Genomic DNA, 70,646 nt, shown 5'->3' on the forward strand with positions numbered 1-70,646 from the left:
AGCTTGGCTTCTGCTGTCAGGCAACCACAGGGCATTCCAGTCCAAGCACCGCTGATTTCTGCTTTTATCCATCTGAAGAGATGAATGGATGCTCTGCCACGCGGGTGCTGGCCGTGCTCCACGCTGCAGCCAGAGCTGAGCTCCGAGGGAACACAGCCAGAAGGGCCCTGCATTGCCTGCACCACCACTGCTGGAAAGGGGGGTGCTGAGCCCTGGGGGATCCCTGCCTGGAGTCCCCATGCTCACCCCTCTCCTTTTTGTTTTTTCCTTTCCATGGGTGATTTGGGAATAGGAGCTCATGTTTCTTCATCTTCTTCAAGTGTTCCATGGTGGGCAGCTCCTAGAGCGAAATACCTCATCCATGCCATCTAACACATTGGCTAAATACTTTGAGTCAAGGTATTCCAAGTAGCTGGAAGGATAACAAAGCTCGGAAGCCTGGGGGAGGAAGGTTGGAGATGAGGGGACTTAATGTGGGGAAGATGACCCAGGTGTCCATGGGGAAGTGTGGATGGGGCAGGTAGGGATCTGCACAGCAGAGCAGTGGGCACAGCAGAGACGAGGAGCTGCCACACACAGGGACATGTGCAGCAGGAGGGATGGCAGCTGCAGCATCGGGAGAGCTCACAAACAATCCCCAGCAAATAACAGGGCGGAGGAGCCCCAGCTGCTGCCAGCCAGACTCCATTCTGCCCATTTCGAGCAAGCCTGGAACGCAATTTGTGCTCTGACAGTTTCCAGTCCATGCTATGATTTTTTTTTTTCCTCCTAACTCAATTTTGTTCTAAAATGAACTGCCCCAAAAAAAGACACTTTGTATTTTCAGGGAGCGGCGATGTATTTTTGGGGTGCTTTAGCAGCACATCGTGTGATGCCCGCACAAAACTTCCGCACCCACAGAGTGATGCTCTGGGTGCACCCCAAAGGGGCTGGATGAGATGGAGCAGTCCCAGGTGCCCCCCAGCACAGCGTGAGGGTCCCATCATCTACTCAGATGTACAAAACAAGAAGTTGTGCTTTACTTTTTCCTTTGGTTTCAACCAAATCAATAGGAAAAAAGAGAGAGAGAGAAGAAATACAACGTGTCTATTCGCATCTGATTTTATTTTAATGAGATTAACTGTACCGCTGCTATCCAAATGTCTGCTTCAACATTTCCAAGCTAAAGAATTTCTGTCTTTGTTTAAAATGACATTTAGGAACAAATTTAATTTCGGAGTTCTGTCTACTTCTGTTTGAGAAAGCCCAAATTGCAATGGAATATTTCGGCTTTACTGACACTGAACGTTCGCTCTGATCCAAAGGAAACCCTTCCAGAACTTCGTTCCTTCAAAAATACATATATTACCAAAAAGCGGAATCTGACGGGTCTGCTTCATTTGCAAATGAAGGAGAAAAGAAAAGCAGTGACATTCTCAGCATGTGCTGTGACAGCGCAGCTCTGTAACTCACCCTGCAGTGACGGGCTGTGGGTTCCCAGTGCTGCCCCAGTGCTGGGTTTGAGGGTGCAGGAGCACAGCCCAGGAAGGGTGAGGAGTGGTGGGATGCGGGGCAGTGCTATGCAGTGGGCTGCCCATGTCTCCAGTGGTGTTGTCCCCATCGAGGCCACCCCCAGAAGATGCATCCCATCCTTCTGCTGGCTCTTTGTCAATAGCTCACAATGTGCCAGAACCTCTTGGGTTCCTCTTCTGTAGCACTTCAGAAGGAGGATCTGCAGCCACTGTGACCCCAGCCACACAAGGGACTTCATCCAGGGATGGATTAAGCCTAATATATTTGCTGTCACAGCTCGGGCTTGACACTTTTCTCCTGCTCCTGAAGTACTGTTTGCTCATCAGTTTGCTCCATTTATTAAGCTTGGCCATTGCTTGCTGGCAGCTCCAGGTCCTGCCCATGGAGCACAGCCCATCTCTTCTGAGTTGCCTTGGCAGCATGGGGAGAATCAGGGAGGTGATGCTGAGGCTCTGTAAGCAGCAGGGAGGGTCTTGGGGACTCTGGCACTGAGTCATATGGGGAAGGTCATCCTGCAGGTACCCACTGGCAGCAGGCTGAGAAGCCCCTCATGGGGTGGTACATAAAAGGTCTGAGGTGATTGCAGGAGCAGGGGCAGAGTGATGGAACTGCCTGAGAGGTGAAAGGGAGAAAGATGGCTTTAGCAACCATGCCAGGGAAGCCTCAAATACAGGAGAGCAAGTAGGGGCCATTAATAAATTAGGAAAAAGATTAAATTAATGATGACTCTCAAATGACTGAAGCGCTGCGCGGTGCTCTGAAATCTGCCTTTCACCAAAATAAAGTCAAGTAATCTAAGGAGCACCCTCAGACAATAAGGAAATAAAGAAAGGCTTGTCGTGTGTGATTTCTGAGTGCAGGCAGTGTGAACCAGCACGGATCGGTGGGGCTGGGGGCACTCAGTGCAGAGCGGGTGGGACTGAGCTTATGAAATAAAGCATTGCCTGACAATAGAGTTGTTGTAGTTACAGAGAAGCAGGAAATTACCAGAGGATTTGGAAAAGGGAAGTATACCAGCGTGCATGAATAGGCAGCGATCCCAGCAGCGATAACTTCACGGCTCCATCTTCAGTCCAACAATAGGGCTGATGGCCAGGGAGACTTCTGGAATGAGGAACAAGTGTGATGCCAGCATGCTGTGTGCCCACTTCTGCCTCAAAGCCCATCCTCAGCTGTTTCTCCATCATGTAAGGAGCTCTGCATTGTGCTCAGGGATGGATTTGTTCCCGTGTTCATCCAGCTGCTATGGCCCGAGTGCTGGGACATGTAGCCAAGTGAAGGTCCTGATCAGTTAGAGCAAGAGGTTAACAAACAAGTGTCAGCCACTACCCATTCTGGGGTGAAAGCATAGAATTTTAGGTCTCCTGGACACAATGTTTCATTACACAGAGTTGGAGGGGAGGCTACAGAGCTCTCACCTGGAGCATCAGGATGGGTCCCTGCTCCATGACCTGCACCCATGGTGCCTGCAGGGCCAGGAGAGCCAGCCCGACTCTGTCCCTCCTCACAGCTTGAGATCTTGCTCTACAATAACCAGGAACATCTCTGGGCTTTGGCCCACAGCAGAGATTTCAGCCCATATTTTGCTGAGAGCGAGCACGGTGGAAACGAGCTGAGCCTGGGGTGAAGATGTCAGGGACAGAGTGGGTCCTGCGGTGCTGATGTCACTGTGCTCAGGGACACAGGGGAAGGACTGAAGGGACTGAAGGATGGGATTCGGGAGGAGATTAAATGAACTCAATCCATCTGGCCTGGGCCATCCATCATGCAGGCAGCAGCCGGATTGCTGTCTCCAAGTGCCCAAAGGGCACAAAAGCAGAAGGAGGAGGAAATTATGGAGTGGGTTTGGGGTAGCAGAGAGCAACAAGAAGGGTCAGGATCTGGCTCAGGCCATCCAGCAGCAATCTGGGGGCTGAGCCCCATCGTGGCATGAAGGCCATGAGATGCAGTGCCTGGTGGTGTATGTGCTGAGCTAGGAGGTATGAGGAACAGCATTCTGCAGAAGGTCTGCAGCTGTCCCCCCTCACCCCAGGGGCCACCCTCATCCTGGTGGCACCGAGGGCACAGCTTTGGGTGCACAATGAGGGCCCCCACCTGCGCCAGAGCCCCGCAGTGCCCACACTGCTTTGCTCCCGCCGCCGGCACAGCGCTGCCTGGCTCGGGCTCTTTATCTGCTTTCATTTTCCGTGCACACCTCTGGGGCACTGCACGGATATAAAATAATCAAAATGACAGTCCCCAGATAAAGGCCACTTTTGTTAAGAACACGCCAAGTTCTCATGTAAAAGCATACAAATGGCAGTTTATTTTCTATCTCAGCACCTTCTGGGTCTTGCGAGCGTTGAATACCTCGCCAGCCCAACGAAAATACCCTGGTCAGCTCTTTCACACTCGTGCAGCACATAAAGTCCAGCACCAGGAGTGAATAACAGCAGCTTTCATTAACCGTCAGGCAAGAGCAGAGGCAGGCTGAAGTGCTAATTCCAGTTGGGACCCGTTCAATAGCAAATTAACCTGCCAGCGATCTCCCAGTAGGCTACTGAGCAGAGCAGAAGGAATAATTTGAAACTAGGTTTGTAGAGGTAGGTAATATCTTTTTTATTAGATCAGCAGATAATTTGTAGCCAGATATTTATTCAACCAACCTTGGTGTGGGCGAGTGGCCATCCACCTCCCCACCCCCCCACGTCTGAGTAAAGAGAGAAAGTCTGTGCTCTTTGCACGCAGGCAAAATCCGTGATGGTCCCCACGCATGGGGACACGTGGAGCTGGGAGTGGGAACACTTCAGTGCCACGAGGTTGCTCTGCATGAGCACCTGCTGGCTGCACCCAAAGAGGGGTGTGGGCTGGAGAGGACTGCAGGATGCCTGTGAAGCTTTTTTTTCCCCACCATGTCTGGCTGCGAGAGACAGCACAGCCCGGCAATGAGCGGTGCTGCAGGAGCATCACGTCACCGGCACGGAGCCGCGTTGGCTGCGCAGTGCCCGAGGAGGAGGATGCTGTCTCCTGGCAACCCCCACTCCTGTCACATCCATCAGCATCCGCATCAGATGCAGCGCGGGGCCGATTGCCTCCTGCAGCACCCCTCTGCCAAGAGGCTATGGCTGGGGCCGCTGGGCTTTGATGAGTGCTCATGAGGCCCCCCAGTCAATACGGCTTCCCAGCTGCTGAGCAGCCATCGCCAGCCCCCCAAAATGGGCTCTTGTGCTGCTGTGGGCAGGAGGGGAGCAGCTGCGGGGCTGGGCAGTGGCACAGTTTCTCATTGCAAAAGGAGCTGCTGTGGTGTGGAAGGGCTTCCCTGCAGTGCAGAGTGAATGGTACAGAAATGGTCATCCTCTAGGCTCAGAGGAAGGTCTCTTCCATGCCCATGTCCATACCTACATCCACACCCACACCTGTGTCCATATCCATGCCCAAGGCAAAACCTACACCTATACCCATGCCCACATCCATGTTGAGCTGCCATCAGGCTGTGTGTATCACCAGCTCCGGGTGCCTGGGTCCTTCCCTGAGCCTTCCTGCACACCAGATTTTCTCCTTCTGGCCTCCAAAGGGAAGGAGATGTGGCAAAATATCTGTGCTTTCTCTGCTGGTGGATGGAGGATGTGTGTCCTTCCAAACCCTGCCCTCACCCAACAGTACTCTGAGAGCAATCATCCCTGCTATGCTGATCCTATCACATGCTCCCATGTGCCTTGATGCATTTCCCAGTATAGAGTGGCTTTGGTTAAAAGGGATCTTAAAGATCATCCAGTTTCAACCCTCTGCTGTGGGCAGAGTTGCCAACCCCAGATGGGGCTTCACAGGGCCCCATTCAACCAGACCTTGACTGCCTCCAGGGATGGGTCATCCACATCTCTCCATGTGGTCTCCATTGCCCCTGGCCACGCAGCTGCATCCTTCCCTTCCCTGCAGCCATACCCTATTCCAAGCTCCCAAACTCCCACTTGGTGATTGTAGATCCATGCAGATGGAGACACAGAGAGGGATAAGAGGCAATCAAGGCTGTGAATTGGCCCAGGGCTGTCTGCCAGGACCTCTTCTAGTGACTGGCAAGCTGCCTTCATGCTCACAGCCCTGCAGCATCAGCCTGTTTGGGGATGGCCACTGCCAGCCCAGAAGGGGGACAGGGCCAAGGCTGAGAGCTGTCCCTGTTGGAGGATGCAGAGAGGTGGATGGAGGAGGAATGGGGGAAGCAGGCAACATCCAAGGGGACCTGTTTCCTCTGGAAGGAGATGTTGGATCCTGAGCTGCTTTCAGCCAGGGACTTAATTTGCAACCGATTCAGCAGCAGAGTAGCATCCACGCCGCGGGGGGACCGGAGGCTCTCAGCATCCCCAGGCTGCTGCGAGCAGAGAGGAAAATCCCCAGTGCCCACAGTCGGGACAGCAAAGGGGATGGAGCAGAACACAGAGGAGCAGCCACCAGCTCCTGGAAAAGAGCCAGGAGGGCTCCGGGCTGCTGGGGGAGAGGAGATGGGAGGGGGGGAAATGTCATAGAGGGGAGATGGGGGGAGAGGATTGGTGGGGAAGGGAGAGGAGCGCCTGACGAGGCTTATGGGAAGGGGAGGTCGACAGAAAAACTAATCGAGGATGATTGAGGGAGGAGAGGAGGGCGAGTGAAAGATTGAGACGGAGTGATAAAGAATATGTCAGACAGACAGGAAAACTAATAAAGAATAATAGGCACCCCCAGCCAAACGCAACACACACACCTGCCCGTGGCTGTGTGTCAGCTCAGTTAGTGCATGCAGGGACACGTGGGGATGTGCCCTGAGCCCCCCCACAAACATATGTCCCACTGCACAACACAGCACTGCCTTGCTGGGACCCCTTCCTGCTTCAAGGTGTGCACAAGGCTGAGAGCTGCCTCTGCAGGGCTGTGCTTTCTCTGCTGAGTATTGGTTGCATGATTGCTGGTGGGGGGGCAGAGGATGCTCCCAGCTAAGCATCCCCCTTCTACCACCCATGACCAGCTCTGGGCAACACCCCATGTGCAGTCCCAGGCAGGGCTGAGCTGAGTCACCAAACCCAGCCCCATGGTGGGGTGCAACCCTGTTCTCCCTCTTGTTTTGGCTCGGGAAGATGGGATGCTGGCCCTGATTTGGAATATCACCCTGTCTCAAAGGAAGATGGAGGGGTGACATCTGCAAAGTGTTTGAATGCTGTCTGTGGCACGCTCAGCCTTCACTGGTGGAGTATGTGCCAGTATCGCCTTGGGATGGACTCAGAGCTCTGGAACAACAGAATGCTTTTAATTTTCCTTTTATCTCCTGCAAGTTGGAGCCATGAGCACAGTTCAGCAGGTTGCAAAGCAGGGGGAAATGGCTTCTCCTCTGCATGCTCCTCTTTGGAAACAGCAGCTCTCCCCACCCTCCTCATTCCATTTGGGAGCAGGTGGTGCTGACAGCAGTTTGGGCAAGCATTTGGTGAGGGAGCTGTGCCATGGCACAGCTCCTCCACTGGGCAAAGAGGAAAGATGTCAGCCCGTCTGGTGGGCTTCAAGAGGTACCACTGAGCATCCCAGCTGCACCCGGAGGTGGCTGCAGCAGTAACGCAGGGATGTGGAGCCACCAGCACCTGCCCATGTGTGATGCGATGGAGAGCTTCAGCCCAAGGTTGGACGTCTGAAGGACCTCTGGTCCTTCACCCCCCAATCCCAGCACTTTGCATCTTCCCAGCTTGTAGCTGAATGCTTGCAGCTGTTTGCTCCCTGCAAAGCTTTCCTCTTGCTTCGATTTTTTTGCTGCAGAGAGGCCAAGTGGAAGTGGTTGCACGGGATGCACGTTGGAATGAGGTGTTTAGTGTGTGGGCACAGTAAGGTGACCTTTATTAGCCATTTCCTGATGAACAATGTGATGAAGGACTGTCCTGGGTCTGCATGGTCTTGGAATAACCATCCTGAGCCTGGAAAGCAGCTTTCTTCTGAGCAGGGATTATTTAGTAGGGCAGGAGAAGGGAAATACAGCTGAAAGGCATCGTGGGGCTCTCAAGCATCCCTGCAGCACTGCAGCTGTGACAAGAAGCAGGAGGGGGTCTTTGGAGTCCACCCTGACTCCGCAAACCTCTCCTTTAAAGCCTCCTGAAAAGAAAAAAGAAACCCTTCTTTTCTCCAGAGGCCAACCTGGTGATTTATGGATTTGGGGCTGCTTCACAGAGTAAAAGTGGGCTCTGCAACAGCCAGAGGCTGCCTGTAATGAGATCAGGGTGGAGAGAGAGGCTTGGAGAAGTCTGATAGCTGCTGCACCAGGACAGTGAGAGTGGGAAGCTGCCCTGTGTGAGCAGTGCTGGAGCTGATGGATGGGGATGGAGAAGTCTGCTTGGTGAGGGAACATGGAGCAAAGTGCATCTCCATTTGCACTGATCCCACCAGGGCTGTTTGCTCCAAGCCCCATTGTTAAGAGCACATCTGTTGCATGGACAGGTGGGGGAGAGGGCAGGGTGCGCTCCTGGAGGGGTGGAAATACAGTGCCTGCAACTCCTGCTGTGGTGATGGGGAAATCCAGCAGCTGCAGGATCTGCAACACAGGGAGGTGATGTGGATGAGAACGGCACATGGGGTGCAAAGCTGGTAGAGATGCTGTGAGTCAAGTGTGTGGCTGCAGAGCTGCTCTTCTCCCCCATTAGTGGAGGGTGCCATTTCCTTTCTCTTAGGGAGCAGAAGCTCCTGCTCTCCCGCTGGTACCCCAGCCCTCTCACTGTCAGTCTGCCTGAGCTGCGTGCTCTGCTGGGGCTCCAGCTTGAGAGCCTCCCGCTGGGGAGGCTGTGCTGCCTCAAATCTTCTAAATCCCCTCCATCACAGCACCAGACAGGTAGGTCCCCTCTGCCCCCCACTGCTCACAAATCCCAATCATCCTGCAGGCAATTACAGAGGCTTCTCTGCAGCATGACACCCCTCCTGCCCTCGGGGCTGTGCCAACACAGGCAAGGGTAGGATATGTGGCCTTACTCATCGTCTTCATGGCAGTACAAGGAAGGATGAGCGCAGTGGCCACCACCTCCCTGCAGGCAGCAGAGAAGGAGGATTTGAGCTTCCCCAGCTCCTGATTCTGCTCCTCCTCCAGCACCTCACTGTTGGGTTATTAGGGTGAAGGCCATCACTGCCCTCCCCATAGCCAGTCCTTCTCTGTGGTGCCTTAGGAGCAAGCAGACATCGTAGCATACAACACATCTCCTGCCAGAGGGATGGGGACAGTTCCTCAGTTGCTGCCAACTCGTTTGAGCCTCCAATTCCAACCCCAGGCTCCCCTATTGCTGTGCATCTGCAGCCACCTCTGGAACAAGTGCTCTGCCAGCCCATCACTCACCCCACCAAGTCACCACAGTGTGAAATCTCACCTGGCCACCTCAGCCAGGTCTGTGCAGAGCTCTGCTGACTCCCATTGCCCTCCTGCTGGCTCTGCTACCCCAGTATCAATGTATTTCTTTAAAGGTTCAGGGAAAATGAATGAGGCAGTTCTGCAATTTTCACCCAATTCCCTGTTTCAGGCTTGCAGGAATGCCAGAAGGGAGGAACTGAGTCAGGGAACCAAGTAAACACAATCTCCTCTGCTTACTGACAACATCGATTTAAACTTCACAATGATTTTACTAAGCAGAGCCCTGCTGGGAGAGAGCCCCGGGAGAAGCAGTCTCCATTAGGAAGATGGTGCTGCTGCGCTCAGGCAAAGCCAGAAAGATCCCAAACCTCATCCGAGCTACCCTGTGAGCATTGGGGATGAATCTGTCAGCGCTGCTCAGCTGAAGCTGCAAGGTGGGGCCCTCAGGGGATGATAGAATAGAGATTTCCATCAAAATACAAGTTCCTGACCCGGCACCTTCCCAGAGCATACCCAGGCTCTTCAGTGCAGTGAGGCAAGGGGCATTTTGAAGCAGATGTGCTGGAGAACCTGGGGCAGACCAAAGCTCATACAGCACGTGGACCCCTGCCCATGCTGTCCCTGCCTGGCAACACTGCCCCTTTTTTGGATGTCCTCAGCCAGGAGAGGCCACCAGGCAGCGGGCAGGATGCCCTTCCCCACTGCCTCCCCACATTACCCTGGAACAATGCTTGTGGACCCAACAAGGACACCATGTCTGCATCACTCTCAACTCCATTTCAGATCTCCACGATTCCCAGCACTGTGGGAGCACCCTGAGGTCACCCCTCCCAAAGTGGGGCTGCCTGGGCTCCCCAAACCCACTCTACAGGCAATATGGAGGTCTGTGTGCCAGCCCCAGGCATGCAGGGTGGCCGCAGCATCCTCCCAGCAGCATCCCCTCCCACACCACTGATCGATAGTGGTTGCCATGGAAACCAAACAGTTTCCAGAGCAGCTGTAGTGGGGTGGATGCTCAGGGCTGTGCTGAGGGGTTGAGGAAGGTTTGCTGCATGGATGGGTGCAGGGAGAGAGGCAGGGGTGTGGTAGGGAGAGAGAAGATAGGAGGGACAGCAGATGGTTCCATGCTGAAAGAAGAGGGAAAGAAGGCACACTGTGGAGTGACCAGGGGGCTGCACATCCTGGGCTGAATGGGAGAAGGGAATATGATGGCACAGTGCAAAGCCAGGGCAACAGAGATGTCCTGGGATGGGGTCTCTGCTTAGGAAGCCCCCCGTGGTCGTCTCCTTTAACCTGGGGTGGGTCGGTCCTGTCAGCCCTGGGGGTTTCCTTGCTGCCTGCCTCTGTGCCAGCTGTGAGGTTCTGGCACCACCCAACATCTGGATGCCCGACACCTGGAGATGTGGCCCTGATGTCATGATCCTCACCCCTCCACCCTGTCTCAGTTGCAGCTTGGTCATTGCCTCTTGGGGTGAGAAGCAGCAGATCCCCCCTGTATGGTCAATAGAAGAGTTCAGAGTGAGTGGAGATGGTACAAGAGGGGTCTATAAAACCCTGCTGTGCAAGCATTCATCCCCTTTTGGAAGCTCTTCCATCCCAGGGACAGTCTGTGGCTCCCAAGGTAGTTCTTGGTGCCATGGCAAACCCTGGCCCTGCAGCTCAGCAAACAGCTGTATATGGCACCTATGTGCACCCTCTGCAATGAGCCTCATGGAGATCTGCACAGGGGCAGGTAGGGAAACCCAATGGCTGCTCCTGCTGTGAGATGGCCCAGATGTAATCAATGGATCTAAAGAACCTATAGAAAACAAGGTGTGGTAGAGGAGAGGATGAGGGGTAAGAAAGGGGCTCAGATGATCAATGGTGGAGGCTCCTTGCTGCCTGCATGTCCTTTCTGCTGTGGGAGGCAAGATGTGGGAAGGAGACGCCAGGCACAGCATCCCAGTTTTCACACTTTTATTGTAAAGCTTTAGGAAGGGCTAATTACAATGGAGTTGGTCATCTGACAGCTCAGCAAACAAACAGAACAGGAGAGAACGGAAAGGGGATCACGACGGTGTCATGCTCACTGCTCTGAACAGAAAGAGTTACAAGGGAATCAATTGTGCTCACAGCGCCCGGGGAAAACCAAGCCCAAGGCCGAAAGCCTTCCCCGCACAGGGAAATGCATCACACATTGAGAGCAATACAACCTTAGCAAGAGGAGTTGCCTTAGACATAGGTCACCATCTGAAAAATAGTTGGGTACTTTGCTCTGCCGTAGGATTTCTCCTTTAGAAAAGCTACACCTGCATGTACATAAAACTGTACAAAAAACAAGGCATCACAAGCAAGGAAATGAAATCTCGTATAAATAGAACCAACACTGAAGAGCTACAAAGGGGTCGCTTAGATCCTTCCCACGCAGCCCGCCTGCTCCCTGGCTCCCACCTTTGGTTTTACCCCTGGCTTGTCCTAGTGCAGTGTGAGATGCGGTGAGCCCCCCTACAGAGGCATCCCACCTCCTCCTCTTCCCTGTGCTTGTCTAGACTGGAGCTCGTGGGGAGTATCCCCCCACGTGCATGGAGGCTTTATCCTTCTGGCTTATAATTGTGCAAATGAGCTTCTTACCAACATCAACTCTTCTTTTTCCCCACCCCCAGGACTAGTCCCCAGTGATACCAACTTTCATTCCCAGTGCCCCTTCTCCTAGCACAAATGTCCAGGGTTTTCTCCTCCCCGGGGACCCACTGCCAGCCTTGGCACCCTGTGGAGAACCCATTCACTCTGGCCTTTCTTTTCCTCACTATACACCCACCCTTACCCCCTAAGACAACCATCTCCTCTCCCCACTGTGCTTGCATTCAAAGGCCCAGCCCCACCAACCTTCTGAGCATCCCCAAAGGAGACACGTAATCCCCTGTATCTTCTTCCCAATGGCACTCATCCCAGTGGTACCCATCTCCACAGAACCCACCCCAATGATTCCCATCCCCATTGCACCCATCCCTATGGCTCCCATCTCAATGGCACCTATCTTTATGGCTCCCATCCTCATGGCACTCATCCCTGTGAGGCCCATCCACACAATATCCACCCCCATGATACCCAAACCCACAGAACCTATCCCAGCGTTTCCCATCCCAATGGCCCCATTCATGCGGTACCAACCCCTTCCACCCCTCTGAGCTCCCTGGGGACCCATCTCCTCTACACTTCTCCCCAGTTTGCGACACGCTTGCACTGAGAACATCGCCAGGTGCTCCAGGAGACAAGACAGCCACCCCAGCCACAGGGCTTGGAGCATCAGGATCCTTCTGGTGACCCCGAGTAGAAGGAAGGGAGCTCACCCGCAGGCAGTAGCCTGGGGAAGCTGCTCTTGGACAAGCACCCCTCAGATCTGACTCTGCCGGGGGGGGGTCCCCAGGAGGGGCACTGGACACGGCCGGAGCCGCGGGGAGGTGTGAGCAGTCGAGTTGGCAGTGGAGTCAGAGATCTTGGCCAGTGCGGCCAAATTGCACATTCTGCCCAGTTAGGCCCTGAAACTACAGAGCTACAATTAAAAACAAGTTCAGGAGCATGACCTGCTCAGGCAGCCAGGCCAGGAGAAAGAGGTCCCGCTGGCAGAGCGGGTACCCCCAGCGGGACATCCCCCAGAGCCACACACCCACCCCACGCTGGGTAGGGAGCAGCAGCAGGGGCCAGGAGGGGGGTCCTGCCCCCCATTGGCACCCTGAGGTGCTGGGGCAGGTGGGGAGCACGGCTAGGGCACCGTGTCCACTCAGGGCACAGGGAGCTGGCACCGCCAAAGCAAAGGGAGAGGAGCTGCTCAGAGGGGCTGCTGAGGGGAGGTGTGCAGAGGGTCCTGCGGGCACCCTGTGCTGGTCAAGCTGTTGGCAAGAAGGGCCCCGGGCTCTCCCCATATGCAGACCGGGAGAAACCATCCTGCAGCTACCACTGGTCTCGCTCCCTAAGGAAGATCCCAGAGATGAAGACAACCGATGCAATGCGCGAGTATGGGAAGAACAAGGGTGCAGCACAGCCTGTCCCCACATCCCAGCAGGGAGGGGGGAAGCAGGGAGGGTGACCCGGGAATGAGGCATGAGTCCCCCAGATCCCTTCTGCCAGGGTCCCCCCGAAAAGCAGGCAGAGATGCTCAGGAGGGCACCTGGGCATCCCCTCTGCGGTGTGCACATCTCCAGGAGCACCGTCCCCACTGTCTGCACGGTGTCACCCCTGAGAGGGGGCCGGGGCAGCGGGGACTGGGCAATGGAAGAGAAAGCTGGAGCCCGTGAGAGTGGCCCTGGGGCCTAAGGGCGGTGGGACTCCAGCAGGCAGGGGCTCGGCAGCCCCCAGCGTGACCCTGAGACAACGCTCCTCCTGACGAAGGCAATGGTGGCTTACAGGCGGACAGGACGGAGGTCGAAGGCATGGCACAGCCGGCCCCACCAGCAGCCCTGTTCCCAGCGGAGGCACCAGGCGAGGGGCTGAGGTGCCGCAGCTGTCGATGACCCCCTGCCAGCGGAGTGAGACTGAGGGCTTCTCCGGACCCAGCCGGTCCCTTGCCTGGGGATGTCCCCATCCCTCCTCCGGCCATCGGGCACTGGGACACCAGAGACACCCCCGGCACGGCCCTCGCCTATGGCACCGGGCAGTCCCTAGGGACCCTGCAGCTTGTGGGCACAGTGACAACGTTCCAAAAGAGATCCAGACTGACAAATAGCTGAGTCCCTACAGTCTGGCTAGGGCTGCCCTCTCCTCCAGCTCCCCAGCTGCTGTTTCAGGGACTGGTCACAACTCTATTTACAATATAGAACATGAGTGTGGGCCGGATGCTGCGCTCCCGCGGGCTCTTCCACACAGCAAACCATTGAAATCTGGAACTTGCTCCCTGTGGATTGGGTTTGTGTGTGTGGGTGTGTGTTTGTTTAAACGTCTTTTGTTTCAAGGACAATAAAAAGTTTCAATCAGGCAGGACTTGAATGTCATTCCTAAGGTTCGTATTTACAGGAGTCTACAACAAAGAGCCAGGCAGCTCGCTCCCTGTGCATGGGGGCAACCTCATCTTATGCCCCAGGGACTCCACCAGCTCTACATGGACCTTTGGTACGTCAGCCCTCCTCCCCAGCCATGCCCTCTGCACCAGGAGCCTGTCCAGCCTCCCCGACCACGCAGTTCGGCGACAAGCACCTGCAAGTGCTGGGAATTTGGGGGTCGGATGCCTTCACCCCTCCCACCCGCCCCAAGGAATGGGTTCTAAAGGTGCTCCTTCCATCCCTGCCTCACCCTGCCCGCTGTCCTTGCAGCCTCTGGGCACCTCCACCACCACCCGGAGCAGAACCGGCCACAGGAGCCCGTAAAGCAACCAAGTTTCAAATGTTCCTCCAGGATGCTGGCCTTAGAAGCATGTCTGCTCCTGGCCCCTCGGGCCAGCCTCACAGGTAGATCTCCCTCTTGGTGGTCTGGGATGAGGGGGTGGTGGCTGGCTGGAAGTCCGAGGTCTGGGTGAGAGGAATTTCCTCCATGGGGGAGTCCTTGCAGGTCTCATGGCTACTATTGGAGAAGGCACTGTACGTGGGGAGCAGGCGGAGGTTGGCCATTTTGGTGCTGCGCTCTTCTGAGAGTCTGGGGCTGCCATTCCCGACTTGCTCTTGACTCCCTCTGTCTTGGTAAGGCACAAAAGTGGAGAGTTTGAGGGCGTTCTTGGGCCTGCGGCTGGGGGAGGATTGGCCGGGCATCCAGCAGGTGTCGGAGTGGCCGAACTCCGTGCACTCCCGGGTACAGGTCCCAGTCATGGCTACATCGGGCAGGGGACGGAGATCTGCAGAGAAGCAAGTAAGAGCATCGTTAGGCATGGACAAGCCCAGCAGGTTGGTGGGGTGAGGCTGGAGCACAGCTCCCATTGGTGGGGACCTCTCCCCAGAGGTGACCAGGTAGGGACTCTGGTTCTCCTTTGGGAAGAGGAGCAGATGCTGAGAGGGACAGGCGAACATATAGATATGAGGAATGTAAGCAGAGAACTCAGAATTCCCAACAGCTTTGTCCCTGGGGACAAGCACCCTACAGTGGGTGCAGGTGGGATCATAATGCAGCAGAGCTCACTGAGCCCACCCCTAGGAGTCATGAACCATTCGGTCCAGACTTGCTGGGCTTTTCACTGCCCTGAGTACATCCAGCCCTGCTCCTCACTAGGTGTTCCAAGGACCCATTGGAGGTTCCTTCCCAAGCCTAGCTAGAGGACGTCAGCCATCTCCCAGTCTCTCAGAGTCTGACACCTGAGCAAAGAAAAACCTGGACAATCCAACACCTACCCCCAGAGAGGTCAGACACCCATGAATCCCTGTCCCAGAAGCATCCAAACCTCTCTGTGTACCAAACACCTTCCCAGATCTCCAGGTATCTGAAGGCATCTCCTGCTTGTGGGAAGCTCTGGCCATCAGCAGCACCAGGTCATCACCTTGTTTCCTCTATGACAGAGGTTTCCAGGCCTTGCTGCTCTTGCCAAGAGTCTCCAGAGGCCCTGACTTGGAATTCCCACCACTCCCATAGCATACCTATGAGACCTGTTCCAGGCACGAGCCATCTTTCACTATCTGCCCCACTTGGGCATAACAGAGCCCCCTGCCACTGCCTGGGACACATCACTGCCCCTGGCACCTGCTGGCAGGTCAGGGCTCAATCTGCTGCTGGGTTGAAGGGACCCACAGCCCTAGCAAAAAGCAAATTGGAGCCTTTCATGCTATGCTGAGGCTTTGCCTCTGCTAGCATGTTCCTTCTGCCACCAACTCAGGGCTTAAGGTCATAGGTGATCCCAAGTCACCCTTCAGAGCTTTCATGCACCAACAACACTGAGGTCTCTGTGGGAGAAGGCTCCATATGATGCTGGGAATGGGTAAAAAGGGTCAAATGTGAGAGCTAACAGGATAGGCATGGAAGAGAGGCATAGTTAGCAACAAACCAGTGTGGGAACATGTCTTGCCCTAAAACGATCCCCACTGCAACCCAAACTCTCCCATCCCCTGGCACACACGTTGGCTGCGATATCCTGGCAGCAGCCCCAAGGACATACCTCCGTGCAGACCCCTTCACAGCCTGCTCCGCTCAGGGGACTCTAATGAGGATCAGAAAAAGGACGAGAGGGTCACATCAGTGCACAGCCCCAACCTCCAAACACCCACCCTAGGATCCTCCTGCTCCCTTCCCCATTGCACTGCAGCAAGCCCCAAAATGTCCTCATGGTACCCACTGCCTTCAGGCTCCAGCCTCCCAAGGCTGCTTGGCCATCGCTGTGTTTCTCCATCTTCATCCTCACCTCCCAGCTGACTCGCAGAGCTCAAGGCCACTTGGTTTGCGGTGATGTGTTCACACATGGACACAACCCACTGGGGTGGGTTCGTGTGGGCACTTGGCACCGTGGATGGGCACGCACGGAAGAACCCATGCACAAGGGACAGCCATGCTCATGCTGCAGGGTGCAAAAGCCAGGGACCAAGCATCAGAAGAGCCCACAAGTGTCACTGTGAGTGCTGTGCTTGCCTATGAAGGTCTTTGGGATTGTTCTCAGAGCCATGGACCAACTGTTGTACTACTCCCTGGGCAAGTGCAGAGCTGCCTCATTTCTTTCTCTGAGCTGTAGATAGAAATAATCAAACCCTGTTTTCACCTCTCAGCACTAACAGGATGGCCACTGGTTGGTTGGACCAAGGCCACACTGTGCTGTCTTTCACTTGTGCACAACAAGCAACACCTCTCATCTCCTTTCCCAGTACACAAGTGGGGCAAGTCCTCACCATACCCACTTCCTGAAGGGCTCAGTGCTGAACATTCATGTCATGGGATGCTCCAGCTCCAAGGGAAGGTGGTCTGCCGTGGGACAGAAATAATGCCACCTCTCCATCAAACAAAGCCATGGAGATTTCCTCACACCAATAGCAGCTGAGAAATCACAGGGCCAAGCAGGAACTCGGTGTTCAGGATCTTTTATTCTGCTTTTCCCATTGTTTATTTCTGGCACGAAAGCCATTTTCCAGTGCTGTCTCTTGCAGTGAGATGCTGGCATCAGAGCTCTCCCGCTAAAGGAGCGCATTATGTGCCGCAAGCACAACCAGCTCTGCTTCCAGAGCCCGGGAACGGGCAGGGTGCAATTCCTGAATAGCCACAATTTACTGCAAACACGACCCCACGGCCTAATTCTCAGCACATGCCGGTGGGCTGGAGTTCAATGTGCCACCACGAGCAAGCACAACTCTTTAGGGGTAAGCAGCAGTGAGAATTCAGCTCACAAAGGGCTGGTTCTGGCTGCGGTGTCAGTGCAGACACCGTTTCCCACAGCCTGCTCACTGCACCCCAGAGGGTCAGCCTATCCCACTATCAGCATCTCCATGCCCGGAGGGATGCGTGCTTGTTTGAGCATCCACACCCGCTGGTTCCCCCCTTTCTATTGCTTGGCTGTCTCTGGCTGCCTGGGGGCTGCTCGGCCTCATTGCATAGGAATGAGCCGGGGCAGTAAAAGTCGCATCCCTTTGAACTTTCCAGATGAAAAGGGCCTTTATGGGAGATGCATTCAGAGATGCGCCTGGGTCCCGGCCCTGGCTGGAGGAGGGGAAGCTCCCTCCCGCAGCCCTGCTCTGCAGCATCCAGGGCACCTCTTTGTGCAGGAGGCTGTGCTGGGCCATCTCCTTCGGGAAGAGGCACATATTGGTGCTGCTGCTAATTAGCTCTCTGTTTCTCGCTCGCAAGGGCTCTTCTAGTAGTGTTATTGCTCTTCGTGGGGATTTCAGCAGTGCACTTGAGTACCATTAGGGAGGAGACAAAAGCAGGCAGCATCACTCAGCAGCACTTCCATCTCCTGCAGTAGATGGGCTGGGGGGTCCCTCACCCACCATAAGCCAAGTATCTTCAACACATGCTGAGAGCCAGCCTGGAGCATGGTTTTGTGCCAGCATCTCCAGTGTGCACGGTCTGGTTTGGTTCTTCCATTCACATCAGACATCATCACCAAGAGCGTGGTGTGCAGGGCTGGGGGAGCAGGGGTGCTGCAGCACAATGGCTGTGAGTTTGGGGGTGAGAGGATGCAGAGGAGCAGCTCTGGGAGGGAGGAATGTGGGTCTGGGGATATGAGGCAGCAGGGCATTGTGCGGGGTGCAAAGAAGCCTGGAGGAAGAAGAAGGAAGCACAGCATGCAAGGAGGTAGCAGGGAGGCTCAGGGCTGCAGAGATGCGGGAAGCAGCTTGGAGGCAAAGCAGGATGCATTCCCAAAGCGTTACATTGCAAAGAGTCATCTTCCCCACCTGATGGCACAGAGAACATCAGCATCTAACCTCAGCCAGCCACTCCTGCTCGGAGCCCAGCAGCGCTGCACCTGTGCCAAGTACTTCTTTCCACACAGCTTTCTTTTGGCCTAGGCAGGACGCTGGCAGCTTTACCATCTCTGTTCCCTGGTGCAGACACGTGACAACATGCTCCTCCTGCACCTAGACCTCAGGGCTCTGCTGACTACTGCTGGGACATCCTTTACAGCAATGACCTTCCATGGCATCCCAGCAGCACTATCCTCCCTGCCCACATCCCTGGGATCTGCTGATCCCTAGTGCTGCTCATCCCAACAGCTCCCTCATGCTATTACCATTCCCCTGCTCCACCTCAGCTCACCGAAGCCATTGCAGCACCATCACTTCCTCCAGTTCCCACCTGAAGTTCTCACACCCATCGGCACCACCACCCGCAGTGCTCTCCCCGTCTCCCCATTGCACACTGCTGTCCTATTGCCAGCTGCCATTCTCCCCCTCTCTCCAGGTACCACTCCCCAGCAGCGTGGCTCCCTGCAGCACTGCTCCCCACAGGTGCTGTGCCCCGTTGCGATGCTCTCCCCAGGTGTTGTCCCCCCACTGCGCCATTCCCGGTGAGCACCGTTCCCCACCGCGCTGCTGCCTATGGGTACGGATCCCCCACAGTGCCACGTCCTCCAGGTGCCATGTTCTGTGCTGCCATTCCTCCAGGTACCCCCTGCTGCTCTCCTCCCTCCAGGCACTGCCACGTCCTGCAGGTACCATGTTTCACAGCACTGTTCCCTCCAGGTACCTCTCTCCTGCAGTGCTGCTTGCTCCAGGCACTGCTGCTTCATGCTTTGCTCCCGCTTCTTTACTCCCTCTCAGTGCATCTAGATGGATGGTGCACCCCCAAATCCTGTTTTTATGTACCAGCAGCCCCGTATCTTCATCATTTTGTATGGGTCCCTTCCCACTCGTGTCTCAGCCTTCTCCATGCCTTCCCCTGCACCACTGGAGCAGCAGGTGCTCAGCAGCCCATCCCCTGCTCCCTGCCATATTTGGCTCTGTGTGTGATCCCTTTGGTGCACAGAACTCGAAGGCTCCTTCCATTGCCCTGTCCCCTTCAGAGGGCTTTTGGGAGCTGGGAGGTGGCTGCAGAGCTCTGAGCTGCTCTGCAAAATGCAGACCCCAGATCCCCTTTATGGGAGCACGACAAATGGATGCTCATCCTCTAGATACAGGGGGGCTGCAGCATCACATTCCCCTCCTGCAGCCCACACCCATCCCTCCTGGTCCCCAGTTCCCACACAGCAGCACATGGCCACCACCAGATGCCCTCTGCCTCTGAGGCAGCACCAGCACAATCCTGATTTCACTTTCCAGGCCTCGGGGAAAGGCTGCTGGAGCTGTGCCCGTTTCCACAGTGATGCTCCAGAGATCGATGAGCAGAGAAATATCAGAAGCTGAGAGCAGCAGCAGCAGAGCTCTCCACACCGACCACGTCAGCCCCTATTTTCCTGGACTGAGCTCATGCTGTCCCCACAGCACCTGGGCAGACGGTTTGCAGGACCATTCCTCGCACTACAACACCCAGACAGACGGCTCTGGGGACAGATTCTAACACGACATCACCCAGGCAGATGGCTTTCCAAACTTAACGCCATCACGACACACGCAGACAGATGGCTCCTGGTATCTGAGAGTGACCCGCTGGTGCCCATCCGGTGGTTGCTGCAGCTCAGCACCATACCTAACAATTCTCAGGCCATGGAGAGCAACGCCAGCGCTCTCAATAAATACCGAGAGAGGTGCAGCTCTGATGCCAGCACATAGATGGGTGTCTCCTACACACCCAAGCCAGCAGACAGAGCACACATAGCCATCTCCCCCAGACCCTGCAGCACTGCCTGAATGCTGAATAACAGTGGTTATATACCAGTGCAGACAGCTTGCTCTGAACGCAATGGCTTGTCAGCACCCAGATGCACACACGGAGCAAACTGTGGCCCCTGGAGTGTATTACAGCAGCACATATGAGCTGCAGAGCTGAAGCAAACGACTTCCCAGATCCCACCAAGGGGATCACAGCAGAACCAGTGTGTCACTAATGGGGACAGATGCACCCACCAGCCCTAGCATCACCAGCACAGGTAGCAGAATGATGGACCATGTTATCCCCACTCTGCACTTTGGTCCCTGGGGTGCATCTCCCATCCCTTCCCTTTGCTTCTGGAGCTTCAGGGCCACCTCCCATTGCAGCCCATGGCCCACAGACATTGCCACGGCAACAGGGTGCTACTTGCACCACCGGCACTGGGAGCATCCAAAGTGATGGCTGCAGCTCAGGGGAAGAGCTCCAAAATGGCCACCTGCAATCCCTGTAACACCCAGGGATGAAAATCCCATCCCCTGTCACACAGTCTGTGCTTGTGGTGCTGCTCGGATGATCTCCTGCCCTGGCACCACAGGGTTTCAACCTTTGTGGGACTATAAAAAGCAGAATTATTACATTAAATTACAGAATAATCACGTTAAGAACTACCTTAATAGGATTAAGGGGGTTCAAAGGTTAGGAAATGCCAAAATTAGGTTTGTCCCTGCAGTTTTAATTCACTTCTTACAAATCCGCTTTGTGATGCAGACCGGAGGCACTGGCTGGTGGAGAACAGTTCCCCTTTTGCGGGGTCCTCCAGTAAAGAGGATGGGACACCTGGGTGGTGCAGCAGGTTTGGGCTGCGGGGAGAGGCTCTGCCATCAGGACTCCACCCTATGGGCTGCAGAAAGCAAAGAAGGAGCAATGAAGGGGTCAGGAGATCACAGCAAATTGCATCTTCAAAGCGTGGGGCTGGGGGTGGGTCAGCCGGGATTCCTTTAGCAGTGAGCAAAACCAGCTATTTCCTTTCCTACCTCCTCTTGGAAATGAGCTATCAGGACAGATTTCACTGATGCTTTTCAAAGCATGTGGTAAGCGGCAGATGCCCACCATGCAAAACCACTTGCTTGCAATTAAAGTTTGCCAAAACTCCAAGCAACTGAAAGCAGACTCAAGCAGTGGGCATTACCGAGCAGTCCTCCTCACTGATGCTGTACACAGGGCAAGAGGTAACAGCCTTAAGTAGTGCCAAAGGTGGTTTGGGTTTATATTAGGAGCAATTTATTCACCAACAGAGCGGTGGTGTATTGGCACGGGCTGCCCAAGGAGGTGGTGGGTGCTTGGTGGGGTCACCAACCCTGGGGGTGTTCAGGATACGTGTAGATGTGGCACTGAGGGACGTGGTTAATGGGCATGGTGGGGGTGGGTTGGGGTTGGACTATCTAAGCGGTCTGTTCCAACTTTAGTTATTCTATGGTTCTGTAATAAGGCATGGTGTCAAGCCTACCTATGATATGAAGCCCTACTGCCTATATTGCCCCAACATTGTCCTTTGGCCAGCTGAGAGCTTCTCACAGCACCTACAAACAACAGATATCCACCAAATAACCTCCAGGAGGGTCGGGGAGCCCTGCGGTACCCAAACCAAACAGTGCCATAGCCAAAGGCCTTCCCCACCTCCCCACGTGCCCCCGTATCACCTGGCTGGGTGGCTGGTCAGGTGAGCACCAGCTGCTGCAGTACCTTTGGGAGGTGGGACTCAATGTCCCCAGCTGGTTCATCTGCCCTTGTCGCTGCAGGCTGCCCGTTCCTCCCCTTCTGGCTTTTGCATCCTCTCTTGCAAGGGCTAATGACAGTTATGTAAACACGCAGGGAACAACACCTGCCATCCCCAGGGGCTCTTAGCGCATGCATGCCTCTGATGCACATTCCTGCTGCCCAAATACCGACACAAACGCTGTGTGCACCATTCCCACTTGGCCTTTGCCCACACCTCCTGTGCACAGTATTCCTCCCAGAGTTTCCCATTTGGGCCCCAGCCTGGGTCTGTGGGGCTGGCCTGCCCTCCTGTCCCATTTGGGCTCTCCAGGACATGTGCAAGGACACGTGCAGACAATGAGATGGGGCTCTCAGGAGGAGCAGAGCTCCAGTTGCCTACCTGAGCAATGGAGTGCCCACAGCAGAGAAGCCCTTCTCTGGCCCCCAGAATGATTGCTCACCAGCTCCATACAGGGTGATTAGCAGGAGAGCAAGGGTCAGAGTTCTTATAGCATCCAGTCCCTGTGATCTCCTGGTTTTCATCACTGTGTGTTGCAGACATCTCCCCATACACAGCCTCTTACCCCATCTCCTTCCTGCCCTCCCACAACTTCTCAGATGGACTGAAATCCTCTCCCACGGTTCCTGCACCCTTGCCACTGTCCCCAGGAGGGGATGAGCACAGCGACCTGGCATGGGATGCATTAAAGCACCAAATGCTTCTTACAGAAGGAGCCTGAGTGGCTGATCCTAGAGCTTCACCTCACAACTGAGCCTGGGAAAGGTGTTCTGGAACATGGAGGTGACCCCTTAGCCCCCGTGGGACTTGCAGCACCCCAAGCCTCAGGCTGCATCTGCCTCCCTCCAAGGGTTAACCATCCTCTACAGAGCTTCTCTGAGCTAATTAGAAAGAGCCCAAGCAAGTGTGGTGGCAGACACCACTGCACTTATCTCCACACTTCCGGGGCTCTGCCCTTATCATTTAATTAAAGCTGCAGCCATGCTTCCCTTCCTGGCAGCAGCTCATCAGGGAGGGCAGTGGAGCTTGAGTCAGCCTCTGCAGGGAATGGGATGAGGGCAGGGAATATACCTTGGGAAGGCCAGCACTGGGGAGAAGAATCCCTTGGAGCCAAACCCTCCCATCACTAAGGAGCATCCCATGTCCCACAGCACCCCAAAAACAATCTGGGGACACCAGAAGTGCTGGGAAAGGGGACTGCACAAGGAGGATGTACCCAGAGATCCTGGGCCAGGGTTGCTAGGGGGACCAAGCTTGCACAAGGGCTGAGCACGATGCTGCTCAGAGGGCACAAAACAGTGCGTGGGTGCAGCTCCGTGGGGTTGTGCATTCACAGTGAGAAGTTTGGCCCTTTGGGGGCAAACAACCCTCAGCCAACGCTGGTGGCTGCTATGCCAAATTCCACACCTCCCTTCTGAAGCGTATTTAAGCTAATGTGTCTTGAAAGGGAATTCTTATAAGCTGTTTGTTAGCAAGGCCGAGGCCGCATACCTTGTGCTCACAAAACAGCTGGAACACCTTTGCTAAAAACTTAAGAGAAAAAAAAAAAAGCAAGAAAAGAAAAAGGAACGAACCTGAGGGAAACCCAGCGTGGAAAATTTAAGCTTTAGTGTTAGAAATCTGCTGAAGTGATAAGCAATAGAAAATAAGTCTGAATAATGCTAAATGTCAAGCAGCCCGAGGCTGCGCAGCCTCTCTAATGATCCCCGCTGCGGGTTGCGGAGGCTGCAGTGGGAGAGGGTGGGGGACGGGAGCAGCAGTGCCAGCCTCGTGCCAGCACCATGAGCCCACCTCCCAGCTCCTCCATCCTCCTGGCATCCCGACAACGATTCACATGAGAACAACAGTGTGAACTGGCTGTAGGTTTTGAACCTCACCTGAAGGTTTGAATGTAGGCAGCTTGGAGAGCATCCTGGGGGGGTGGAGGTGAGGTGGGGAGGGCATGGGGACTTGGGGACATGTGGCTTTATGACCATCATGCCCGTGCCTGGGTGGCTGCCGTTCATTGTGCAGCATTATTGCAGCTCTTGTGTCAAGGAGAAAAGAACTGGCATTCACGAGTCTGCCTTTGAACAAAACCTTTGTTAAGCTCCATCAACAATTTAATAATCTTTCGCTAGCAGGACAATGAATCAGGGGAAATTGTTCTTGGGGGGGGGCGGGGGGGGAGAGCTGAACACAAAGCACTGCTCAAGGCCTTAGGAGTCACCTAGGTGTTGAGTGACAGATGGAAGCACAACTTGGTGTGAGGGGCTCAGCTCAGCCAGGGGGCTGCAAGCAGACAGCTCCTCTCCCCAGCAGGAGACATGGGGCTGGGGAGGAGGAGGAGCAGCCCTGGGTAAGGCTGAGCCTAAGGGACTGAGATTAGGATTGGTGGCACAGGTTGGCGTGCATACACCTTGTTGCCTTTGCGTGGATGCTGCCTGTGGTGCCCTGTGAGGAGGTCTGGTGCACACAGGGTTGGGTGCCACCACCAGCCTCAGAGCACCCAATGCGAAACCCAAGGCAGTTATGGGATATTGCCCTGAAATAGCTGCTGGCTGGGGGCTCTCTGAAGTGCCTACTGCAGAGAAAAGGAAACAAGGTTTGAGAAGGGAAAAGGAGCAGGTAGAGTGTGCTCAACTGTGTATAGATATAGGATTGGAGGGGTTGGAATGAACATCTGGGGATCATCACATCCAAGACCTTCCTGAAAAACACAGGATGAACCACCTGATACCAGAGGAGGGTGTCAGGCTGCTGAAGGACAAGGGCAGCCCATGCAGGAGAAGCCATGTCTCTGAACTGAGCTGAGGAGCCACTCACCAGAAGCGCGCATTGCTCGCTCCTTCAACATCCACGTGATGGCAGGTTGGAAATCCGCAGTGGAAGCCGAATGGGAGGGGGTTAGAGACTGGCACACGGCAGGAGCAGCGCACGCACTGTGCACGTGCCAAGGAATGAGGCCAGGTGGGTGACGTTTGTGGATCACACTGCTTGCCGTCCTGCTAGCGGAGGGGCTGAGGGATGCAGCTCAGGGATGTGCATGGGGAGGTGCCTTCTGAGCATGGAAAAATGGGAGGCGTCAGTGCCACTGCAGCTCACAAATGTGAGAACACATAGGAGGGCATCGGCACATCTCTGAGAATGGGGAGGGGTTGGAGTGGGGAATAGAGCAGGCTGGGCTCTGAGAGGGAAGATACGGGAAAAAAGAATATCCACCAGATGCTGATGAGCACTGCTGTGCCCTGTGTTTGCTATTGGGATGACACTCTTGTAGGATGATGGGGAACAAGAAGGCTAATGCCACCAGAGAGGGAGCACCGACCCCACTACCACTGGGTGCTGCAGATCTCAAGTGCTGCAGGTTGGGTACAGCCAGTTCTGCACCCCGGAGGGAGTCCTAAAGGTACTGAGCAGATATACCATGTGCTTTAATGAACACAGGGCCTATACCTGGCGGGGCGGTGGGGACACAGCCTCATCTCACATTTGAGGCACAGTGGCTGAAGGGATTTGCCGGTTCCATCACCCTCAGAGCACAGCATGAGCAAACAGTCGGACTATCAGGAGGAGATTTTGATTTCACGGTCCAACAGAGATGCATGAAAACTTCCAGAGTCGGTGCAAGGGAAAGATTTGTACAGGTTGTTTTTCAAAAGGAGATAATAGTAGCACTTCTGCTCCTTATGGCTCAGTAGAAAATGAATGTATAGCACTGAGAGAAACAGCAGCAAACCAGCTCCAAAGAGAAGCCCCAGATCAGCCAGGTAGAGACCTCAAAAGCATCTGTGAATCGAGATGTCTAAAATCAGCCACTAACCCTTTGAAGGAAACTATTAATCATCATTAAGGAGGCTGATGTCCTAGGGAACAAAGGAGCAAATCAGCCCAAGTGTTGAGCCTCACTGAATGGGTCAGCAAAGGGAAACCGGGACTGGGAGGAGGATAAATGCATGCGGCCAGTGAGGAGCGCCAGGGGAGAGCAGCCCAAGCACGGCAAGGCTGAGGGAGGCAATGGGGAACAATGCTGGCAAAGCGCTGTATCCAGGAGTGAGAAGATGTTTGCTTTCTCTCCCTGGTGTGTCTCTGTGGGTGCCCTTCCTGTGTGGCTAATGAGCAGCCAGACACAGAATCTGCAATTTCTTTGGCTTTTATTCATTTTCCTTCCAGATAATCATAAGCCTTGCTTTTGTCAAGATCCCTGTTGTCTGGGTAATTTCATCTGGAGATCCTCAAGGAACAGAGACCTCCCTACCTCTCAAAGCGTAATATCTTGGTTTTAGCTGGCATATTTTCAAGCAATAACTTATACAGCAGAAGAAAAGATTACTTACGTTTAATTGGCATTATACTAATTACTAGCAAAATACATCAGGCAAATATCACATCTACTGACTCTCTGTCATTTTACATTCCTTACTCCATCTTCTCTCTCCCCAGCAGCCATAAAACACCACGCCATGCTGTTCTGACACATCCCTGAGCAAAGACCAGATCCTCATTCTCTCCTTGCTCTCACTGCCTCCTGGCTCGTTCATTTCCAAGCAATGCTGCTGTAAAGCAGACACAGCCATATAACTGATTGAGAACTGCTGCTTTTATGAACTCGTGCCCTTTCCAGCCCCAGCACTCCACCTCACCCAATGGGTTGATGGCCATCCACGTAAGAACATTTCACCATTTACAACCTGAACAAGTAAATGACCACCAACAGCCTGAACCAGAAGCACAGGTCCTCCCTCACACACACAGACCAGCCAAGCTGCTTCATTCCTGACATGCTGCATTTTTGCTTGTTCCCCTAAATGGCTGTAAGTGCAGTTCAGCCAGGTCGCACCCTCCAGTAATGGCCTTGGCCATAAATCCCAGCTTCTCCAAGAACCGTCACCAGCACAATCCTCATCCCCAAAGTTGTATCTGCAGATAGACTGTCTTTACCCAGTGCTGAGCATCTCTGCCAGACTGGGCACAGCCTGGGGTGAACCCCATGGAGGAGCCCTTCCCCATGAGCAGGATGGGTGAAGTCACTCCAACCACGAGAGTTCAGCCCAAAGAACATGAGCTCCAAGCACAAGGACAAGATCTGGCTCTTTGTATTCAGCAGTAGGGCAGTGGAAGCAGTGCCTGGGTGGGACTTGGTGAGTCCACCAGTGCCTGGTAATTAACAACAGGACCTAAGGGAACAGCATGGAGTTATATCAGGAGTGAGTCAGGCTGGGTGTTAGGAAGGAGTTGTGCACCAGAGGGTGGTGGGCATGGAACAACCCCCCCAGGGCAGTGGGCACAGCCCTGAGCTGCCACAGCTCAGGAAGCATTTGAACAACATTCTCAGACATACGGTTTGGGTTTTGGGTGGTGCAGTGTGGGGCCAGGAGTTGGACTCGATGATCCTTGTCGATCCCTTCCAATCAAGTGTAATCTGTGGTTCTATGTTCCTCTGAACTGCAGCTCTCCCTTCGCATGAGAAGCCCATCTGAAGGCCACTGCAGGTTACCTGGGAAGCCCAATAACCCAGTGGAAGTGCACAGCCCGTCCTCCACATCCTGATGGAGATACACCTGGATGCATCTACCAGGGAACAGGGATCCCACCTACCATGAAGAACACCAGGGGACCTGATGTACAGGTGACTGCAGAGTGCTTGCTGTCCTGCTTGCAGCATGGAGAGGGATGAGGAGGTGAAGAGGGAGCTCAGGTGTGACCGCATAAGCCTGGGAGCAAGGAGCTGATTGCTCTGCTGCTCCTATAGGAAGTCCTGAACAAATTGCAGGTCTGCATCAGCACACACTAAACTAGCCCTAGATCCTGCCAGGGAGCCTGGGCTCCCTGAGAGGAAGGCAAATGCGGGGGCTGATACGGTTAGATAACCTCTGAGTCAAAGCGGCCTATCCTTGGTAGCTCTCGCCAGATGCCATGACTAATGTTAGATTTATGGAGTGTCCTCTCTGCAAGTAAAGCAGAGAGCTAGCGTTACAACCACTTAATGGAGGTGACTTCAAATCAGGATGGATGAGAGCTTGTGGGAAGGAGACAGGAAGAGAGATTCATTGATAGTGCGAGCACAAAGGATAAAATCCCAGGGAAGAGTGAACAACTGAGACTGACATTTGACCTGTCTCAATAGCAAAGCTCGCATTGATTTCACTGGGGACAGGAATGAATCCCTTATCCTCTATCTCACGCCGACAAGAGGGATTTTCCATCTGAGGGATCTGCAGCTGACCGATCCTTCAAACTCAGGCACATGCTATTTTTATGAGAAAAAAATGCAGTGTGAAGTCCTCGAGAAGCTCAAATGGGAGACTTCATAAGCTTCTCGGGCATTAAGTTTAAATCCTGCACTAATGCAGGTCCCCTTGCATGGGAGGAGGCACTGGCAGGTTTATAGAGACATTCAGGTGCTCTCCGAGGCAGATAAAGGGGAAATAACCGAGCTAGATCATAGAGGAGCTGGAAACGACGTGTCAAATTACTTCAAAAGGAGCTTTCTAAGGGAGCAGCTCTTTGAAAACAACAAATAGTCTGGGACCGCTGAGGGATCTAAGTTGTCTATTGCTTTTACTCTTGGTTGCTTATTCTGACTTAGACTTTCCGGATCTGAATGCCAACCTCCGGCTGCTCACGGTCCCTTTGCAGGTCCTGCTCTTGGTGGAGTCAGGATGGGAAAAATTGCTCAGAGGGACCCGGCAATAAGAAACAGTGACCCAGCAAAACTGCAGCCTGCCCCGCTCCCCGATCCAGTCTGCAGGCTGCCAGGCAGCTGTGCTGGCACGGCAGGGCACGTGGCACAGGGACAGGGATGAGCAAAGCACGGCGGAGGAAGGCACTGCCTGTGCTGCCAGTCTTGCTAACAGCACACAGGGCACTGGCACCAAAACAGGACCAAGCCCGGGGGCTCAAGCCCTGCTTTAATGAATATTCTGATGCCTGAAGTTGCTTTGCCCAGCCCGTCATTCTGAGGAGCGCTGCAGAAGGGGCCCAACCCTCCAGACTGCTTCCAGTAACCAAGTCTAGTGACCTTGCGTTGAACCCACAAATAGTTTGGGAATGACGGTCTATTCTTTGGCAAATAGACTTTGTACCAAACCAAAGAAAGGGTGCTCAGACATGGTGCAGATAAGAATAGCTGTTGATGACCGTTGTGCTTAGGCATCTGCAGCCATTGCCAGGCAATGGCAAAAAAAATCCTATGTAATTACTGTGCAGGCTGGCAGCAGTAGCCTACACATCACAGCACCCTACAGCTCTGCTTGTAACCACAGTATGAAGGTGAAGATCTCCCTGCTTTAATGTCACAGAGCTGGGACCCAGCTTCAACCCGGCTGGGATGCAGTGGTGGAGGAAAGCATTCCTACCCTGCCTGTGGCAGCTACATGGCATTGCCAGGTCTGCTCTCATCTGCTGCAAAGGTGATGGAGTGAAGACCTCGAATATTGCAAGCATCAGTATCTGCAGGACCTATATGTAGTAACTTAAAGGTAAGGAAGGAAAATGGAGTCAAACAGAAGATGGAGGGACCCTATCAGAATATACCAGAGAAACCGCATTTCAAGAGGAGGCAAACACCTTGCTGAGCATGCAACTAAAGACTCAGGCCAAAAGTTTAGGAGCAACTGACACAGAAATCATCCTACCCAAATTCTTCATAAGCTGCAGTCACAGTTCAGGGACAAAAAAGGATGAAAAAAAGCCATCAGAATCCAAGAAGGAAACGTGGCTCCTTCAAATAAATAATGCCTCTAGAGAGGTCTGGAATCTGCCAAGGATCTTTGGAGAACTTGAGGACAATCTTACATGTATATCACCACGTAATCCTGGGAGACAAAGAAGAGAATGTCAAATGAATTATTGAAGCTATTTTGGACAGCCTCTGAAGCAAGTGGCATCCTCGTTAGAAGGTCTTGGGAGGATTAAAGGCATTTTCTCTAGCTGGTAGACATGTATTTGTTACTGAGTCTGAGGCAGAAAAACAGCTGTACCCTGTTCACCTCGGTGCAATTAAGGAAGGTGACATGGCTGACGTGGCATGCCACAACCACCCTGACCTCAGTGACTTCTGTAAGAGACATTTTACCCAGACACAAATGCTGGAAAACAGGGAAGGGAGGAAATAAGGGTGAGAACAAGTTTGAAGTGATGTCTCAGGCAGAGATGGCATGTTGAAACCAAGATGGTGTAATCCGCGGCCATTTGCAGTCTCTCAGGTGCTGTTTCTCCTGATAAGAATCTATTCTCACGTTGCCCTTCAGTAGCTATTAGGAAAATCAGAACCTGTCTTATGGGATGAACCGACTTTATGTCAAGAAAGCAGAGAAGCTCAGGATTTCTTATAAAGATGTGCAGATGTCTGAGGACCACTGAGAAACCCAGAAGTAGAAGTAGATGAGATGTGGAAGATGGTGAAGCACTGGAACAGGCTGTCCAGAGATGCAGTGGGTGTCCCATCCTTAGAGACACTCAAGGTCAGACTGGACAAGGTTCTGAGCACCTGATGGAGCTGAAGCTCCCTGTTCAATGCAGGGAGTTGGATGACCTATAAAGGACCCTTCCAGCTCAAACAGTTCTGTGATTCTATGATCATAGAGAGATCGTCATCATGCCTACCCTAAATGAGAACAGGGTCTGGAAACCACTAGTGATGATGATACATCTACAGTAAATAATTTCAGCCCTGAAGAGTCGTAAAGGAGAAGGCTACAGCTTAATACAACAAAATCCCACCAAGTCTCACCATCTTCTCTTGGTGCTGAGTCCAAACACGAGGGAGACCTGAGCCAACAGTGAACACAGGTGACCCCAGGCTATCAGCAGGGATGCTGACATGTAGTGCCAGCCAGACAACTATGTTTCCACCCATATCCCCATCTTCCTCCAATAAGGTGAGATTTCACTTTAAGAGGTCTGTATTGGCATCCTGGCCAGGCTTACTGGTGCTCGACTGGGAGCAGCACAGCACCAGCCAGAATCTCACAGCAAGGAGGGGAGTCTGGGCAAAGCATTCCTCTGCAACAAAGCAAAAATGCTGCAGGGTGTGTTTGAGGGGGGAAAAAAAAGGCAAAAAATCCGCAGACTGAACATGTGCCTGGAACACTTTCCGCGAGACAAAAGGGACATTTAAAGATAATGCAAGGAAGAAGAATAGGGTTTTAGATCTAGAGGCTTCATTCTGGCAGATCTGTGTTGGAGGAGACAAAATCATTTTTTCGTCCCAGCTGCTGGCAGGGAGGAGCAGAACAATAATAGCCAGAAGCTTAGAAAGAAGCTCATGACCAAGCTGAAACTAAGTAGGAGATGGGAGATAGAAGCTGCCTGGTGCTGCAAAGTCATCACCAGGAGCATAGTGATGATGGGAGGGCTCTCCTGGGCTGCCCATCTCCACCCAGGGCAGATGCTGCTCCCAGCCCAGCGCTGGCCACAGGCAGCACAGTTTGCAAACTAAGGGCACACATGACTGGTGCAAGACTATATCATACGTGCTAGCAGCCCTGTCATATTGGTGCTTGGTGGAGCTGTGGATGCTGCTGGCGAGCCGTGGGCTATCATCTGGACACATCCACACTGATAGAAGGTTGTTGGCAAATGGGAGGGCATGCAGAGACAAAAATGATAGGAAAGGAAGACATGAGCTACATTCACAAGTGCTGCAAAGGGAAGCAGGAAGAGAAGTCTCCCAGGCAGCCCTTGGAAGGGTTGCCAAAACGCAGTGCGCACAGCCAAGCCCTGCCAGATGTTGCTGCTGCCCAGGAGCAGGGCTGCGGGTCTGTGGTGGCACTGGGAGCAGATGGCAGCAGCTGGGAGGAGCCCAAGGAAGGGTGGGAGGGAAGGTGGCTGCCAAAATGCCTTGCCTGAGCTCTGCTCATGGGAAGAGACTTCACTTGGTTTTTGACTCTATCAAAGAGATCTTTAAGCACCGACTTGCTCGCATGTGATCTACAAGCACGTATGATGTGGAGCATCTTCTGGTACTGTCGAGTTCAATGGGAAGAAATGGAAGCTAGGGATGCTCAAGCGGAATTCAAATATAGGTTTGTGAAATTGGGTCAGAGAGGACCTATGTCTGGGCTGTCCCAGCGGAGATGGAGCACACTGGTCTTCACCAGTTACCACAGCTGGATCTGCTGCCAGAGAGCTGCCGCTTAGCCCCAGCCAGACACAGAATGCACAGGGTGGAATTCTATGACCCATGTCACAAGAGGATCAGATGAGCTGCTCCTCCTGGCTTTACAATGTATCAATTTGCCAGTCTTCCTCAAAACAGAGGGAAATCAGGACTCAAATGGCTTTCTTCATTAAGTCCAGCAGCCAAACCCATGGAATGCTACCTTAGCTCACTCACTAAACAGCTGTGCTGATGCATACGAAGGAGGCAGGAGACCTTGAGAAAAAAAGCTTGGTCTTGTTGGAAAAGCCCATTGCTATGAACCAAGAGAGAGGTTATTGCATCCAGCCCTGTCACAGCCTCTCAATGATGCACTGCTCTCGCCTCATGCGTCAGCAGCTGCCCAGAGGCATCCAGTGCTTTGCCCTCTGCCCACAGCTGGGCTGCTACTCAGTGGCACCAGGATCCTGCAGCAGCGCTTGCCCTCCAAGCACTGAGCTCCTGAGCAATGCCTGTTCATCCACCCAGAGCCAGCAAGCAGCTCAGAAAACTCAGATTATCTTTTCCCATTTCATTCCTCACCCATGGTGGTGTTGCCTCCCTGCAAGGGGAGCTGTAAGATGGGCTCATTAACATCTGTGAAGTACAGATACTGCTGCACTAAGTGCATTGCAAAAGCTCATGGGATGGTTGTTAATTACATATTCAGTGCGGGGTTGTAATGGCATGCATTAAGAGTGGCATGGGGTCCCCTCTTTAAATAATGGGGATGAAACAAATTAAACATTTGCCCCTGTTCTCTGGGCAAAAGAATGCAGCTCAGGAATACTTTAACCGCTGTACTGTCATCTTGAGTACCTCCATACCACACAGGACCAGAATGAAACAGCCTTTACATAGCAACTCCTAATTTTCTCAAAGCCTTTATGTAACATTCTCCAAATTGCATGGCTTGGAACAGCGATCCCACTAAATTTTCACCAGAGGAGAAAGAGATACCAGCACTTACATCATGCATACACTGCAATGGGGAAGACCCTTTGCAGAGCAAGACCACTCCCAGACTCCTCAACAAAGCCTTGTTTAATTGGATGATGGGAACAGATGTCTCCAACGAAAGCAACTGGTGGCCAAGTAGGAGATTAAACTCAGAAACCTCATAGGAGCAGATAGCAGCATGGCAAATGGAGGAAGCAGTGGGCAGCGAGGTGAAATACCAAGGATGACAAATGCCTGTGATGACTGCGGAGCTGGCGCGTCAGTGCCAAGATATTGGAGGAGTCTTCATCAGTAAGATCGTAATTCCTCCTGAAAAGGACCTGGCTCAGCCCCTGCAATACACCATTTTACTGCAGTCTGCACAGTAAAAGGTGTCCAAAAAAGGAGGACACTGATATGTGTGTTAATCAAGTGAAGAACCATCTACAAAGAAAAGGCATGGATCTGTCTTCCAGTTGAAGAGCTATAAATAGACTTGCATACTTGCTTATCAGATTGGTTCGGCTGCAGGGATAATCTCCTGGAGAAAGCAATGGAAGCCCTGTTATGTTGGATATTTATAACTAGATGAAAGCCTAGAAAATGCACAGTCGTGTCAATCTTGCGCTCGTGCCGCAAGATAGGGTGTGTGGGATCCAATTAGTCTCTTCAGTTTAATATAAGGTCAAGAATGGCTCCGTCTTCCCAGCTCTACAAGAAATGAGCGGGGTCTCTTAGAGCACTCTGAGTGGCTGTAGAGGCACGCTGAGATGTCCCCATAGGGTCTCAGTGGTCCCACAGCTCTCTAGCAGGAGGGCCTGACCCTCTCCTGCACAAACAGAGCACATCCCATGCCACTGGGAGGTCCAGAATGCAGTGGGAAAGATGGCCCCAATGGTCTGACCCAACACAAGCAGCATGTTTTGATCCCAAAACAGCACGTCCTGGCACCTGGGTCTCCTTGTTGCCTGCTTAAGGCATCACAGCCCTCACCCCAGCCCCACAAGTTCACTGAACTGCCATTGCCAGATAATCTTCAGAGCACCAGGGTGATGGAGTTAATGCCAGTGGATCCCCCGGAGCCGTGCCCCGCCGTGGCCTTGGCTCTCACTGGGCTTTATGTAGGTCAGGGAGGGTGCTGGAGGCAGCAGGACACCCAGCAGCTGCCATGGGAAAGGATCTGGGCTGGGGGCAATGAGCGAAACAGGAGCTCCAGCACACTGCTACCCTGTGTGCACCCAAAGAACTGCTGGGTTCTGTCCTTCTGTTCTCCTGTGCTGTGAGCACCCCCAGGTCCTGCGGAATGGGAGTGCTAAATCTGTGGAGTGGGTTATGGCCAGGGACTCCAAAGGTGCTTGGTTGCTTTGCTCTCACAACAGCCCCTACTCTGAGCAGTGTCCCCTGGTCTTAGAACCACAGAGCCATGGAATTTCCCCAGTTGGGAGGGACCCACGGGGATCACTGAGTCCAACCCTTGGCTCCAAAACCACTTGTTTGGGTCTGTTCATCCCATAACATCCTGGCAGGAAGACAATGAACATCCCAAGGACTGCAGAATGCCCTCCATCTCCTACTGCAGAACCTTGCTCCTCCTTCACTTTCTCTGTGTCGTGTGTTACATTCATGAGCTCAAGATCCCCTCTCTCAGCCCCAACACCACCACCCTGCTGTACCCAGCAGCACAGCCATGTGCAGCTCCTCCTTCACACAAGCCCTTCATGCTTCCTGTGTGCACCTGGCTGGCACCCGAGAGCTCTTGACAAGTCCACTGCTGTCATTCTGCATCAGAAACCTCTCCACACTGCTCTTCCCAGTTGTCTGACTTGTGCTTTTGGGAAGAAAGCTGACTGCACGACACCCTCAGGCAGGAGGGTGCCTCGTATCACCAGAGCATCCAATAGATTTGGGAACCCATTCAGACCCAGCACCTGCTTGCCTTGCTTTGCTGGACACAGCATTATCCCAGGAACTAACCTGGGAAGAAAGGGAAGATGTACTGCTAGACCTTCAGGCCCCCAAATTACCCTGGACCCCCTCTGTGCTATAAGAGGGGAACCCTGTATGCTTCCAGCTCCAAGACTGTCTGAACACTCTCAACTCTGTCCCAAAGTCAAGGGTGCTCCCAGAAGCAGGAGATTTCAGGAGGACTCTTAGCACTGTTTCTTTCTACTCCCCAAGAGGTTTCTTTGAGCTTACCAGCTCCCCAGCAAGCTCCCCCTAAGTACAAGAGCACAGAAGGCAGCAGGTAGGGGAAAATCGGTGTTATGAGCGCAGCCAGAGCCAAGGCTGAGGAAGCAACTGAAGCCGGCCAGAGAAGCTAGCTTGGGACAGGGGGCTGCTTTGGGGCAGTCAGCAGGCAGCACGGAGGCAGCATGGGGACCACAACTGGGGGTGAGCTTGTGCCAGGGCAGGGGAAAGCCAGCTTTGCTGTGGAGGGATGGCAGATGCCTCTGTTGGGTCTTTGTGGGATGGACCCAAGTGAGAGGTGACTTGAAGGGCCCTGCTGGAGTCCTCAGGGTTACCATCATCCTGCTCCTGGGTCCTCTGCCCCACGCATTGCCTGTGCCACTAAACCTCTTCTCTGCTCCCCAGGGAAGCTTCACGTCTCCAAGAGCACAGCATGGAGCTGAGCACAACCCAACGCCCCTGCCCTCTGCCTCAGGGTAGGCACCACAGGACCTTCTGCCCATAGTCTCACCGTGGACAGCCCCTCTGTGTGCTTATATCCATGCTGCATCCTCAGAGCAGTCTTTTGCCCCCCCCCCCCCCCCCCCCTTGTCATGCTGTCAGAGCTGTTTCCTGGTCCTTCCACCTCCTAATATCTCCTCAGACCTCCCTACCCTTTCTCACTTCTCCCCACCCCACAAAGCTTTTGCTGCTCCTTTGTTTTGAGCCTCCCAGCCCTACCAAGCTGCATGTTGGAACCCATCTGACCAAGTCCCTGAGGCACAGAGGCCAAAGAGCCCCAGGTGCAGGATCACCGGGGTGGGTGCAGACACGGGTGCCACCAACACCTACCATTCTCGGGGTGCTCCATCTCCCCGATGCTGCCGTCAGGTGTGGTACGCTCGTAGTGGTCCTCAGGCAGGGCCAGTGGCCCAATGCGGGGGCCCGATGATGATTTGCTGCTGGGGGTCTCTGACTCCTCCAGCCCGCTGTCGTAGTAGCTGTGCTGGGAGGGGTCCTGCAGGTCCTGGGCCTGGCTGGCTGCAGAGAACGTCACTCGGCGATGAGGTAACTGCAGGAAGAGAGAAGAAAGAAGGTTTTCATTTGCTGGGTGGTTGACACAAAAAGGGGGGCATCCGAATTGACCCTAGGATGGAGGCGGAGGGTCAACAGGGAACACTGCTCAAGGGACCCTGCGTTCTCCATGCTCAGCATTTCCTTCGGCCTCTGCCTCCTTTGCCACCAAGGAGGACACACAGCCTGTATATCACAGAATCATTAAGGTTGGAAAAGAACACTAAGATCATCTAGTCCAGCCATCAACCCATCCCCCCCATACTACTAAACCATGTCCCTCAGTGCCACAGTTCCCAGCCTACAGGCTCTGAAAGGTCCATATCAGCACCATGCCCTGAACTGTGGGCTGGCTTCCACCCCAGCCTTCATACTGTCTCCTTGTCCTCCACTTTGCACACCCCCTTGGTGCTCTCGGAGACCCATCTCCATCTAGAGCCTTTCTAATGGGATCAAGGCTCAGCACAAAAACTCGGGTGACATCATCCTCACCTTACAGCCTCCGACTCATCTCTCATTGTAAGAGATGCTCCATCACGGGTCACGATCGCTCCTTCTGTGCGCTCGTTAAACACTGCCAAGCCCTACTTCACGCTTGCTCTCCCTCATGTTATGGAGGAGCTGCTGCAAAGAGTCATTAAGCTGCATCATCAGCCTCCTCCAAATCCTTCCAGAAAATCCCTCTTTGTCATGATTACCGAGGAGTGGAAGGGGTAAGGCAAGTTCACAAGGCAAAACCACAGTGATGAGCACACAAACACCATGAGAGAATGACACACAAAATCAACATCACAAGGAGCTGCTCAATGGGACTGGGAAACAATGGGGAGGCAAAGGAGCGAACAGACCAAAAGACAGCAGAATTCAGGCTAAATTCCACTTTCACCGCAGTATTTACTGAGATGGAGTGGCAATCAGGCATCCCACACAGCCAGCACCAAGGAGGACAGGGAAGGAATCAAGCCTAACCAGGGGAAGGAACACACAGGGAGCATTTAAATGAGCTTGCTGCTTTTAGGTTGGTTGGACCTGATTAAATTCACCCCAGGTGCTTAGAGACCTGATTTAAGGAACTTCAGAGCTGTTAGGGCTTCTTTTTTTTGGTTGTTTTTTTTCTTTCCTCTTGCATTCTCTTTTTTTCTTTTCCTTAAGAATTTGTACAGGGAAGCTCCAGAAAAGTGGAAGGGAGTTAAAATAGCGCCTGTCTTTAAAGATGAGAAAAAAAGAAGATCTGGAGAATTATAAAACAGTTAGCTTAATTTCAGTTCCTGGAAAAATACCGAACCAGATAAAAGAACTCTTTGTAAGTACCTACAAGATAACAAGGAAATGAGTAACAGCCACGGTAGGTTTGTCACAAACAAACATGTCAAGGCATTGAACTTGTTCCTTTGAAAAGACATCAGGCCTTGTGGATGGAGGAGGAGCAGTAAACGTTCCAGCTTGGCTTTCGGAACTTTTCTGACACTATTTGAGATGATATTCTCATAAGGAATGCAGGGAAATGCTGTAGGTGCAGCGTAGTACTGCTCCGCTTTGGTAATATGGTGCATCTCGCTGCGGGGTGGATGCAAAGCCTTTAGAAAGTCATATTCAGAAAGTAATTACTGAAGACAAGTCTTACAGGCGGGACGATGTATCAAATGAAATTCTCCGGGTTGTGTCCCGCGTCCATTGCTAGCCTGTATTTTCATTAACGGCTCGGATGACAGATGTGGAATATATCTGTCACATTTGCACACTTGGGAAAAATAATCACCACGAAAGCAGCAGGATGGCTGAGGGATTGGGGGCTGCAGCAGATCATGGGTTGACTATCTATCAGCGGTGTCAAAGTCTGACAAAAACGCATCTATATTGGGATGCATAAGCAGGATATTCGTCTTGAAGTCACACTGTGCTCGGTGCCAGTTGGGCTTCAGAAGGATCATAGAAGTGTCACGTCCAGTCTGGAGCATCGTATTCATAGAATCATAGAATCACCAAGGTTGGAAAAGACCTATAAGGTCATCCAGTCTAACCATCCACCTATTACCAACAGTTCTCGCTAAAGGCCATGTGCCCCAGTGAGGCAGAGAGGAATAGGAAAATGTCCTGATAAGCAGGGAAAGACAGAGGGTAGAGGTCTGGGGAGGAGAAGGCTGAAGGTGTAAAGCCTATAGATCAGAGAATCATTACAGTTGGAAAAGACCTCTAAGGTCATGAAGTCCAACCTTCGATCTGTCCCCACTGCGCCCACTAACCACATCCCTCAGTGCCACATCTACACATTTCCTGAACACCTCCAGGGGCGGTGACTCCACCACCTCCCTGAGCAGCCTGTGCCAATGCATCACCACTCTTTCTGAGAATAAATTATTCCTAATATCCAACCTGAACCTCCCTGGGCCCACCTTAAGTACATCACCTCTCATGCTATCGCTGTCACCTGGTAGAAGAGGCAAATCCCCACCTTGCCACAACATCCTTTCAGGGAGCTGCAGGGAGTGATAATATCTCCCCTGAGCCTCCTCTCTTCCAGGCTGAACCATCCCTTTTGCAAATGCTTTCTTCAAAGAGAGAACAGTGGGCTGCTTCTTCCCTCCATTAGCAGGATAGAATTGCCTCCACTTACAGTGAGGAAGATGGAGGTTCCAAGAGCAGTAGAAATACAAAGGTAGGTTTGGCAAAGCACAAGAGATCCCTCAAGCAGAACATGCCATACATGAGCAGCAACTCTGAGCTACACAGAGCTGAGCTCCAGCTCCGAACCCAGCCGTGGCAGCTATCCTACCTCCCCAAACATCTGCTTCCTTGACAGCAATTTTGCCTACAGAACACACCTCTGTCAGCCTCCACACCCCTTCTGGTAGAGGGGCAAATCCATCCTTCCCAGCTCTGCTCCCGCCTGCACTCAGCACTGTGGGCTCAGGGACCCTCAGCCCCACACAGTCCCCACCACTCTGAGATGAGATAATAGCAGCTTGTGTCTGGCTGAGGCTCCCCACCCGCACAACCCTGTTCTGGACTCAGCACAGCAAGACACTGGCTCCGTTTGTCTGGCCCTGGCTTGCAGAAATTGGGTTTTGTCTGACCTCTCTCTGTGAGGTCAATGGGCCTTTCAGCAGCAGTGTTCCCCGTACAAGAAGCTGCTTGTGCAGTGCGACCGAGGCACCCCTCAACCTTCTCCTGCTGTTATACAAGCTGGCTTCCTCAAGCTCCAGCCACAGGCTGGGTTGTGAGCCAGCCATTCCATTTCACGAGCCTCCTCTTTGCTCACCCCATTTTTTCCTTTCTATCCCTTTAAGGATGAATACATCTCGATACTCCACTCCTGCTCCCACCTCCCAGCTCCTTCACCCCAGGGTTGCACACGCTCATGAGTCAGAGCAGTGTGAGTGCCCAGCTGAGCTCCTCCTGCACTGCGATGCTCTGCATGACACACATGGGCATCCCCTACTTCTCACCACACTGCTTTGAGTTAAGATGTGCTTTGTTTCCGCAGGCCTGCTTTACCAAGCAATCTGGATTGCTCTGCATGACTGCTCTGTCCTCATCGCGATCTCCCACTCCGCCGAGCTCTGTGTCAGATGCACATTTTATCAGCAGTGATTTTGTATTTACTTCCAGCTTGCTGATTGCGGCACTGAATGGCAGCGGGTGTGGATACGCTGCCAAAAGCTCCTCCAGAAGACCCCTTTCCACCAGGGCTTCCCAGCCTTTCTTCTCTACTCTGCTACTAAACCAGATTGTCACCTAGCCAACAGTGCCCCACGTACAATGAAGAGTGTTAATGTGAAATAATAATGATAACAACAGAAGGCATTATCAGCTTGGCATCTTCACCAAGGCTCCATCAGCCGCACATTGTCAAATAGTCTCCGTAGGTCCTGGCGGTGGCCAGGACTGACTCGTGGTGGTGACACTGCCTGGCCACCTCCTGCCACCACATTGGCTGCCATCACTTGTGGTGCCCTCAGTGGGCTCCCAGCCCACAGCATGCCCCTCACTGCTGCACTGCCTCAGGGCATCATTCCAAACAGTGTTATTCCAAATTACTCTATTCCAAATAGCGTTGCTGCAAGGAGACCTCATTTTGAACACCTTTGTCACCTACCAGCTCATTGGCAGGTGCCACATCCTGCCTTGCTCTCAACCCAAATTGCCAGCGCTGCTTACTGAGGACTTTTGCATTTTTCTACATAATTAACAATTTGCAAGTGACGATTGCTGGCACTGCCTCCTCCTAGTGCTTTTTTTTACGTGTTCCTCAGTGTATCCTGCTTGTCAAAGTTGATATTCCCCCCATGTTGCTTTTGGGGGTTGTTTTGGATTGTTTCTTTGTTTTTTGCCTTTCCTTGTCAATTTTCAACTCTGCAAAACTACCTGTTTCTACTAATTATTGTACTTCCCCTCTCCCCCCCCATTTATCATTTTCCTGTTTCTCATTGCTCTCTTCACTCTGCGTGCTGCAACCATTGAGCGCTCACTGTTCATCCCCCCCCAGTTACTCCCCCATCCTGCTGCTCCCCACCACTGCCCCCACCCCTCCAGGACCCCCATGGCTGCTGGAAAGTCCAAGGGCACCCTTTGCTCCTTCCCAGCTTGGGTGCAAACATCCCCAGCTCACAGCAGTGCATGCACCAAGCTCATTCTGCTTCCCAAAGCACTCATCGAAACCAGGAGTGGGGCTACGTGGGAGCAGAGCTTGGGGGATGCTGCACTGGCTCCTCCTCAAAGTGCAACCTTTGCACCCTCACGCTGCAGCAGGGGCCACAGGGCCAGAAATTCAGAAATCACACTTTGCACAAAAGGAACCTTAGAATCCGCCCCAGGCACCCTTTTCCTGTGGGATTAATGCCAGAGCGGGTGGAAACGTCAGAACTGTTAACCCCTTCGTTGCCCCCCGCACACGCCTGCAGCCTCCGAGCCCTCTGCCAACGGAGCTCGCTTCCCCAGCCACCGCCACAATGCAGCAACTCACAGAGCTGTGGGGAGACAGCCATGTCACACCACGGTGCCCAGAATATCAAAATAAGTGACAAGGGAGCCATTGTGACACAGGACTTGGCCAACTTCAGTCGAATTCACGATGCTCCTGGAGCTGCGCGGCATCCCCGCTTACTGTTAAAATGAAGACGGTGCCCAAAACGACGCAGCTCCAACTTTTTGTGTACAGAGGTTTTGCCGCGTGTGGGGATTGTTTAATCTTTCAGGGTCATGTTTGGAAGCTCCGTGTAATGTGATGCAGGCTCCGGAGAAGGATGATGAGAGAAATATTACTCCCTTGGAAACTAAATGGAGCCTCTAGGAAAGCAAAAGGAGAACTGCCAAGTGCAGAGCAAGGCTGTAGCCTGAGAGAACAGGGCCCAAGCTCAGCTCGTGGCCATTGCAGCCAGCTGCCATACAGCAGCAGCATGTGATTCTGCTGGGGTCTGGGCTGGGCATGGAGCAGGCATCACTTCTATTCTTCTCATCTACCAGTCTGACCTCCTCTCATTTATTTTGCTGGGGTCACCTCCTCTGCTTAGCAATGTCCACCTGATGTCCACGAGGCCCTGTCTGATGGCTCTGCTCTGTCCCAAATCCTTCAGTCCATCCCCATATCCCACTTCGCTTCCAGAATAGCCTTTTGGCAAGGGTCATGAGGTTTGCTCCTGACATCCCTGCAGCTCCTTTGCTACAGACAAATGAGGCCACACAATGAACACAGAATGAAGACACGGAGGGATCCATGTGGATCACACCTCCTAGAACCAAGCATGATATGGAAAGCACCCGCTCGCCCCTCTTCGTGACTGCTCACACAGCTCCATCTCCAGCAATTAGCAAGTGCTGACCTTGCAGTCAGAGGAGAGGTGTTACAAGTCCTGCTGAAATAACGATAGCAGAACAGCCATCCTGAAATGGACATCGGATCCCGAGGCTCTATTTAATGAATAAGTCTGGGTAAAATGTGGACTGTCTCCACATAGGTGCCCTCAAGCCTCCTGAAATTTGCATGCTGCTCAAAGAAGCCGCCAAAGCCCGGTGCCAACCTGCCTGCTCAGATCGAATTTATCTAACTCATAGCAAGATCTAACGCAATTAGAAACCCATTTAGACAGCCTTGGGACAGAGATTGCCTAACCTCACAGCCTATCAGAGCTCCGAGCCCATCAAGGATGTGCAATTTGGCTTTTCTTTGGTTGAAAAGAAGGCTGGAAAGGAAAATATGGAAATAGATCATCTGAAGGGTGAATCATAAAATCTAAAGGGGTCATAATCTTTATGGAATAATGTCTGAATTGGACTGACCGTGGTGTCCTGAAATGTCTATCACCTTCAAGCTGATAATAGAGCCATTTTGACGCTGGTTGGTATCGAGCAGAAATTGCTCGGGACACAGAAGGAGGTCACAGCGTCACATTAAAACCATCTGAAAATCCCAGGCAGAAAAAGGTTCCAGGACTGGGAGAGAAACACTTGAACAAAGCCCTCAAGGAAGCTGACAGCTGCCAAGTAGGAAAATAATGCTGTGAAAATAATGAGCTAATCTGGCTCCCCGTTGCACCCAGTGGAGCTGACGGATCACACGGAGGGCTCTGGGGGAAGCAGGGGGTCCCAAGCAGGAGGCTCAGGCCCCTTGGAGAGAGCTAACCAAGGGAGGCTCCAACAGAAGTCTGCATGAGGAAAATGTCAGTTTGCTGAAATCAGATCTTCTTTCAAGTGAACGTCTTGTTTCAGAGTTGGGGCAGGGGGGATATCTTTGCTGACACGGAAGAATGAAAAAGTGATGCTCTTGCAAAGGTAATTTTCACTTCAGAATTCAAGCCAAGGAGTGGTTATGAAACGAAATTAAAACAGAGGTCGGTCAGAATGGTGCCTTTACAAAATGATTAGGAAATCGATCTATCTATCTGTCCGTCTATCCACCTCCCTACCTACCTACATACCTACCTCCCTACCTACCTACATACCAACCTACCTACCTACCTACATACCAACCTCCCTACCTACCTATTTGTCTACCCACTGACTTGAACCAAAACAAAACAAAGACTTTTGTCACAGGTCTTTCCAATTTGTTTTTAAGTATGAATTTTTAGCTCGATGGTGATCCCACCTTCTAACCAAGTCTTCCCATAGGCAAGGGGCAGAAGTTTGCCTGGTCAATGGAATATCTGTGCCTGTTCCATAGGTCAGCATGCTCTGGACATCCACAGATCCCTCCCACCAGTGCTTTGCAACCAGCCTGCACATACTGATGTTGGGTGAGAGAAATCACCTTCATTTGGAGAAATCAAGGAGATAAGACAGGTAGTATTATCAGGTTGAAGTACGCTTGTGTCTGTCATCTTCTGCTAGAGAAGGAAGCCATGTAGGTGGTGGAGGAGCACTGTGACCCTGGGATCTGGGGCAGAACAGAGGCTGCACCCAACAGTGTGGGTTGGAGATGAAGGGGAGCACTCTTGTGCAAAGAAAGTCCCGAGTGCCTGCCCCTCTTTGTTCCCTTGTGACAGCACAACCCTAAAGAGCTCTGATTGTGAAGAACACCTCAAAGGGACAAGAAAAGGGTAGATGTGGCAATGGGAGTCATGGTTCAGTGGGCACAATGGGGATGATTCAATGGTTGGACTTGATCTTGGTGGTCTTTTCCAGCTTTAATGGCTTAATGATTCTGTGGCTCTATTACCAATTTCTGCTTCACCTGCCTGTTCAGACCCTGCTTGTAGAACAGTATTCCCAGATGAGTGGGAACTCCTAATGGAATTGCAGATCTGTTCTTCTGAATTTAATCTCTCCTCCAGTGCTCAGTTCCTGTGTTGAGCTGTTGAATCCTGCGCCAGACCTTGCAGAGATTGTGGCACAAGAAAGAAGTCTGGATATCAGAGACGGTTCCTGAGCTCTGTTCTATGGGAAAAAAAAGGAGACCTGATGGTCCCTAATAAACTGTGATCTTCTTGAAATCCTGAGGAAGAGCAGCTCTGGCCCCTCCAGGCAGCTCAAATCAATGTCACAACACCCCGAAAGGTCTCACTCAGCCTGAATAATAAAGAAAGGTTTTTTTTTCATCTGGAATACCGATTTCCCTTCTATTGGGCTTGAGCTCATTTGATGAAGAAGCAGAAAGATTAACAGATTAGTGTAAAGGAACATCAGACATCACATTAGCAAGATATTTAAAGCAGGATTGCAGCCCTGAGTTCAGACAAGACAAACCCCCGCAGCAGGGACTGATATCTGTCAGATCCTTCCTGGCAGCAGCTTTGCAGATGCTCAGGAGCATGGGGGAGTTTGGAGCATGCGAACAGAGAGCCATGTGGGAGCCAAATAGCTGCAGGCTTCCAGGTTGCCTGGGCCTTTGGAGATCTCTCAGAGGAGCTGAATCAGGGCACTCTGCTCTGGATTCTTTGCTATGAAGTGGGGTCGATCCCAGGGGAGAGGTGGTGGTTTGCTGCCTTCCCAAAATGATGGCTCTGGAGTCAGCTTTGATGAATCCTGCCCAGCTCTGTGCTTGTTTTGATAGAAGCTCAGGCATTTCGCAAGCCAGGAGGTGCTCAGGAGGATGTTTTGTTAATGGGGTGGGGGCATCTCTGATGATCTTTGGGCAGGATCCTCAAGTGAATGCCTAAATGGGTGTAGATGACGTGCTAATTCAGGATGTGGGTCCTGCCCTCTCGGCAGGTCACTGCCACAAACCTGCTCTCCTCCCACCCACTCCTTCCTGGCAGGAGCAAAAGGGCTGAGGCAACGCACAGCTCCCACCTGGGGAACCAGCAGTGTGCAACAACTGAAACAGAGCCAGAAGTGACAAGGAGGTGACAAAGTGCTGGAAGTGGGCTGCACCCCACTAGGAAAGGGATCTGGGGCCTGTTGCAAGGGAAGCAGAAGGCAAAGACCTCACTGAGCTCAGCCCTCTGCTATAGTGGTGAGGTATTGGCACAGGCTGCCCAGGAAGGTGGTGGAGTCGTTATGCATGGAGGTATTCATGAGAAGGGTAGATGTGACACTGAGGGATGTGGTTTAGCAGGCATGGCAAATGGGTTGACGTCTGGACACGATGATCTTGTGTTTTTCCAACTTTAATGATTCTATGATACTATGATCCTGAGTTAGAACATCGCATCTGAGTGGTGTGTGCTCCTAAAGAGATGAGGGCTGTGGGAAGAGCCCTCTGGAGCAATCTCTACTGACCATCTCGGTTTCTCCCATGAGCACAGTGTGGGTTGTGCAAGTGAAGCCAGGAGGGACTGGCTTGTGGGACAGTGGGAAGGAACACAGCTCTCCCATGGGGCTGAGCTGTGCCCAGGTTTTGTAGCACGATTGGAATGCACAGTGAGGAGGGTGGGGAGGGATGGAGGTGATTTGAGGGATGGAGGTGATTTGGGCTTGGCTCAGGGCTCAAGTTCAGAGGCATCTTTCAAAACAAGATAAGAGAGGGATTTGGACCCACAGAGCACCATGCAAGGTGTCAGCTCAGCCTCTCAGTGTCCATGACCCCAAAGTGCCCCTGGGCAGACACCTGCTCTGGGGCCACAAGCACACAGATGTCACCCCATTGCATGCCATCCCGCACTGCTTTTCCCATCACAGCTCCCAGGGACAGAGCTTTGGTCTGCACATCTGCCCCACAACACCCCACCCTTCCTGCCCTATATCACACATCCTCTCATTACCTCCCACAGCACCCTGATCGAGTCCTTACCGCACCCTCCTTCCTCCCCCTGCTACATCCCACCCCAAAGATGCACCCCAGGCATCATCTCCCATCTCATCCACAGCATCCTTCCCTCTCCCCATATGTAGAGAGATGAGAAAATGCTGGGAACACGTGCTGGCATTGCAGAAATCGCTGTGTTCCCCCCTCCCCCCCCCCGGATCAGGGTGCCTGATGTAGCAGGCTGCAGGGCTGAGCTCCACTCCAGGCTGCTCCAGGAGCAGCACTGCAGCTGACAGCCCGGCTGAGCAGGCAGAGCGGTGCCGGGAATATCAATCAGTGTGCCTTGGCCAGAGCCAGCGTTTTCATTGCGCTGGGACTTGCAGAAGCTGCTGAGCTGCAGGGACATGGGCTCAGCATCCTTCAGGATTTGGGAGGAGAAAGATATGGGAGATAGGGAGGAAACTGCCTGAGTAGGGCAGGAGGAAGGGAGCAAGCAGAAGAGAGGGATGGAAGGGGGCAGATGTTGTAGTGGAAGCCTGGAGGTGAGAGGCAAAGGGAAAAGTGGGGAGTGGGCCAGTGGCTGGCTTAGCGAAGTGGGCTGGAGTGGGTGGCTTGGGCCGCAAGGCCAGTATGCTGTGGGGAGAGCATAGGGTACAGGTGTGAAGGAAGAGATGAGAGTCATTCTGTGCAAGCCACCAAGAGAGCAAAGGATGATGTCCCCAAGCCCGATGGGGACAGAGGCTGCCAAGTGGGAGAGATTTGATGCTCTTCTCAGGAGGATGGGGACGGGAAGCATCACGGCCACCAGGCAGACACCCCGATCACAGGGGTCACCACACCATGTACACCTTGCTGTCAACTCGCCATGCAGGGCAATCTACATACAGCCCTGTGCCACTTCCTCCTGGGACAACACGGTACCCACCCATCCACATCCTCCACCCCACCATCCACATGCCACCTCCTCCTCCTATATGGTTCCCACCCCTGTGCCACCTCCTCCTTGGACACTGTAGTATCTGACCCCTTGCCAACTCTCCTAGAGCAACGAAACACCAATCCCCTCCTCCTGCAGGAGACATAGCTCATCCCATCGCTATGCAGCCTGCACTGTGGGGTGCGGACTGGGAGCTTCCTGCTTCTTGCCTTCCTTGGCAATCCACCTGGGCACTCAGGGCCCTGCACTGCAACCCCAGACACACAGAATCTGCACCAGTCCCAAAAGAGCTGGAGATCAGGAGCTGATTTGCATTTTGGGAACTGCTCCCAGCACAGCTTCTATCCAGAGCAGGGGAAAACAGGGCAGGTCCCCCCTGAACCCTCCTCTCCATCTGCAGCTCAGCACTGGATCCATTTATCAGCTCATTCCACGTGAGCAACCTTGAGAAAACCCACTGACCCGGGACAGCAGGAGACTTTCCCAGACATCTGCCAACACCTAAACCTGCAATTTATGGAGACTCGCAACTAAATTCTACCACAAGACAATTTCATTTCTGTCCATTGCAGTTACGATATTGCTCTTATTCCCCCCCACCTGCAGAGAGTAATTAATGCTGCACCGTGCTGCCTTGCCTGCAGGCAGGTGCAGGTGCCTCTGCTGAGCTCACAGCAGCGTGCCCAAGCCAACATCACTCCAGCTGGCTTTGTGGGCAACAGGGGTCCATAGTGACCAGGGCAACTTTGGGTTTTTGCAGCCAGGAGAGGAGAAAGAAGGGGGGAAAAAAAAAAAGTAGAAGAAATGCCCCAGCGGATGGGGGCTGGGAGGGAGGCAGAAGATAAAAACAACTTCAGCACCTGAATGTAGTTGTGTTCTGGCTGCGGGATCATCAAAGAGCTGCTGAGGGCAAGAAGGGAAGGGAAAGTGCTTTCGGATGGTTCCCAAAGGGCTGTGAGGAGAAGCCACATCCCCAGCCTGGCTGGCCCATCCCTGCAGGGTTGCTGCTGGAGGTGGGTGCTGGTGTCTCCTTTCCTCTTCTGCAGCCACTGCACCTCCCGCAGGGCACAGCCGTGCCTGCCCAGGAGGCCCAGACGCTTCCCGCTTGGTTGGAGATAAAACCTGACGCTGTTAGCAAAATAAACAGGGAGTCTGGGAGAGCCAAAGCTGGCACCGGGTTCAAACCACGGAAGCCAGAAGCACTGGTTTCCCCAGCTGATCTAATCTCTCCCAGCACCAGACCTCCTCTCCCCAGCGGGCTGGTGGGGCCGGTTACAGCCCCTGGAGAAGAGGTGAAACCAGTGCCTCCCTGCACCCCAAGTTGAACCAACAACTTTGAGAATGAGGGGGGAGAGCTAGAGAGGGCGGGCCATGGCCATTTTGGGGAGCATGGTGACCTTGCTCTATTGCAAGCCGGCTTGGGAGGACATCTCCTCCACAGTGCTGACGCTCATCTCGTGGTGGGGCGGGAGCTCATCGCTTTGGGTGCCCCCCCAGTGCTGCTGACGCACCCAGGCTCCATCTGCATCCGCGTCCTCATTGCAGCACTGCGGCAGGATTTGGGTCATGCTACCAAAGCAGGGCTCTGCTCCTCCGCCTGCTGGCCTGGGGAGGTGGAGGTCTTATGTGGACATGGGGATGGATGGGATGAACCAGGAGAAGGCACGACACAGGGATGTTGGGGTGCACGAGTAGTGGACCGTGTCCTGGAGGAAGGCTCCTTGGAAGGCTGGAGATGGGAGAAGTCGTGCAGAGAGTCAGCACCCTGGGACATCTGGATTGGCTACTGCGGGAAGGGGGAAGGTTGTGGAGGGGCTTGCCCATGAGAACATTGTTTCTGGGCAGCAGGGACGTGGGAAGCCTGTCTGGGAAATGGCCAGGAGCCAGAGCAGCTTCAGGGGCAGCACGGAAAATAAGGCACAAGCGGTCAAAAATAGAAAACTTTATTGAAGTCAAATCCAACAGGGCAACAGAGCTCAGCCCTACGGCAGGAGCCCAGCCTGCCGCTTGGGGCTCTCCATGGGGCAAAGGGGTACAGCACGGCACAAGATGGAGTGAGTGATCCTCACCCATGGGACAGATGGGACAGATGGAGCCACACATCCCCTTTCTCCCTCCCTAGTAGCTAAGGGCATTGCTAAGGACAGAGCTAAAGACAGACCCGACAGGTGCCAAAGCAGAGACAAGGTGCAATCCAACTGGCCAAACAGCCCAAGGAGAGAAGGTTCTGCAAGCTCCAAACCCCTGAAGTCCACCCACAACCTCCAAGCACACCAGCCAGCATCCCGGTCCTGCCTGTACCCTGCCCCATGTGCAGCACAAGTCCCAGCCAGACGCAGAGCAGTGACCTAACTGCAGCACACAGCAGAGACCCCGCATCCCACAACTCTGACCTCCCAGCCCCGTGCCACCAGTGAGAAGCCCCATGTGAGGAAAGCCGCTGGGCCCTGATGCTTGCACTAAGGCTGATTTTCACCATGCTGGTTATGGCAGAAGGCCCAAGCCCTGGGGAAGGCAGAACCCGAGCCTGGGAAAAAAGCAGTGCTTTGCTCCCCCACCCAGCCCCACCTGCTTGGGCAGCCCAGCAGGTGCTGAGCTTCCATCTGGGATGCTCTGCATAGGGAGCTGGACACAGCTCTGTGCTCACATCGCCCCACTGGCTACGAGTCCCCAGAGAATACCCAGCTGGGTGAGTATCCCCCCGGCACTCCCCATGCAGAGGCACAGGCATGCAGCAACCTGTGTGTCACCACCACCCAGGTCCCAGCCCCGGGCACTGTGACAAGGACTGCAATGCTCTTCTGTCCTCATCCCTTCCCCGCCCCGCAGTCCAGGCTCACTCCCACACCTCTGTCCAGATGGGTCCCCGGTGCAACGGGGGGGCCGCTGCAGGCCTCAGGATGAGCTCTCCTACCTGCTTGTTGGTGTATTTCTGGGGATTGGTGCGGTAGCTGTAGTCCGAGTACTGCTCGGAACCAGTCGAGTTGTTGTCCCCGGTGCCAACAAAGGTGTTGGTGGCTGGCAGGTCCTGCACCACTTGGTGCTTCTTGGAGGCAGAGGGAGACTGGGGCTGCAGCTGAATGGAGGGCAGGGGTGAGTTGGAGCGGTAGTGCCGGCCCAGGTCCGGGCTGCCCGGTGGGTAGTTGAGGGGCAGGTGGATGCGGGGGCTGTCACTGACAGAGTCATTCATCAAGTTGAACTTGAGGGATTTCTGCAGCCCTGTTTCCTCCTCATCCTCCGTTGGCTTGGGTGGCTTCGGGGACTTGCTCTTCTTCACCTTGTTCTTGCTCTTGCCACTCTTGCTGGTCTGCTTGGGTGCATACAAGTCTTTGGTCTCCTTCTTGCCTGCCTGGTAGCCACTCTTGGCCTCCCGCTGTCGGCAGTAGCGCACCAGGACAACCAGCACAATGACCAAGGTGACAGCCACAATGCCGGCGATGACTCCAAAGAGAATGTTGCTTCTCTGCTTGCTGCGCTCGTACTCGGGGTCCCCAGCAATGTCTATGTCAAGTGGTGTATCCAGGCTGTGCCCCACCAGCGTGTCCAGTAGTGTGCGGTTGGCCAAAGTCTCATTGACATAGAAGTGAACCAGGGCTGTGCCATGCCGTGATGGCTTGCCCTTGTCATTGACGCGCACAACCAAGCGGTGCAGGCCGTGGTGCTTGCGCAGGATCTCCTTCTCCAGTGTGATGTCACCACTTTGGGGGGAGATCTGGAAGAGCTCGAAGGGGTTGCCTCCTGTGATACTGTAGGTCAGCTCAGCATTGACGCCGGTGTCGATGTCCTCTGCCTTGACCTTGCTCACCTGCTGGCCAGGGCTGGTGTGGGGCAGAATGTGCTTGTAGGTAGCATTGGAGGGTGAGGTGATGAAGGGAGCATTGTCGTTCTCATCCAAGACATTGATGGTCACCCCTACGTAGGCAGACCTGGGGGGATCCCCACCGTCCACAGCCTTAAGCCGGAAAGTGTACGTGCTTTGCTGCTCCCGGTCAAAAGAGATGCTGGAGAGAATGGTGCCGGTGCCGTTCTGGATGACAAAATCCCCATTGTCTTGCTCTACCGACAGCTGGATTCGGGCATTTTCTCCTTTGTCAGCATCAATCACCGTCACCATGCCCACGGGGCTGAGGGGTGGCATGTTCTCCATCACCGAGAAGTTGTAGCCGCTCAGCATGAACTTGGGGTCGTTGTCATTCCTATCCATGACGTTGATGGCCACAGACGCTGTACCCTTCAGGCTGGGGCTGCCCTTGTCTGCCGCCACCACCAAGAACTCGTAGCGTTCCTGCTGCTCACGGTCCAGCACCGCCTTCACTCGAATCTCCCCAGAGTCGGGGTCGATGGTGAAGGAGTCCTTGGAGGATGGGTCGGTCACCAGTGAGTAAACCAGCTTGGCATTGGAGCCACTGTCAGCATCACTGGCACTCACCTCCATCACTAGGTCATTGGGCTCGTTGTTCTCGGGGAAGGCCACCTCAGTGAAGCTCTGGCTGAAGACAGGCGCATTGTCATTCACATCTACCACCTGTACCTTCAGAGAGTTGGTGCTGGAAAGGGGTGGGTTCCCCGAGTCCACTGCCACAATCTCGATTGTGTAGTCCTTCACTGACTCATAGTCCAGAGGTGTGGTAGTCTGCAGGAAGTATTTCTTCTTGCTGTCGCTCCCTGTTTCACTAGCCTGCCGCAACTGGAAAGGGACGTCACCAGCCACCACACAGGTCACTACAGCATTCTCGCCCTCATCTCGGTCAGATACCTGTACCAGAGCCACTGCTGTCTCTACTGGTACATCCTCTGAGATATTTGCCATGCCATCCTGGTGTGTGACCAACCCAATGCCCCGAATCTCGATAGAGGGCGCGTTGTCATTCATGTCCTTGATGGTGACCACTACCTGTGTGCGGGCACTCTTGGGGTTAGCCCCCTTGTCCTTGGCCATGACAGAGAATTTGAGGATGCCGATGTCCTCACGGTCAATGGGCCCCTGGACTGTGATGAGCCCTGTGTTGCGGTCCAGGCGCAGCAGCCGGCGCACCATATCTGATGCTTGGTGGAAGGAGTAGTCAATCTCGGCATTGGCGCCCTGGTCTGAGTCGTTGGCTTTCACCTGCAGGATGGAGGGAGGAGATGATGCATGAGAGACCAGACTGGGAGGAAAAGGCTGGATTTCCTCTTCTGAGGCTAAGACCTACAGGGCACCCTGAGACCGGCAGGGAGGCTGGGAGCGGCTCTCTACACAAGCAGGCCTTCCCTCACCCTTCCAGAGAAACCGGCTGTGCCGGTTGGGCTGAGTTCCCCTCCCAGCTGGCTCCAGCATGCAGAGAATCCACTGGGAAGCAGCACTGCCAGAGCCAGGCAGCACCAGGGAGGGCTCCGGTGGCCAGGAAGACAACAATGGTGAGGCCATGCACAGTTACAGCAGCTTCATCCCAGCTTGCACCAACCATCCCTGCCTGCCTGCCAGCAGCTTTGCATTCGCATAAACCTGCCTAGTATTTGCTTTCTGAAGAAGATGAGGTTTGTCTAACATTTGCCTCCCTAATCGGCTCTCGGAGCAGCCTGTTCTCTGCACCATTTGCTGCTCTGCCGTTATCTTGCTCAGCAGATTTGGATGGAGAATGAAAGTTGTTAAATGTAAATTCCACCTTTTACCTCCACTCACAAAAAAAAGGCGGAAGTCATTTTACCCTAAAGATAAAAGCTGAGCAATGGCAGCGATGGTGGCTCAGCCCATTCTCCTCCCGGCCGCGCGGCTCCCTTATCTGCTTCCAACTTCCATTCTCTTAACGGTGACGAATGAAATTCTTAAAATTCACATCAGAATTAGTGAGCAGATGAGAGCCGGCCGCTCTTTGCTTATTAAGATTGCAGCTGTAGTTAAGCAGATGTCTCTGCTATCATCTTGATGTTGCCTCCTAACCAAAGCCACCGAGACCCAGCCTATGGGCTGCCCACTATGGTGCGGAGTCCTGTGTTCAGAAAGCACCCCAGTTCTGCAGACAGCATCCCCTGTCTCTCTGTTTCCATGGAGCAGCTGAGGAAATGCAACTAGTGAAAGGGTCGATGTCATGTCCGTGGGCAGTGTTCAGACCAGTTTGGCATGACTCTGGTCTTCGCCACAGACCGTGGGTCCCAGCTCTCCCCAAAACCTGCTGCCATCTCTCTGAATACCCTGCTGCTGCTCCCTGTCCTGCCCAGACTCCCCGAGCATCACATCCCACCATGTTTAAGCAGAAATTACATCCCAGCCTGATGCTGTGGGCTCCTACAGCATGCAGCCCTTCTAGGATCTCCTTCCCCAAGGCAGCATGTGGTGCTATAAAAGCCCCATGGGTTGTCCCTGCTAAAGCATAAGGGAGCTGGGGAAGAGCAAAAAACCAACCTGGATGACGGAGTGCCCCACAGGGCTGTTTTCAGACAGCTCAGCCTCGTAGAGGGCCTTCTCAAACTTGGGGGCGTTGTCATTCATGTCCACGATGGTGATGCGCAGCAGTGCACTACTGGCCCGTGGTGGGTTGCCCCCATCCTGCACCTTGATGGTCAGGTCGTAGGAGTCCCACTGCTCCCGGTCCAGGTTTCCCATGACAATCAGCTGTGGCTGCTTCTCCTCCTGGTCCTCAGCCACCTGCAGCCCAAAGAGTTCCTGTGCCTCAGGGCCAGCCAGCAGCTCATAGGAGGCAACACCGTTGGGCCCTGAGTCCCGGTCCATGGCCGGGGGGATGGAGAAGAGAGCCCCAATGTTGGTGTTCTCGGGGATGGTCAGGGTGAGGACAGGTGAGGCAAAGTTGGGGGTGTTGTCGTTGATATCGAGCACCTCGATCTGCCCCTCCAGCAGGCGGGGGCTGTTGTTCTGAATCAGGTCAGTGATGGATACTTCGAACTCCAGGTAACAGGGCTCTCCAGGCAGCAGGTGCTGGCACTCACGCAAATTCTCCCGGTCGATGGAGGTTTCTGTGGTGTAGATGTCTCCCGTCTTGCCATCCACACGCAGGTATGGGGCCCCCACTTCCAGCTTGTAGAGGTGACCCACGTCGGGGAAGCCGTAGTCAGAAGCCAGGCTGCCGATGAGTGTGTTGGGGGGCTGCTCCTCCTGCACTTTGTAGACCACGCGTGTCCCGTAGGCCAGGGCAGGCAGCTGGCAGAGGAACCACAGGGCCAGGCAGGAGGTGAGGGTCCTCATCCTGTGCCTCAGGGGAGCTGGAAGGACACAAAATACCTTGGGTTAAGCTGCTAGAGCTCCGGCTGCATCCACACCCTCTGTGGGACTGCAAAACTGCAGCTCAAAAGAAAGGAGGGTTCCAGGCCCACCTGACCCCCACCTCTACCAGCAAGGGTCCAGGAAGCCCAGTCCTGGAGTGCTGAGTTCCCTGAGCCAAAGAGCAACCCCGTCACCGAAACCCTGGCCCTTCCTGCAAGGCACAGGAAGCCACTCCTGCCACTGTCCACCCTCTTCGTCACCACACACTCTGTAATTACAACCAGCCAGGCATGCTAACGGGGCAGACTGCACGCAGCTTGCTGCCAGCAACCCGATGGGAGCCAGCCAGGCTGGGAAACAGCTTCTCACCACAGAGACACAGGAGCATTGTGCACTATGCATTGTGGGGACACTGCCTGCCACACATTTCAGGGACACGGGCGCATCGTGCACCCTGTCAGCACCACAGGGCTGCGGCAGCAAAGGGACAGGTAGGGTCCCTGTGTGGGATGTGGGGATGAAGCCCCTTAGCACTGCAGAGACATGGGGCATCACAGGTACTTGGGGCATCGCAGGGATGAAGTGACATGAGACACTTTAGGGATATAAGGCATCACAGGGATGCAAGGACATGGAGCACTGCTTGCACTGCAGGGATACCACCCCTCCAGCACTGCAGGGATGCAGCGCACTGCCACAGCAGGCACGGCACAGCACTGCTCTCCCTGAGCTGCCAGCTTTGCATTGCAAAGGCACCACCCACCCAACACTGCAGGGATGCAGGATCCCTGCACAACACTTGCACTGCACTGCATGCAGGACACTGCCACCTGCCCGTGGGCCCGGTAGAAGAAGGGACAGTGCCAGACACTGTGCCAGGGGAACACTGTCCACCCTGCATTGCAGCTCCCAGCACCCATCCTGCAACCACTGATCCTCCCTGCAGCCCTGCATGGCCCCTGAACACAGCAACGGACAGCACAGCATCTCCCCTGTCTCTAGGCAACCCCGCAACCTGCACCAGGCAAAAAGCATTCCCTGCTCCTTCCCATTCTTTGCTGCTCCAGGCTGAGATGTGCCTTGGGGGTGCCCAGGGCTGTCCGTGTCCACCTCACCGACTGCAGAAATGGTGACAGGAACGCTGCCCCCTGCATTGCAGACGCACACTGCACGCTGCACTGCAGGCATCCAGCCATTGGAAACCTCTTCCCAGCGTGCAGACACTGCAGGGCCAGTGCCAGTGCCAGCCCTGCAGGGACTGTCCCCTCTGCACAGAGCCACACACTTCATCACCTGCACCTGGCCACCAGCCTTTACGTCCCCTGCTTCCCTGGCTGCAAACGGACACGAAGCCTTCACTGTATGTCCAAAAAAATCAGCATCCACAACATCTGCCACGGCACCCGCAGCAGTGATTCGCTCCTTCCATTCCTATCACTTCCCTCCATGCTCTGCACCCAGCCTGTGGGATGGGATGGGATGGGATGGGATGGGATGGGATGGGATGGGATGGGATGGGATGGGATGGGAAGGTTCTCCTTCAGCTACATGGCCAAATACAAAATTCCTGCTCGCTCAGAATTGTGTGGCTCTTCAACAAGTGGAACATCCTGTGCTGGCTGCCCTGTTGCTTCCCTCAAGCCAGCTGCTCACAGTCCCTCTCTCCCCGTGCTTGCCCATGGACAAATGCCTGCCTTGTCCATGCCTCGAGCTCTCCCATGGCAGGTGGAAACACAGCTCTGCTTCTGAAGATGAAGCTCTGGCCCCAAAGCCTAGCTCCGCTCTGCTCACTGATCCTGCTCACACCCTTTGTTCCAGAGGACAGATGCTCCCACGCCGCTGAGGACATGTACAGCCATCCACAGGCACATCCTGGGTGGAAACGAGGAGGAAAGCCAGCCATCCCCACCCTGCACATGGCCAGAAATGGAGGCAGGAAGCTGGGCAGGAACACAATGTGATGTGCCTCTGCATCGATGCAAGCAAGACCCAGCAGTGAGCGTGCAAGCACACAAGCACACGCATGTGTGCTGCACGGAGCGTGACTGTGCATCTGTAGGAGAAAAAGCACACATGCACATATGTGCATGAGCACTGTAAGGAGCACACCCATGCCCATACTGGTAGAGCGCGTGCACCAGGATGGAGCTGGCGTTGCTGCACTGCGCGCACACGCGTGTGCACAGAGCAACGTGTGTGCGCGTGCCCCTGTCCCCGTTGCTGCGCACTGGCATGATGTCACCCTGCATGAGGGCATTAGTGACATGCAGATGTGGGTCTGAACCCACGCCGAGCAACATCACCCCATTGCTTTGTTAATGTCTGTGCAGTGAGGGCAGGGAGGTTGAGGAACGGAGCTCCGGAGGATGCCTGGTGGGGAGGCACCCAGCCCGGCTGTTTGCCCACGCCTGTTTGCATGAGGCTGGGCTGCTGCTGACGTAGCCGTCCTGCCTAAGCCCAGGTGCGAGGATCTCAGCTAAAGGTGAAAGTCCCTGTGCGGGGCCGTAGCTCTGCCGTCACACAGCCCTGAGTCACCAGCACCAGGAGCCCAGGGCAGGAAGGGAGGCACCCTAAGGCGCCCTGCACCCATGCAGTGTGTTCTGGGTAAAAGGGCTGAAGCCTGTGTTTCCACGGGTGGAGGGAGCCTCCAAAATGGGGGGCTGGAGGCAGAGAGGGGCCATCACCCCAAAAAGAATTGGCTGCAGGAGGAAGATGGGAGCCCGGATTCACCGGGGGAACAAACCCTGCTTGATGCTTGGGGTGGGAATAACACAAAGCAGACATGAGTGCCCCGAGCAGGGCGTGAGGTGGAGGTGGAAGCTCCACCATCGGGGAAAAGCACGTCTGTGCAGGAGGCAGAGGGTTCCCAGGGGCCGGCGCACGGCAGCGGTCTATTTTCCCATGGGATCTAAGGACCATCCCACACTTTTTTTCTCTGGTGCCAGCCACCTTTTTCCGACCTGCTGGCAGAATAAAGAGTGCTTAAAAATAAAAACCCCTCCCAAAACAAGTATTCCTCGGCACACACAATTCTCCCTGCGGGGAGAGTGCGAGAAGAGACCCGACCACATGAGAGAGGCGTTAGTCACGCTGCTTAATGCATGACTGGGAAGCTCTCAGAGGACAGTGGCATGCAAAATCCGACAGAATTCACTCATTCCCCCCCAAAAAAAAGACAAGCCCTAATGAGGGAGAGGCTATAAAGCACGGCGAATTCAAGCAACTGCTCCAACAAGCCTGAGATTCCCACAGCCTCTTGGCCTCGTTCCACAGTCAGCGGCTCCACATGGGGCTGGTTGCCGATGTCCTCCCTCCCCCCCTCCCCTTCTGCTGCTGGGGGCTGATTGTATGGCTCCCAGCCCTTCTCAAGCCCCTGGAAATGCTGAACACCCCAGCACCGATTCCGCCCAAGCGCCGCTGCTATGCTCCCAGCTGGAGCGATATCCCACCCGATGCCAATCTCCGTGCATAGGGCTGACGTTAAAGACGATACTGTCCCCAAAACGGCCACCTACGCTCCGACTCGCAGCTGGGTCGGACTCTTGGTGATGCGCAGCCCGTCCCGTGCCCAGCGCAGGGTTTCCTCCGGCTCCGAGCACTGCGGCTGCTCGGTGTTCACTCGGGATAGATGCGGACTGGGCCCGAGCACCCTGCGATGGGAACCGGAGCTAGCTTGGAATGCTTTTACCCAAGAATTATTAATCGGAAGACGAGAGGTGAAAGAAAAGAGAACAAAACCAGGGTTTTTTCTCCTCCTGCACCACATCACTGCAACTGGGACAGGAGCGAGGCAGAGACCTGTCAGAGCCTCCCTGGGGGCAGCTTCCATCCTCCTCCCCGGCCCCTAAAATCCCTCCCCGGGATGCTGAGGGTTCCCGTACAGCCCAACTATCCCTCTCGCTTGCGGGGTGCCAGCGATGTGGCGGTGCCAGTGCTGTAGCAGGGCCGCAGGGGGCTGCCGGCAGCGGGAGCAGCTCTCGGGAAGGATCGGGGGCGGCCCGTGCTGAGGCTCCGCAGCACCGAACCGTGGGAGCCGGCAGTTCTGCTCAGTGCACGCATTGCACACGCACATCGCACACGCAAATCGCGCGGACACCCTTATAAAACACAGCCGGGAGCGCGCTCAGCCCGGCGCACACAAGCAGCCAGCACGGCTTTGCCGAACCGCACGCACCCGCACCCCGCTGACACACTCACTCACTCACTCACGCACACGCGCAGCCCCCGCTCCTCCACTCGCGAAGCGCTCCTGGCGCACCGCCCGGCGACACGGGGACACAGCGCAGCTGCCACCGCCGTGCACCCCTCCTGCAGGCACCTGCCGGCCGCCTCCCCGCTCCTCTCTGCCACGTACGGACACGGCCCCGCCGCCCACCCGCAACTTCTTCCGCTCCCACGCACCGCTCTCCCACTGCTGCTGCAAACACCCTCGGATCTAATGTGGGGGGGGGGGGGGGGGGGAGAGGAGAGCAAGCGCCCCTACAACCCACTCACCAACGCACACCCAAACGGGGAAAAACCCACCCCCGCGCCCCCCCACGGACACGCTCCCACGCTGGGGCGCAGCTCCGGGTGGCACAACAAGTGGCAGCGCCCGCCCCGGCCGGCCCCAGAAATACCGGCAGCGATACCGAACGCCCAGCCCCGAGTCCCCGGTGCCGCTGCCCGTGTCCCCCCTCAACAGTCACAGCCACAGCCCCGGTAGTGCGTGGAGCTCCCGGCCCCGCCGCGGTTCTTACTTGGATGCCGGCGCTGCGCTCCGTACCGGCTCCCGGAGCGCTGATCCAGCGGCGTCTGCATCGCCTCCTCCCCGCCGGGACCGGGCACCCCCCACCCCCCCGGCTCCTCCGCTTCGTTATCCACGGATGAAAAACAAAATTTCTCTTTCTTTCTCTTTTTTTTTTTCTTTTTAAATAAAAAAGGAAAAGGGGCGAAAAAAAAAATAAAAAGATTTTTTGAAAAAATAAAATAAAATCCCCTTAGGAACCGCCCGCCCCCCCTCTTTCCCGGGCCGGGATCGCTGCTCTCCGGCGGAGCGGCGGCGGCAGGGCTGGCGGCAGCCCCGGTGGGCAGCTCCGTCCGTGCCCGCCTCCGTCCCTCGGTGTGTGTGAGGATGTGCAAGGGAAGCGCAGCGCAGGCACGGCCCCTTCCCCCCTCCCTCGCCACATCCCCGCTGCCTCCGCCTCTCGCCGCCGCCGCCGCCACGGGGAGGTGGAGCTCCGGCTGCTGAGCCGAGCCTCAGCCCCACCGGGCACCGGCAGCACGGCCGCCCGCTCCCAGCCCTGGCAGGGGCAGCAGCATCCCCCCCCCGCCGTCCCCCCGGGACCCCTCTTATCGGTTCCTCATCGCGGGACCCCCCGCTCCTTGCGTGGGACGTGTGTCCCGCTTTGCTCCCTTACACTGCTCCTATTTAAATCTTTCGTTTCTTTACGGATTTTGTCATTCAGTCGCTTTATTCGGACCCGTAAGGAACTGGGACCGGGTTGGGGATGCATCCCCCTACCTAAGGGTGCCCCTCAGCGGGTGCACACCCATGGCTCCTTGCATGACTCCATCCAGCGGTCCTCTCCTGCCACACCTGGCTGAATCACACCTTTATTGCCGGGTGCCAGGAACAGGGAAGCAGAGAACACCTGCGAGCTGCCCGCTGCCCTGACGATGTCTTCACCCTCTGATTCCTACGGCACACTTGAGTGCCAAGTGCGAGTCCCAGAGTGCAGCTGGGGCTTAGGGACAGTGTAGTGCCCAAGGAAATTACATCCCTCACTGCCTCTGAGAGCTCATCAAGGCTATATCTGCAGCCTGGCCCTGCTGAAGGCCTTGTGGGGCCGCTGGGCTGGGAGCAGGTGCCCTACGTGGCCGGGAGCCCTATGGCTTGGCACCCACCTGCTCTGAGAGGCTGGGGCCGTGGGGGCCGATGGCCACGGGGATCTTTGAGGCAGAACGATGGGAAGTCCTTCCCGATCCTCCGCAGCGCAAAGATGGGAGCAGCTGCCCGCTGAGCTACGCCAACCTGTTGCGCAGCTCCCGTCGCTGCACACATGCTCAGCTCGGCTGCGGTGACTGCACCATCTAGAGGCTGTGCCGGCCGGCTCCGAGCATCCCTGGCTCCAACTCAGCCCCGCATTTCCTCCGCAAAAAGCTGATCTTAGTCCGCGGCAGAGCTTCATCCCGCCGGTCAGGGGCTGGGGGGAGATTCCCCGAGGCTGCTTTGCAATGGCCATCCCTGTGCCTGTGTTTACTCCATGCCAGCGTGCGTGGGGATTTTTTTCCGAGTATAAATTGTCAGGAAGGGAATTTTGCAGAGGATACAAAGCGAGAGCCTGGGGAAGGTGGAAGCCGACCGTGGGTAGGAAGGGAAAGGGGCTGCAGGGTGAGACAGCGGGAGCTGAGCTTCGGGAATGGAGCAGAGCAGAGCTCCCAGGGGACACAAAGAACTTTGGTTCTCAGCTTCGGCGGCCCTGGGAGGGAGGAGAGTGGGAGGAAGGGAAGAGCAGAGCAGATGACCCTGCACACCCCAGGCAGTGCTGTGTGCAAACTCCCACAGAGGCTGGGGGCAAACTTCATGGGGCATCACGGCCAAAGGTTCCCAGCTCACTCCCGCTGTAGGCAGGTTATACACACACAGTGTGCTCCTCATTGGGAAACCGGGCATGCAGGGGGTTTGCTGGGTGCAACCGTGCTTTGAGGGGCAGGTTCAGGCTGTGGGAGTTGGGGGTTTGTCTGCTTCAATCAGTGATCAGGCTCCTTTCTGCAGCCCTCCAGATAGGAAAGCCCGTTGCCAGCATTGCCCTGTCCCATGCACTTATGGAAGTCACTGCCCCATACTTTGGCTTCCCCACATCTTATACAGAGCAAGGAGAAAGCATTGAATCACCACTGTGGCCATTGCATCCTTGGCCGGAGGTATTTCACCAGCCCAAGTGCTGCTTGGTGGTGCTGGTGATGCTGCTTTGCCATCCCCAGCCCTCTCCGGCAGTGCACAGACAGCTGCTTGGCAGTGCCAATGGGCATCGCTGGGAGAACAAAGCCCGTGAGGGAAAAGCATCCTGCTAAACCTCGAGGAAAGCAAGAAGAAAGGGAAACACGGAGAGCAAATGAACCTTACAAGAGACTAAATCCCCCTTCCCGACACACTCACGCAGCAACCTGGCTGCCGTCTGCTGCAAGGAGTTCAAAGGCTCCTCTGTTCTCTCTCATCAGCGCTGGGCTCCGCAGGAGAAGCAGCAGCGCGGATTTGGGCAGCAAATGCAAATACCACAGATGTTCTGACAATTTGCTTGTTTCTACAATTAAAAACAAAAGCTCCTCCGAAGCCAAATGCACGGAAATGAGTGCATGAAAGAAGTTCTCCTCCGTGCGCCCGCCGCGTAATGAAGGGCTGCGGGTTTGCGGGGTTCGATTTCGATCCAATCCAGAGAGCACGTGGGATGCTGAGGGAGTGGAGCATCCCTGGACCACACTGCAGCGCCAAGGCTGAGCCACTCACAAGGTTGGGGTCTCAGGTTCCTATTTGTCTCCGTGCCAAATTATCGCGAGATGGTTTTTATGACTATTTTGACTCGTATTGTTCTTATTCTTGTTCTTATTATTTTAACCTTGTTTTTCTCTCGGCTGCACTTTTCGCTCACTCATTAATTTTGGTATTTTTCTCACGGTATATAACCCCTGTCACGGCTGCCATGGCAACGGGAGGGAATGTGCTCAGCGCTAAAATATCCTCTCAAAAATAACAAAAATAAGACAACAGAGGCAGCTTCTGTGGGCTGCTGCAAATGTAGAACTGGCCCCGGAGCTGCGACGGCCGAGGAAGGATCCTGGATGCCGGGGAAGTCCCTGAGCCCTGCTGTGTTCAGTCCCATCCTCCCCCCATGCTCTGTCACTACTGGGTCAACATCTTTAGGCCGAGCACGGTGCAGCCTCCAGAACCCATTTCTTCCCCCCAAATATCACTGCAAATGAGGAGACACAGAAGCAGTGTGGAGAAGGGCTCTGGTGCCAGAGGCTGGATCCGGTGGCTTTTCGCTCCTGCCTGGATTCTAGTGGTGATGCCACCAGGTCCCAGGCACAGTGGCAGCTTGTCATACAGTCCTGTTGACTCTTTCTGACAGGATTACCGGGTTGCTTGAGAAAGGCAATTGTGTTGATATAGTACACCCGGATTTCTCCGAGGCATTTGACTTACTTCCACCTGACATTTTGATTAAAACTTGCATTATAAGGAATTAACAGGGCACATATTAGATGGATTAAAACTGCTTCCCCGGCAGATCTCAGAGGTAGTCATTAATGGGCAGATATCTGCACGTAGTGCGATTTTACCTACGTCCCCCCAGGGACCAACTCTTCGTCCACAGCTATTAAACACTTTTATCAATGATGGAGATGAAGATATGAAATCTTTGCTGGTAAAGCTTGAAAATGACACCGAGAGTGATGAGATAAAGAGGAAAGAGGATGGTTTCCTGCTGAATCACCTGGTTAAATGGCCGGGGTGCATTTGGGTACAGATAAACACAGGAATATACCTGGGTACTAAGCCTGCAGGCTGTATCTTGGAAAGCAAAGACTCCAGGCATGTCTATGCAGGCTGGAGATGGTTTCCAACCAAGCCAGCTCACCTGAAGCACTGCCAGGGTATCTGCCTCATCCAGCACAGCAGATTTGCCTGAGGAAGAGGAATTTGGGGGCAGTGTGAACAGCTCTCCCAAAATGAAGCTGATGTACCCACCTGCACATACGTGCCTGGCTGCCAGCCCAGGGCCAGGGCTCTGCATCTGCATCCACACTACAGAGAGGGACTGGGAGAGCATGGCAGGCCTCCTGACCACAGCCAAGCTAATGATACGGTGCACAGTTAACACAGACACTGTCAGATGATCTGAGGGTGTCCTCCCACATGGAGGGGACCCGTTAAATTCCACAGGGAGCTGCAACAAGAGCAAGAGCTGAAGAGAAGAGGCAGGTGGAGCCCTGAGCTGGAAAGCAGCTGCTTTGTGCTGAGAGCACTGGAAGAGCTTTCTCAGGGAGTGTAGGGGATCACAGCACTGCTCTAACTTTTGCACTCTCATGAGATCTCTTTCTCTTAAGAAGAAACCTCTTAATCCAGCTTCTGGAGGCTGCTGTGTGAGTGGGTTGGGGCAAGCAGTCTCCCTGGGCCTGGGTTGAATGGGGGGAGCAAAGCACTAAAAACATTTGTTTTCTTTTCTGAGATCATGCTGGCCAGCTTGGTGCCCAATGCCTGAGCTGGCCTTGGAGTTTGGGCTTGAGAGGAACTTTAGTGCTCTTCATAGAATCATTGATGTTGGAAAAGGCCTCTACGATCATCAAGTCCAACCTTCCTCCTCCCACCAGGGTTGCCCACTAACCACATCTACATGTTTATTGAACACCTCCAGGGTCAGTGACTCCACCACCTCCCTGGGCAGCCCATGCCAATGCATCACCACTCTTTCTGAGAATAAATGTTTCCTAATAGCCAACCTGAAGCTCCCCTGGCACAGCGTGAGGCCATCACCTCTCATCTTATCGCTGTTACCTCAGAGAAGAGGCTGACTTCCCACTCACCACAACCTCCTTTCAGGGAATCGCAGTAAGCAAGAAGATCTCAGCATCCAATACTTTGCTCCTGGGGCTTCCTAGAGAGGGGGGGGGGCAGATTTCTGCAGACAGCCTTGCAAGACTCCAGTGGAAACTTCCACATCCCTGCTGCTCCTCTGGGCAAGCAGCAATCCACTCCTTCTCCCCAAGGAGAATTCTACCCTTTTCCTGCTTTTGTTCTGCTCAATGTCTCCTCCTTGAAAGCAAGCCTCCAGCTGCAGCCCTGAATTGCCCACAGTGGCTGGTCTGGGGGAGAGAGGAAAGAGAAAGGGAGAGGCTGCCTTTAGCCTCACTGCTGCCTGGAATGGGAGAGTATGGAGACCTGGACATTGCTATGGGCCTTGGGCAGGCACGTTAGGAAGGTGCCAAAGCAAGCCAGCCTTGGGTGATGGGCTGGGGAGCTGTGAGGCTGGGGGTTGATGCTGAAGACACCGGGGTGGGATGGAGAAGTGCTGAGGCCGTGCTGGCAGGATCAGTGCTCTCTGTGCCCCACCAGAAGGGACGTGTGCAGCCCCACAGCTGCTGTGTTTGCTGTCGGCATGGGTCTGTCATCTCCCTTATCTCTGCTCTTTGTTTGCTCTGCGATATCCCTGGGGCCAACACTCTTCCAGGGCAAAATCCAGAGACACCAGAGTGAGACTCCAAGGGAAAAACAGTGCTAAACAAGTGACAAACAAGCTGGGCTACACTGTTAAAAACAAACCAACTCCTTTCCCCCAGGAATGCCATTCCCAGCAGTGGAGCCTTAAGCAGCAGAGATGGGCACAGTGAGCCAGATTTGGGCTCATGCAGAGATAGCACATACCTGGCCAAGAGAACCAGCCTGAACCAGGAGCTCTGTGGGTCTTCAGCATGGGGTGCTCATGTTGGGATCCTCACATGGGGATGGGGCAGCCCCATGGGGTCACAGAATCATAGAATCAAAGGGTTTGGAAGGGACCTCTGGAGATCATTGAGCCCAAACCTGCTACAAGCAGGATCCCTAGAGCCCAGGAGCCCCTTGGCCCACATCAGAAGGTTCACTTGGGGCCACTGGGTGGGCTGAGGAGCTGTGTGGGCAGGGCAGTGAGACGGCAGCGGGGCAGGTTTGTGCAAAGCTGTGAGCATGATGTGTCCGCAGAGACCAGACTTTGCCCATCCTGGTAAACAAATAGCATCGATTGCTCCAAAGCAATAACTGACTCAGTCATCCGTTTCTCTTGCTAACTGACACAACCTGCGGGGCCCTGAACTTTTGTATATTTATTTTAGGACAGAAGCATTAAAGGGAAAATATCAAACAACAAATAATCTGCATGTGTGTTGGCTTCCCAGCACTCTCCTCTCCCCTGGCTGCACACGGGCCTGCATTCAGCTTTCTCCCCATCCCCAAGATGAGCGTTGTGGGTTTTGGTGGAAGTTATAGGTTTGTGCAGCACAGGGCTGAATGCTCTTTGGACATCTGTAGCACCTCTGCATAATCCCCTACTATTTCTTTGCTGGTTGCCTTTTATGCCACCCCACTGCCAGTGTGCAGCCAGATAGAAATGCAGTAGAAAATCCCTGTGGCAGTGGGCTTCGCATGCTGGGGGAGACTTCAGTCCTCAGGAGGAGATGCTGAGCACACTGAAGCACCCATTCAGGGGACCCGCAGGACCTGGGTGTGGGAGCAGGTTCTGACCCAGCCCAGCAGCCCCATTGACGTACCTGCAGGAGCTCCAGCTCCAGTGGTGAAGGCTCAGGCTGGCAAACAGCTTTGTTTCATCTCCAGAGAAAACTCTTCAAAGCCACCCGAACACTTTGATTTTGGAAAGGTTTTCATCCCTCTGAAAAGAAGAAAAGCTCCCTTGGTGTGGTACAAAGGTCCCTGAGAGGCACCACAGCACACGTGGGCATCAACAAGGTGGTGGGAGAGTGGGGCGGCCACCAAGACCCAGTGTCATTTCTTCCCCAAAATGACCACTCAGTGCAGGAGAAATGAAAGCAAAGCTAATGGGGACAAGAGCAAGAAATGCTGCTAGAGTGATGGGGGGCCGTGTGTGCCAGGTATGCATTGCCAAGCAAATGGCCAGATTAGAAGAGAAAGGGAAATCACTGGAGAGCATCGGCCTGGCTTGCAGCAAGGCTTTTTTAGGGGACTTGATCTCATTAGGTTTTACTCATCAAATTAAATCTCTTGGCTTGATTACAGCAGAGTCACTCAGACTTGGAGCAGGCTGAAGGGCCACGTGCAAAGGGGTTGTCACCCCATTCCTCGCCACGTCAGCCTGCAGGGAGCCCAGCTCCAGTGCTGTGAGCAGCACTGATAAATCAGGGATGCTGCTGAGTCTGAGGATTACATTGCTGGAGCCAGAGCAGGTGGGGTTCAGAGGGAATGAACGGGAGAAAATCTGGGAGCAATGGCAGCAGCACCTGGGAGACCTGCCCTACTTTTCCAACATTTAAGAGCAGGGTCTCCCTCCTGATTTCCCATCTTCTGGCCCCTTGGCACACACCATGGGGAGCTGCAAGGGATTTCCAGAGCATCATCCCCCCAGGCTGCCCGCAGTCCCTGCAGTGCCTGCAATGCTCCAGAGGAAAATGCAGGAATGCCCCAGGGCACCAAGCAAGCAGAGGGGCCTCCAGGGAGGTGCTCACTCTTCTTGCTGCCAAGCAAAGCCCACAGCACAAACCTCATCCCTGCCAGCTCTCTGCTTGTGCCCACCTTGTCATGGGTGGACTCAGTGCTTTGGGGGTCAGGGTGAGCTCCTGAGGGGCTGGAGAAGGCAAAGGGTGTGGGAATTCTGCTGATGGGTCTCAAGGGCCCGAGGTTCCTTGCATGGTGCACAAAAGCAGTTCCAGAAAAGTATTTTCAGTACGTATTATATTTTTTTAGCTTATTTTTTTTTTGGTCAGTCTCAGAGTCATATTTAAAACCCCACGGACCTTTTCATACTCCTCCACCTACTTAGGAAAGTGGGAGGGAAGGAAGTGACAGAATAGATCCTATAATACACTGTAGTTTTGCAATCCCATTGTTAGCACTGAGGGGGGAAAAACCCAACCAAATAACCACTCAACCCAAAACAGCACTGAGGGAAGGCAGCACGCCCAGCCCTGCCCTGGCTGGGTGTAGGCACTGTTGGCTCTTGGGTCATTTAGGATCTGGGTTTTGTCTCTTGCATTTCAGCCTGGTTTGCCAAGGAAATGAGAGGACTTGGGGTGAGCTGGGCAGGATGCACATCCCTGGAGGTGTCACCAGGATGGCTGGATGATGCGAGGAGGTTCAGGGATGCAGAGGATGGAGCTGCTCCCATCACACGTCCTCCATCCATGCATGCACTGCAGCTCTTCCCCAAGTGTCCCCCAGCAAGCTCTCGAGCCACCAAGCCATCCATCCTGGCCCCAAACCTGCCTCTGCTTGCACTGCCTCACCTCGTGCACTGTGGAGGGATTAGATCCAGGGACAGGCTGCCCTAGAAAAGAGGAGCAGCTCTGCTCAAAGCAGCTGGCTATGGCAGCACAGGAACCCCTGCTCCTCGAGATTTCTGCATAATTGTTCCAACCATTTCCTCACTCTGAAGCAAAGCTTATTGGTTTGCAATGCCTAGCACACCCCGGGGCCTTCTTCAAAATGTAGGCCCAGCATTTACTGCCCCCGGTCCAATAGTTGGAAGATGTGAACGCGTGTGTTATTGCTAAGAGCTTAGTCACTTGGATGTTAGCTCTTTGAGGACTCCAGATGTGTCATACAGGCAGGGGGATTTGCTATCTTTTGTGTGATCCAGCATCGTGGCTTCAGATCTGTCTGCTTTTAGCTTCCTGGCCCAAGGAGGATAAGCCTCCTTCCCCCTTCTCAGCACCCAGGAGATGCGCTGCAGCCACAACCACCCTTCCTCCTCTCCCTGTCCCCTGCACTCGTGTCATTGCAGGAGTCACAGCATCCCCAAGAGACAGAATTGGAGATAGCAAAGTCCTGTGCCTGAGGACAGTTCCTGGCAGGATTTTGCTGTCTTCTCCCATCTCCACAACCTTTTGAGGAAGGATGGGAAGTGCTGAGCTTCAGAACAGACAGAGTGTAGAACTCCCTGGATGTGCAGTTGACTGTGAGAAGCAGATAAATCACTTGGGGAGCACCAGCTGCCACTGAGCAGCATCTCCAGCCAGAGATGGACAGAGCAGACCATCAGTGCCATGATATCTGCTGAGCAAGCACCCGAGGGGCCTGGCTTCACTTGCACAGCACAGTTCTGCAATGAACTGAAGATCTGAGCTTCCTGCAACTTCCCAGATGGCTTAAATTAGGAAAGCATCCTTGGTAGGGTCATGGAGGCACTGAGGGTCATGGTACATGATGGAGTAGCACAAGACTCTGTCTCCACCAAGCTCCCTATGAGGCTTGGGAACGCAGTGCCAAGATGCTACCTGTGAAGCCCTGCACACTTGGGACTGCTGAAAACACGGGTTGGCCATGAGCTGATCACATCCCGATGCTGCTGTTCATAGGAGATTTGCACACCACAACCTTCCCCCATCGCCCTTGGTCCCTCCATCCTTGCCTCCTATCCCTGCCATCTCCAGCTGTTTGCAGCTGTGGATTGGATGGTGCTGCTGGTGGCTGTTTGAGTGGGCTGAGCCTGTCAGCAAGGCTGGAACTCCTGGTGCTCCTGCCCAGAAAGAACCTCTTGTGAGCCTCCGAAATGGATGAATCTCTCAGAGGAACCCTGAGCATCCTGGCCAGAACACAGCCTGCCTTCGTGTAGGTCCAGCAAGGAGTGTTCCCTGGGGCTGGCAGGATGCAGCCATCACCACAAGGGTCTCTCCAGAGCTCCGGGATAGGACACACACACAGCTGTGTTGTGATGCTGCCTCAACAGAGGAGAACAGCAGCAGCAGGCCTGCGCACTGCTATGCAGTAATATCCAAATCTGCTTACTGTCTGCTGCTGTGATTGAAGGAGTTTCTGTAATAATGTATTAGCTAAAGCTTCCAGATTATCCCAAAAACATCAGCTTTAACAAAGGGGTAATGCCTCCTTAATCCCCACATGATCCCCGTTCCCAGTCTCTGCAGGACATTAATTCACGGCTAATACACAGACTCCAGGCTGGCTGCTGCCATGGGCTGCACCCATAGCCAGGGCCAACTGGCCACACACTGCTTCCCTGGGCTCCCTGTGGGATGCTGAGCTCTGCAGCTCCTGAGCAGCTCTCCTGAATGCGCCAGCTGCTGTTATCACAGGGTGAGGGGTGGGACAGCCTGGGAAATGGAATACATGGGGACAGATGGTGGGGCTCTGCTCCCTGAGCTCTTCAGGTTGTCCATGGCTCAGGGCACGTGCAGCACAGCTTCCAGAAATGACAAGCCTATCACCTGCTGTCTCAGCCAAAAGCAGATCCATCAGCTGTGGTCAGGACTGATGGGTGAGCATGGAAAGCTGCATCCCGTGCAAGCACCAGAGCTCCAAAGGGCTTCATCCTTCCCTGTTCTTTGTGCCAGAGAAGCCATAGTCTGTCTGCTCCTGGGAGAAGGTGTTTGGAAAAAGGACAGTGAGAGGCTGCAGGTGCCAAACCTAGAAGGGAAGCAGTGTGAGGAAGGAGCTCAATGGAGAAATACGGCAGCACATGGGGACCGTGAGTTGCCTGTCTCCATCAGCAGGACCACAGGAGCCAGTCTGCCCTGTTGGCAAGTGGGAAATCACCATGGAAATCTCTGCTGGGTCTGCTGAGCCCAGACCTGCAGCTGGCACCCTGCTCCCTGCTGCTCCCAGCCCAGCTGGGATGAAGCTGATCCAAGCAGAAATCCTTGGTGAAAGAAGTTCACAGCCTTCTCCTTCTGCACCCATTCTGCTTCTCCTCCAGGCCCAGCTCTGTGAGAACTGGCTGGAGCTGATGGTTTGTTGCTCCAAAATCTGCTTCTCTGACAGCTTGAGAGCAGAGATTCTGGCCTGCAAACTGTGGTCATCTGGTGGTAACACCTGGTTGGCTCCAGCCACCTATTCCAACAGGCTTTTTCCTTCATGGCGCAGGATCCCGTCCATCTTCACCCTCTAGGACACACACACGGTGCCAGGTGGCAGGGCAAGGATGGAATGGAGGGATTTCACAGCCATGAGCCTTGGGTGGGTTCTGCCCATGGTGAAGCATGGTACGAGGCCATGCGAAGCACAGGACAAGCAGACCCACCCACTGTGCTAAAAGCATCAGAAATGGAAGCATTCCAGGCACACGTGTGAGCAGTGGCCAAACAAATGTCACGATGTTCTCCTGCTCCTTGTGCTGGACCAGCCGGGAGCAGCACATGTTGCTTTGTAGGATGTCCCCAAGGCTGTAAAGGGAGTGCTCGGGGCAGGCTGCATGGGGCTGCAGGATGAGCTGGGACGGACACATCCCACCCCATCTGCTGAGGCCAGCAGCGTCTGGGTGAGGACCTGAGCACAGCTCAGCTGCAACCTTTGGGCAGGCTTTTCCCACCGCCCTCTTTTGAAGTGGAAATCGGCAGCTACCTCAAAGGGCTTTGAGATGGCTGAATTCAGCAGCAGGTGCCTTTTGCAGATTTCTCCTTTCTCACCAATTACCTTTCTGGTATCCACGGTTACTGCATCTTCCTGCAAGGGGAAGGTTGCTCCTGCTGCTCTCCCGGCAGCCAGCAGCTGTGGGGTATTGCTCCAGACCTGGCAGAGATTTGAGGATCTCCATGCAAAGCACCTTCCCTGCTTGTCCCCAGCACCTGTGTACCCCAAGGTGCAGCCCAGCCTACAGAGGACATGCAGACATCTGCCTCCGCTCTGCTGTGTGCATACAAACACTCTTGTTACTGAGGCTGAGCTGAGAAAACATACACTGGGATCCATGGGAAGCTCTTCTCCATGCAGGAACAGAGTTTGGACATGCTGAGCCCAAACGCCAGCAATTTGGCAGAGATTTCACCCTCATTTCTTCCACAGTAATGCAGAGGAGCCACCCGCAGCGGTGCCACCAGTGACAGAGCCTTTGAAGCCAGGCTCTTGATTGTTTTGGGCTGCAGGAGCTGTCACAGGTCACACTTGGAAACTGGTGCAGCCCTAAACCAGCCCTGCCATGTGCCTGCATGAGTCAGAGCCCTGCTGTCTGCTCCCCTTCTTGCTGAGGTGGCTGCCCATGGCTGGATGCTCCCCAGCATTGCAGCACTGCAGGGAGAAACCCTGTGGACTTGCACCCAGACACACACATGTGTGTGCTCACAGATGTGCATGGCGTGCAAGCACATCTTTTACCCTAGAGCAAGCAGCAGATTGTTCAAGGCAGCAAACCCTTGGAGCTCCC

At 54.2% G+C, this 70,646-nt stretch overlaps 1 protein-coding gene across 2 annotated transcripts; it reads right to left on the reverse strand.

The window, feature by feature from the left end:
- Nucleotides 1–10,771: 10,771 nt before the first annotated feature.
- PCDH1 (protocadherin 1) lies at nucleotides 10,772–58,770 on the reverse strand. Of its 2 annotated transcripts, XM_072348604.1 has the most exons (6): nucleotides 58,524–58,770; nucleotides 52,969–53,783; nucleotides 49,501–51,693; nucleotides 35,806–36,025; nucleotides 15,879–15,920; nucleotides 10,772–14,630 (listed from the first exon to the last, which is right to left on the reverse strand). In XM_072348604.1, the coding sequence occupies exons 1-5, from the start codon at nucleotides 58,582–58,584 to the stop codon at nucleotides 15,895–15,897; spliced, it is 3,315 nt and encodes a 1,104-aa protein (XP_072204705.1). In that variant the 5' UTR covers nucleotides 58,585–58,770; the 3' UTR covers nucleotides 10,772–14,630; nucleotides 15,879–15,894. The 2 variants fall into 2 exon arrangements, with proteins under 2 accessions (XP_072204705.1, XP_072204704.1); XM_072348603.1 differs by lacking the exon at nucleotides 15,879–15,920.
- Nucleotides 58,771–70,646: the final 11,876 nt, after the last annotated feature.

The sequence above is a fragment of the Excalfactoria chinensis genome, chromosome 13 (assembly GCF_039878825.1).
Source record: "Excalfactoria chinensis isolate bCotChi1 chromosome 13, bCotChi1.hap2, whole genome shotgun sequence".
NCBI classification, from domain to species: domain Eukaryota; kingdom Metazoa; phylum Chordata; class Aves; order Galliformes; family Phasianidae; genus Excalfactoria; species Excalfactoria chinensis.

Excerpts from the sequence above, each read along its gene's own strand:
- PCDH1 (XM_072348603.1), bottom strand. The coding sequence starts at position 58,584 with ATGCAGACGCCGCTGGATCAGCGCTCCGGGAGCCGGTACGGAGCGCAG. Across the intron at positions 51,694-52,968 it reads TGGGGCACTCCGTCATCCAG|GTGAAAGCCAACGACTCAGA; the intron begins GTTGGTTTTTTG and ends TCCATCCTGCAG. Across the intron at positions 36,026-49,500 it reads AGAAATACACCAACAAGCAG|TTACCTCATCGCCGAGTGAC; the intron begins GTAGGAGAGCTC and ends CTCTTCCTGCAG.